The sequence below is a fragment of the Mustela lutreola genome, chromosome 1 (genome assembly GCF_030435805.1).
Source record: "Mustela lutreola isolate mMusLut2 chromosome 1, mMusLut2.pri, whole genome shotgun sequence".
NCBI classification, from domain to species: domain Eukaryota; kingdom Metazoa; phylum Chordata; class Mammalia; order Carnivora; family Mustelidae; genus Mustela; species Mustela lutreola.
This window is the reverse complement of record NC_081290.1, coordinates 90,329,815-90,392,880: the sequence shown is the minus strand read 5'-3', so window position 1 is coordinate 90,392,880 and position 63,066 is coordinate 90,329,815. Positions and strand designations below refer to the sequence as shown.

Sequence of the window (63,066 nt, the reverse complement as noted above, 5' to 3'; positions counted from 1 at the left end):
GTTGGTTTTGGCCATTTGGCAGGTGTGAGGTGATAGCTCACTGTGGTTTTCATTTGCATTTCCCAGATGATGAGTAATGTTGAACATTTTTTAGTGTGTCTGTTGACCATCTGTATGTCTTCTTTGGAGAAATGTCTGTTCATGTCTTCTGCCCATTTCTTTCTTTCTTTCTTTTTTTTTTTTTTTTTTTTAAGGGAGAAACGTTTTTTTAATAAAGTGAAGACTGGAGAGTCTGGGGAACTGAGCCAAAAACCAAACCAAATATGCAATAACCACAGTGACACATTAACCCTCAACAATAATCACCCTCCTACTACAGTTATTACTTGAAACATGATTCTTTTGGGAGAATGATTCAGAATATTTTACCGTATTTAAGTATAATGCAACCTGGTCACAAATACTAAAAGAAAAAAAGAAAGCCAAAGAGGAAAAAAATCAATGATAATGTTTCTAAGTTTCATATTTCCCTCTATTAGATTTAGTTTTGTTTTTATTCATTTAATAATTCTACACATGCTTATATCCAAATTTGTGTCTTCTTAGCCCTTCTTTTCCTATATAACTTGTTCCTTAACACTTCCTCAGGAGTCTCCTTTTCTAAGCTTTTAATTAACATTTCTACTTTCTTCTGATTTCTAATATTAATAGTCGTCCTCTAAAAATGTGGCCATCTTCTAGTAGAAAATAAATATCACCTAAGCGCTTTCAATGCAATTTATTTATTCTTTAGATTGGCTAATATGACTCACCGGTCTAGTGAGTGAATTTGCATGATAATAAGCCATCCATAAATGGCATAGCTCAGCTCAGCTATTCTTTTTTTTTTTTTAAATTTTTTATTTTTTATAAACATATATTTTTATCCCCAGGGGTACAGGTCTGTGAATCACCAGGTTTACACACTTCACAGCACTCACCAAAGCACATACCCTCCCCAATGTCCATAATCCCACCCCCTTCTCTCAAACCCCCTCCCCCCGGCAACCCTCAGTTTGTTTTGTGAGATTAAGAGTCACTTATGGTTTGTCTCCCTCCCAATCCCATCTTGTTTCATTTATTCTTCTTCTACCCACTTAAGCCTCCATGTTGCATCACCACTTCCTCATATCAGGGAGATCATATGATAGTTGTCTTTCTCTGCTTGACTTATTTCGCTAAGCATGATACGCTCTAGTTCCATCCATGTTGTTGCAAATGGCAAGATTTCATTTCTTTTGATGGCTGCATAGTATTCCATTGTGTATATATACCACATCTTCTTGATCCATTCATCTGTTGATGGACATCTAGGTTCTTTCCATAGTTTGGCTATTGTGGACATTGCTGCTATAAACATTCAGGTGCATGTGCCCCTTTGGATCACTACATTTGTATCTTTAGGGTAAATACCCAATAGTGCAATTGCTGGGTCATAGGGCAGTTCTATTTTCAACATTTTGAGGAACCTCCATGCTGTTTTCCAGAGTGGCTGCACCAGCTTGCATTCCCACCAACAGTGTAGGAGGGTTCCCCTTTCTCCGCATCCTCGCCAGCATCTGTCATTTCCTGACTTGTTGATTTTAGCCATTCTGACTGGTGTGAGGTGATATCTCATTGTGGTTTTGATTTGTATTTCCCTGATGCCGAGTGATATGGAGCACTTTTTCATGTGTCTGTTCGCCATCTGGATGTCTTCTTTGCAGAAATGTCTGTTCATGTCCTCTGCCCATTTCTTGATTGGATTATTTGTTCTTTGGGTGTTGAGTTTGCTAAGTTCTTTATAGATTCTGGACACTAGTCCTTTATCTGATATGTCGTTTGCAAATATCTTCTCCCATTCTGTCAGTTGTCTTTTGATTTTGTGAACTGTTTCCTTTGCTGTGCAAAAGCTTTTGATCTTGATGAAATCCCAGTAGTTCATTTTTTCCTCTTCTGCCCATTTTTAAAATTGTTTTATTTGTGGGTTTTGGTGCTGAGTTGTATAACTTCTTTATATTTTGGATACTAGCCTTTTATGTCACTTGCAAACATCTTCTCCCATTCAATAAGTTGTCAACTAGTTTTGTTGGTGGTTCTCTTTGCTGTGCAGAAGATTTTTATTCTGATGTAGTCCCAATAATTTATTTTTGCTCTTGTTTCCCTTGCCTCAGGGGACATATCTAGAAAGATATTGTTACAGTCAGTGTCAGAGAAATTATTGCCTGTGCTTTCTTCTAGGACTTTTTTGATTCAGTTCTCATATTTAGGTCTTTAATCCATTCTGAATTTTATTTTTGTGTATAGTTTAAGAAAAGGGTCCAGTTTCATTCTTTTGGATGTAGCTGTCCAGTTTTCCCAACAGCAGTTTTTAAAGAGATTATCTTTTTTGCATTGTATATTCTTGCCTCCCTTGTTGTACATTAACTGACCATAAAATTGTGGGTTTATTTCTGTATTCTCTATTCTGTTCCACCCATCTATTGCCTACTCTTCTGTCAATACCATACTATTTTGTTTTATTACAGCTTTGTGATATATCTTGAAATCTGGGATTGTGATACCTCCAATTTTGTTCTTTTTCAAGATCGTTTTAGCTATTTGGGGCCTTTTGTGGTACCATGAATATTTTAAAATTATTAACTCTAGTTCTGTGAAAAATGCTATTCATATTTTGATATAGATTGCATTGAGTTTGCAGATTGCTGGTGTATGAGGCATTTTAAAGTATTTGTTCTTCCATCAATAAGCATGGGATATTTTTCCATTCATGTTGTCTTCAATTTTTTCATCAGTGTTTTAAAGTGTTCAGAGAGAGTATAGGTCTTTCACTTCCTTTTTCAAATTTATTCCTAGGTATTTTACTATTTTTCATGTAATTGTGAATGGGACTGTTTCTTAATTTTTCTTTCTGTTCCTTTATTATTCGTGTACAGAAATGCAGTGGATTTCTGTATATTGATTTTGTATTCTGTGACTTTCCTGAACTCATTTATCAGTTTTAGTTTATTTTTGGTGGAGTCTTGAGGGTTTTCTATATATAGTATCATGTCACCTGCAAATAATGAAAGTTTTACTTCTTCCTTACCCATTTGGATTTTGCTTATCTCTTCTTCTTTTCTGATTGCTGGGACTAGGACTTCCAGTACTATGCTGAATAAAAGAAGTGAGAGTGGACATCCTTGTCTTGTTCCCGATCTTGGGGAAAAGCTCTTAGTATCTTACCATTGAGTATATTTGTCATAGGTTTTTATATGATCTTTATTATGTTGAGTTATGTTCCTTCTAAAACTACTTTGTTAGCATTTTTATCATGAATGGATGTTGTACTTTGTCAAATGCTTTTATGCATTTATTAAAATGATCATGTGTTTTTCTTTTGTTGATGTGATGTATGATGTTAATTGATTTGTGAAAATGAATCATGTTTGCATCCTAGGAATAAATGCCACTTGGTCATGGTGAATGATTTTTTAATGTATTGTTGGATTTGGTTGGCTAATATTTTGTTGAGGATTTTTGCATCTATGTTCATCAGAGATACTGGCCTGTAGTTCTTTCTCTCTCTCTCTCTCTCTTTTTTTTTTTTTTTTTTGTAATGTTTCTATCTGGTTTTGGTATCAGGGTAATGGTGGCCTCATAGGATGAATTTGGAAGCTTTTCTTCTTCTGTTTTTTGAATTGGTTTGAGAATAGGCATTAACTCTTCTTTAATGCTTGCTAAAATTCACCTGTGAAGCCATCTGGTCCTGGCCTTCTGTTTGTTGGGAGTGTTTTGATTATTGATTTAATTTCATTGCTGGTAATAGGTCTGTTCAAGTTTTCTATTTCTTCCTGATTCAGTTCTGGGAGGTTATATGTTTCTAGGAATTTATCTATTTCTTCTACTTGTCCAATTTGTTTGCATACAATTTTTCATAATACTCTTACAATCCTTCATATTTCTGTGGTTTTGGTTGTCATTTCTCCTTTTCACTTCTGATCTCTTTTATTTGAGTCCCCCCACCCCCAACGCTCCCATCATGCTCTCTCTCTTTCTCTAATGAGTCTGGCTAAAGTTTCATCAATATGGTTGATATTTTTTAAAAAACCAGCTCCTGGTTTCATTGATGTGCTTTATTTTCCCCCTAAGTTTCTATTTCATTTATTTCTTCTCTAATCTTTATTATTTTTCTTCTGCTGGTTTTGGGTTTTGTTTGTCATTTTTTTTTTTTTTTTTAGCTTCTGTAGATGTGAGTTTAGGTTGTTTATTTGATATATTTCTTGCTTCCTGAGGTAGGCCTGGATTGCTATAAACTTCCCTTGTAGAACAGCTTTTGCTGGATTCCAAAGTCTTTTGCTGGATTCCAAAGTTTTGGGACTGTTGTGTTTTCATTTTCATTTGTCTCCATGTATTTTTTAATTTCTTCTTTGATTTCTTCCCTTAAAATGTTAAATCTTTGATTAAGTGTGCATACTGGAAAACATTCTTTAGTGTCAGGAGCATGAGCTCTAGAATCCAATTACCTAGTTGTAATCCTTGCTCATGATTTATTATCTACATGTCACTGGGTAAACCAGTTACACTTCTAAAGCCTGGATGTGCTCATCTATAAACTCAAGATGACAATGATAAAAGCACCTGGGTTTGTTATGCGAATTAAATGAGATTATACTGCAGAAATGTTAGAATGATACCACACAGAGTAATCCTTCAAATAATTTAGTTATGCTTATAGGAGACAATGAGACTTTTTATTCAAAAATAGCAACAATATCATGGGCATTTTCCCCAAGACCAAAGGCAGAGAAAGAGAACAGGTAGTAATGCCGATTGAGTAACAACAAATTGCCAAGTTCTTTGCCAGGCAGTTTATGGGTATCATCTCATTTCCTTGCAGCAGATTTGTGAGGTAAGGATCATTATTTCCATTTTATAGATGGAGAAACTGAAGCTTAGTAAAGTTAAGTAACTGAGAACAACATACCTGATATCTGTAGAGTCAAATATGTCAAATTTCAAAGTCATATAGTTTTTCCTCACCTAAACAATGTTTCCCTTCTGGGGAAGGAAAGAAAATATATTTTAAGCCACATCCCATTTAGGTCGGCTCCCATGTTATTTAATTGACAAATGTGAGTGTTTTTACCAACTGTCAGTGTTTGTATATGGTGCCCATATCCCACTCTGTCTCTCCTCCCTGAAATGGCTGGTTGTGGAATCCTAAGCTGCTGCTGGTTCCATGTCCTAACTCTCAGATAGGAAGTTTGCATCAGCTCCCAAAGTGGACAGGAGACTCCTGTTATTTTACGGATCCAGATCTTAGGCTTTAGATAGGCGGGAAGTAGGAGTCAGGACTGTGAATGTCTAATGATTCCTGTCCTGATGTCTAGTGGTTCACATCCCTATGATAGATACCAGGCTGTAAATTGTACTTCCTCAGCTTGATCCCCATCCTGGATCGGTATCCCTATGAGTAATTTCTCTCCTGAGTCTGACACTCTGGACTTTCTCCTACCATGAATTGATTTTTATCTCTTTAAAGAGAGGGAAAAATATATGCCCAGGCCTTGGCAGTGAGTGCTCACTCTACTACCCTTTGCTGCCCTCTACTGACCATACTGGAAATACATTTAACCTTTCAGGCCCTTGGCCCAAAGCAGACACTACCATGAGTGAAACCAGGCACAAAAAATTGGAGATGCACCAAAAAACTAAGTAAATAAGATATGATATTTTAATGTAATTTTTTAAAGATTTTATTTATTTGATATATAGAGAGAGATCACAAGTAGATAGAGAGGCAGGTAGAGAGAGAGGAGGAAGCAGGCTCCCTGCTGAGCAGAGAGCCCAATGCAGGGATAGATCCCAGGACCCTGAGATCATGACCTGAGCCGAAGGCAGAGGCTTAACCCACTGAGCCACCCAGGCGCCCCTAATGTAATATTTTTAAAAGTCAATTTTCAAAAAGTAAATGGTGAACAAAATACCTAAATGTACCCCAAAATAGTACTACTAGCTTATATGCACATAAACCCTGCCATCCATCTTTTCATTCAAGAAAGAGGTCTAATACCACAGTGGCAAATCTTACTACCAATACTGGTCAACCTTTCTCATCATTCATGTATATGGAGGGGGGCCTGTAAAATTAAGAGTAAGTGAAAAACAAAGATGAGAAGATCCAATTAGAACAGATATTATAACAGTTGAATCCTGAAAAAAAACAAGTAAGAGAACAGGAGAGAAAAAAAAACTGATTAAGAAAACAAAACCAACTAACATCTTCAGAGTCAAGAAGGCAAAGAACGGGTGGCTATGAAATAAGAATAAAGATAAAGAAAGATTTCTGAGAAATTAAAGGTAACATCGACCAAATTAAATTTAATAGAAAGTCTTGAAGATTGAATTTAAATAATCCCATTTGAACTTGACACTTGGAACATTCATCTTTCAGTTTTAATGACAAAAGATTACCCTTTCTTTCTCCATTAAGTTGAGCTATTTTGTCCTTCGGTAAGGAGTAATTTAATAATTGGAATAATGGAAATGCTATTTTAATCGGTAGAATCAACATATAAACAAAACTTGGAAGACAACAACTATAAAAGAGAATCTAATATTAACAGAATCAACATATAAACAAAACTTGGAAGACAATAACTATAAGAGAATCTAATATTAACATTAATAATATATAAAAAAAGGAAGTCTGAATATTAAGGCAGCAGAGAGATGTGAAAGATAATGTCACAGATTTTTTTCACCTATTTAGTTTTACAGCAAAAAATCAAAATATACTGTCCAAAATTGATGTTAAAAAATACAGACTTAAGCTACACTTTAAAATGATAATCATGAGAAAAAACAAAGCAATGTAACTGGAAAGTGTAGAAGTGGATGGATAAAAGAAATAAATTTCTCATCTTTCAGTAGATGCTATTTAAAACTGATAAAGCAAGAAATGGAAGTATTAACATAGGTTTCAGAGGTATTGTGATAACCACCAGCAAAACAGAAAATATTTAAAAATAGGGAGCTGGAAATGATAAGTCAGGGAACAAGTTCAGGCAGAGAATTTACTTTTCATTTGGTACCACTCTGTACTGCTTGATTTTTAAAAATGTGTGTATGTATTAATTTTACACCATAAAAGTTAAAAGAAAAAAAAAAAACTTTTTGCAGCTGCAGCTCTTGGCTTCACTTCCTATCCAGCTGCAGTCCCTCTCCTTACACGAGTCGTCAGATCCTACGGAGACAGGAAGGAGTGAAAGAACAGAAAATTTCTGCACTGAATTTAAGTTTGGAATCTTTTTTGTTTGTGCTTGTCTTCTATCTTTTCAATGGCGCAACTCTTTGGAATACTAACTTTTGACTACTTTAATCTGTGATCCCTAGAATCTTCTAAAAGTCTTGCTAAACTTTGTTAACCTTCTGTTACTTCTTGACAAAGAACAATCCTGACTCATTGGCTCTTACTGTGATCGTGGTATTTTATTTTCTTAGAAACTTGGTTCTGGACAACCACTTACGAGCCAGGTCCAACTCAACCTGCCCAGGTAGGAATGAAAAGTCTATGGAAGAGTGATGACAATTACTATTCTCAGAATAAATAAAATGTGGTATATGACGAAGTTAAACATTGTGCTAAGGGAGTAGGGTGACATTCATTACCCCATCCCTCATGCATTCACAGGGGAGAGTGTACTTTACTCCACTGTTCTGGAGAGAACACACTTGGAGGAGTTTGGGAGTAAATGCTTTCTCTAGACCACCATCTTGCACCCAAGTGCCAAAAGCATGAGACACGAGACACGAGACACGAGACACAAAAACATGAAGAAACCAGAATATCTAAATTTCGAAGAAGGCATTGATGTCTCAAGGGTCACTCTCTGAGAGAAAGTAGGCAATACATATGGGAGGGTCCCATACATGTCATCCAAACAAAACGGTAACAACAAAAACAAAGAAATACACACATGTATTAAAGATAGAAACCCAACTGTTGCTGGGCACCGTCTGTTCAGAGAATATGGACTTAGAGAAGCTGTGTACTCAACACTGGTGCCGCTGGCTGGCTTGTCATGGGATGAAACCCAACAGTTTCAGGTCCTCCGTTGTCTCCAACGTAGGGAGAGCTACGTTACCTGCCTTGCTCTTTGGCTGAGAACAGCAGTGTCAAATGACATTACCTATTCACTGAACTGGAGGACCAGTTTTGTTTGTGACAACTTCTATAGTGAAGATGCGGTTTCTTTTGTGACTGTTGACCCCTAGGAGACTAGAACTAATTAGAGTTGAACTAACTTTGAAGAGGCTGAAGAAGCTACACCCATTTCTGTGAAATCCCAGGACATGGCTGCAGCCTTAGGAACCCAGGCTCTGAGTAAAAGCCTCTGGCTGACACTGAACCAACTGTATACAACTGAGAATGAAGTCATTTGGACTTTCTATGGGTTTTTATTTGTGAAGGGATTTAGTCTGAGGGGAAGTTGAGTCATAAAAGAGTTTCATATTGTTCAAATTTGGGACATTTTAATGTGGATACAGTCTGTGTTCATTTCATAAAGTCTGGTGAGCCACTTTGGATAATGTGACTGGACATATTTTGTCCCAAGAAATAGAAGAGTGAACTTTCAGCTTAGGCTGCTGCATGGAGTTCTGTCTGACTCATAGTGCTTGACAGAGTCTTTTGTGGCAGAAAGCAAGATGCCCTCCAGCAGTTCCAGGACTCCATAGGGAGAAGCAGAGTTTAGAAGTGAGTGCAGCAGCACCGTGAGCATGCTCAGCTCCTTTGAGGGGGGCGGCTGCCCTGGTCCTGCCCCCCACCATGCTGGAACACGATGGGTTACAGCACTGTTCCGCAGCCTTCCATCATGTGTGCGCGGCCGTCACGCCTTGTCTACGTTTGCACCATCTATACAAACATTGAAATGTTTTTCTTTAAGTATTCAGTGTGGACTTCATAATCTTGTGCATGGTAATGTGTTAAAATGTGTTATACATTTTTCCAAATACAGATTAAAATACATGACTAAAATTATTAAAAAAAAAAAAAAATGCCTGTGAACATGCTACCTACAGCAACTCACGTGACACCAGTGGAACAAACAGTGTAATATACTAAAAAGTTCAAAAAGCTGGCAAATGTTGGGAGGGATGTACCTTATTCTCCAGGTTTCCTCTCTGATCCTGATGATAGAGGTGGTATTGGGAGAGATATTTTGGGCTCTCCCACCATCCCAAGCAACACAGAAAAGATCTTTCTAAGATTTACAGGAGCTTGGTAAAGTGCTTTCTTATTGTGTCGTTGGCATTCAGCACGCAGGGCGTCTTACTCCCATGTTGGAGTGGGCTTGAGTGAGGATGCCTATAGTTGCCTGGCCATTCCCCGGCTCATTTCCAGAGGTATAGTAGCAAACCCTGTTTCTGCTTGAGGCCTAAGCCTCACTCCACTCAGCTTGGCTAGGGAAATCCATGATTTGGATGAGAACATACATCTCAACTGCCTTCTGTCTCCTCTATTTCTCGAACTGGTTGAATTCCAACACAGCACATAGTTAGAAAAACAAGCAAAATACTGTGTATATAAACAATTAATGATCGCTTGTTATGGAAAAAGTATTTTTTAAAGGATTAACACAACTTGGTACTTAATATTGTTGAGTTCTCCTTCCCCAGCTTGGGGTTACAATCAAGGAGCAGTCCAGTCTTTTTGGCTGAGTCTGTGCACTGGAGCAGGGGCACCCTCCTTTGTTCCCTAATCTCTGAGAAGCGATGAGATATAATAGGAAGAATATTGGCCTTGTGGTCAGGCCTGGGGACAGATTCTGGATGTTTAAAGTTGGGCAAATTACCTAGCCTCCCTGAATCTCAGGTCTTACATGGGTAAAACTCTCATTTTAGGGTTGTTATGAGGATCAAAGAAAATGTGTGTCAGTAAGACTGCCATTCAGAAAGAAATTCAGATCCATGTCTAGGTATCCACTGGGCATGTCCATATCTAGATAGCTTTTAAGAGTTTGGGATCTTTCCCTTGCATGGAAGTGGAGCATGAGTGGTCATGCTTATATTCAGAAGCCTTTTTTAGCACAGATAAAATGCCAAAACAATAAAGATTTTGATCTGATGTGTTCCTTTGTGCAAACAAGCTGCATAGCAAAATGGTGCAGATAAATGCAGATGAAAATGGAATTTATACAAATAAATGAAATTATGTTTCTCTAGTATAAAAATAGATCAAATGGTAAGAGCACAAAAATAGGTGAAATGGTAACATAAACTGACTTGTGTAATCAGAGGGTCAACTCTTGACATTTTTCTCTCTAGGCCTTTTCTAATAGTTTTGTTGCTAAGACTACAGTGTTTTTGCCAGATTGGAACAGGACTGTCAACTCTAATGAAGATTAAGTAGCTTTCTCAACTAGATTTTTTTTTAATAAGCATCAGTTAATACTGCTGGCTTTCAAAGCCATGTTCATGAAGAATGGAAAGATCTTTAAAGATCTGTTCTTAGAAAATGTAGCTAATAAAATTTGAAATTTAGCAGCATTTCTATTCGACAGTTATTCCAATACAAATTTTTATCATGGTTACACTGAACAAAGTAACTTAAAATCTAATTTCATATATTTAATAAAAAAATAATTTATCTTAGCCAAAAATTAATTCCCTAAAGAGTGACTGAGGTTACTTAATGAACAATTCGTTTGACTGGTGGGAAAAGTGTTTCACAACTGCTCACAAATGCACTTTATTCTTTGAACAACACAGATAAGTTATAAGATTAAGTCCTGTCTTTTGATTCCTATCCTTCATTGGTGAAAGTCATCTGAGTGTTAAGTGTAAATACAAATGCACCCAAAGAAACATGGGAGTTTTGTAAAGCACGATAAATGAAAACCATTGGTTCTGGACACTCAATTGCTAAAAGGATGTAAAAGTAAGAGCCATTAAGAAACACGTGAAGAAACACTCATTTTGATGAGCCTGCTGAGAAGCCCGTGGATCTTCCTTGGTCATGGACAAGAGACCATCTAAACTCTAAAAACTGTGGTGCAATTTGCATGCCTGTTGATCCCGCAATTCTACTTGTGCACTAAACCATGAGCTTTAAATGAAATAATTCATGTTAAGTGCCTAGCCAATAGCAGAACCTGTTTTCCTCCTCTGATCTCTTTATATTTTTGTAGCCAGAAACCCCAATGTTAATTTCCAATAAGAAAAGCTGAATATTATCAACTCAAAAGTTCACCTTAATTTGAAAAATGCAGCATTAGTGACATCTGGTGGAAAATACGAGTTACAATGTAGCATTATTATAGCTATTCTGTTCCTTCCTTATAATATCATTTTCATCACATTTTCACATAATCTTCCTCCAAACTGTGGGAGGAGTACACTTCCCTTCCACACTGAAGTTTGGTTTAGCCACAAGACTTGCCCCCATCAGTGGAATGTGGGCAAAAATGTCAGTGTGAAAGTATGGAAGCTAAGTTTTAAGAGTCCTGGCTAGCCTTTTCCCCTACAATGGTAGAATGAGACATGTGACCTGCAGATTTGCTAAGGGTAAGACAAGAACCCCACATAACCCACACTTAACAGGAAAAAAAAAATGCTTATGGTTATTCTATGGTTGTTTCCTATGAAGCAAAACCCAACTAATACATGAGATCATTTATACCTCTGTGTAAAATTCCCATGAAGGCTTGACTTCTCTGTCCAATTGATGACACTGCAAGAAGAATCCTGAAGACCAAGTGTGGTTCAGTCCCTTCTATTTCTATTTCAGACCTTGACAGGCCCAATCGGAACATGTTTTCATTCCTCTACCTATGGTAAGCAAAACTGAGTCAGAGTCCAGGCCAGGCCTATCAGACGCTCTTGGAATCTTGGCTTCTCTGGTTTAACATGTTGTGGAAGTAAGTCATGCATGCTTTTTTTCCCTCCCAAATTTTTATTTAAATTCTAGTTAATTAACATATACTGTAATATTGGTGTCAGGAGAATTTAGTGATTCATCACTTACACATAACACCCAGTGCTCATCAGTCATTCACAATTCTTGAACCCGTTGGTTTAAATATCTCCCTAAGGTGAGCTTCAATGTATAGGAAAGAGGGTGAGACTAGTTGGAGCCATAGGCCAAAGCTTTTCCAACTGAGTTTTACCAATAAAGCTCATAGCTTGGCTCTTATTAAACTTCAATATATTTCCTGATTGATATAAAATGTATACAGGGGAAAAGTCAGTAGAAGTCAGTAATGTTAGAAATCACAAATTAAAAGTGATTAATATTAGAATCATTTAATTTGGTGAATAAAAACATAAATGACAGAAATTTGAGTATTATCAATGATATATTAAGAAAGTTTCTACCAAAAAAAAAAAAAAAAAGAAAAGAAAGTTTCTACCAGTATGCTTTTTGGGGGAAGAACCACGTTATTTCTGGTCATTTAGCAGAGGCAGTGTTTCCAAAAGCACCTTGGAATTTCTTTCTAAAAAGAATTTCAAACTTTTATCCTAAAAGTAGTTTCAGGATTTTCAACTCTCTTCATATTTTTACTAACTTTCTATTTCTGCTTTCCTTCTCAACCTAATGTTTCATGTTGAGAGGTTATGAAAAGCCCAGTATTCAGTATTAGTGTCCACTTTGTACTACATCTTATGCTGGAAAACCAGACTCTTGACTACCTAATTCAACATCACTTCCATTTCTGAGAAAGACTTGTGGGTGGACCTCAATTATAGCTTCAATTCTCAAGGAGCTTGAGACAACAACAACAGCATTCATTACACCTATCACCAAATACTGGTACCTACTTGTCTTGCACTGAGAGAAGAATTGCCCTTTATTCTTAACAAGCAGGCAACAGGATCAAAGAGATCAGATTATTCAGGTGAAATAACAAAGACAAATACATATGAGATAAACCTGTGCAGTTACTTTCTGGTAGCTTGCCATGTATTTTCCTCTCCTTCTTATCTCAAACTTCAGAAAAGCCCGGACTCTGTTTCGTTCATCCCATTACTTAGCACATTAACAGTTGCTCACTTTGCAATTCTTGATTGAATGGATACAGGCTAGTGTTTTTACTTGACAGTGAAGATTAATGAGTTAATACATATAAAGAGCTTAGTATAGTGTCTGATACTAAGCACATAATTATTTTAAAATGAGGTAAGATTTAGAACAGAGACTAGAAGAGTCTTTTTAGAAGTTTGCCTTCAACTGACCTTGGAAAAATAAGGAAAAGTAGGCTGGCAATGAGGCTAGGAGTATAGAAAAGTTCTACAGGCCAAGGTATGCTAAAACAAATTAATTCCAAATGACATGTATTATTTTATACAAAGAATGATGCTTATTTTAAGTCCACAGTTATAAGATTAAAGGGGTATAATCAAAGCTTGTTCAATAAATTGAAAGTACCTTCAGACTTTAGTAGGCCCTGGTAGGCCCAATATATTATTTGCTATACTGAATCCATCCTATTTAACTGTGATAATACTACACCAATAGAAAAATATGTTAAGACAAATTTAAAACATACATATTTTAACTTTATTACATCATTATTTAAAGCTTGATTTTGTAAAACATAAAAAAATTCTTAAGAGTTCTGTATCACAGGAATTTAAACAGTGGCAATATACACAGCTTTGTAGGTTCAAGTTATATAAATTAAAATCAAATAATTGGAAATGTTTTCAATATGGAAAATATACAAATGAAATAAATGGCAAAAGTATCCAATAGGAACAATATTTCATTACTTACAGATTATCATTAGATAATTTCAGGATCTAAATAAAGACTGTGAATATTGAGACTTATTTTGTTGTATTTTATATTGCAGTATCTCTGTAACCTATATTCTGAGTCAAAGTACTTGACCAAAGGCATTTAGCTTTATAGCAATAGTTTTCCATCTACAGTTACCATCTTCAAAGGAATTGACATAACAGTGCTGATGTAATCTGCAAGTTCCCTTTTGAACAATGTGCAATAATTTATGTCAACCCTGTATAAAGTCATACAGGTACCAAAAAATGGAACAATTATGCACAGTTCAATAGAAGTTTTCCCCACCTAAAAATTAACCAACGAAACAAAATGTATCAATTATAGTTGACTTGGTTTCAGGAAAACCACATCTGAGAATTACAAGTACCATCACTGTCCTTATCTCATCCTCAGTCATTGACAGGAATTTTGTAGGCCACCATACTATTTACTTTGTGGATTGTAGTAGTGAATGAACGAAGACGGACTTCCTCAGAATTGGTAATAAACTGTGGTCCCGACTCTTCCCATTTTTCAGGAACAACCAAATCTTTGTCTGTATAAATCAGTAGATCAAATGAACCTAAATTGGGGATAAGATCATTAAAGTACAATTATTTTTTCAAAACCACAACTGCCCTTCCTGTCTCTTTCACATTTGAACCACCTATAGTGTCAGAAAAGCTAGGTTAGTTCGATCTCTTTACCTAACTGCTTTTCCTCAGTGGAAATTTTAGTACAAAACATACTGTACTCCTTTTAGTTTATTTTATGAAAAACTCGATTTTCTTTTCTTTAAAGAGAAAAACCACTAAAAATATTTGCAGGAAGTGTATCATTAATCATGAGACAGCATGAATCTAAGCCACAGAAAAGATAACAACTTGGTACTGTGATTGCCATATCCCAGTACCCAGAATGGCATATGGCATATTGAAGGTATTCAGGATATATCTGATGAATGAAGGAGTAACTCAGAAAAGACACAATTACAGCTATAAGTCTTAATTATAAACACAGAAATATGTAGAAAATAAAAATAAAAGAAATTACATCAAAATATTCAAGAGTGACTACAGTAGAATACTTTCATTCCTTTCCTTTTTAGCACTTCTAAATAAAATGCAAATAGCATTACTTTAGCTTTACAACATTTTTCTAATTCATGTAACATGACATTGATAATTAAGAAAAAATTTAATAAAAGCGTTAATTCTTAAAGTAGTAGCTTAGTCTTTTCCACAACAAATTTAAGCCAATGTGAAGTTGTAGAATACTTACAAGAAACTTCCAGCAGTGGCAGAAATGTCACCGTAGCTGTGATCTGTCTGATCACTGAACGGATTTCATCTTGTATAGCTTTCTGAGACTTTTCTCTGGGTGCACTATCAAAGAAATCAAATTAATTAATTCATTTTAACTTTTAATAAGTAATTTAAAACACTGGTAAAATTATTTATCTGATTAAGTGCTTTCAAAATCAAATAAGTAATGCATTCAAATGAGTGTTTTAACATGAATATAAATATATGTCCTTAAGAAACATAGTAGGCACAATATGTATCTCTATTGTTTCATTTACCCTTCCAATGATTTTTTAGGGTTGATCTTAGTATCAGGTCATTAAATAACAGAGGACTAGAAAAGCTGCCAAGTGCTTCAAGTCAAGCAAACTTCAGCATGTCTTAAAGATAACAAGTAGTATTTAAAATACTTAATCAGTATAATCATTTGGCATTTTTAGTAATGCCTAAATGTCTAATATCCTATTGCCTCAAATATGTTAATTATGTATGGAGTTATTTTTATAATTAAACATTTTCTAAAATAGACTAAAGATGACTTCAGGAGCAAAATTCATTACATTATGAGAGACAGTTTACAGGTAAGCATGCCTAGGACAAGGCTAGAAATTAGCATATAATGATGGGCATGTCCCATCCAGAGGATCTAAAAATTTCAGTTTAAGAAATGTCTAAGGAAGTTTGTAGCATTAAATGAAATACAGTAAGCTGGGGAAAAGTTTAGGATAATAATTCATGGTTAAAAGTACCTTTCAAAATTCATGAAGTGGCCCACCTATGATAGATACCATGTGTAGCTGTATGTATAGCACCATAAATAACTGAAGTTTGAAATTTATGGATTTAGCCTATGGGCAATTATGTTAAAACTCCATGATAGCCATAATTCTTTTGTGAGCTCAATCCTTCTCCACAGGAGATTAAAGATCAAATCTAATATACTTAGAAACAAACGACCTTACATGAAACTAGTTCAATATAATTAGAACTCATTTATAAAAGAAAACAGTTTTGGAAAGAATCTATTAAAGTGGAAGCAATTTACTTCATACTTACCTGTCATCTTTCGCAGTCTTGTCACACTCAATATCAAATTGCCACCTTTCAAGGACCTCACCACTTTCAATATTTGAGATGACTACCACCAGTTTCTGAACTGAACACTTGTATAACCAATCTGCAATACATAACAAGGCATCTTTTTTGGTTCACTGCATTACAAAACAACTCTCTTCCCAGGTCTCACTTTCTATCCTCAGCAAATTCCTACCACTAGGTATTTTGGAACTCTGCCAACCTGTACCGAAAACCTGTCCCACAATAACCTAGCTCTGGTTTTCGAATTCTCAATACTTATACCAGATGTATAGTACTGAGTGCTGAAGACAGAGTAGTGAACATGCAGTACACCCTAATCCAAGGGAAGATGCAGGATACGGCTATTAATCTAACCATTGCACTAATAAATGTAAAAATTATTAATTGTGATAAATGTTATAAAGTACAGTATGTGATGCAATGAGAGAATACAGGAAAATCTGACTCAGAGTTTTCACTTGACTTCAGCTCTACAAATAAATACCATTAAAATATGCACAAGGATACAGAAAAGGGCACAGGTCTTAAATACTGAAAAGGGAAGAGCATCTGCCCCGATGATTGAAAGAACGGTAATCCAACTACAGGAAAGAAAGGGGAGAATGAACAAGTTCAGTTTGTGCAGGATACATATGGGTCAGGCCATGTAAGCCCATGTGGGCGAAATTAAAGAAGTAATACTTGAACCAGGGAAGTCATTACTGTATTTGAAGTATGCTGTGATGAAATTAAACTTGTATTTCAGAACTATCCTTCTTGCTGTGATGTGGAAAGTAGAGTGGAGGTAAAGAGAGGATCCTTATTAATTAGCAATTCAAGCAAGAGGAAACAAGGCTTACAGGATAAACTAGTAGAGATGGATCAGTAGATAGATTCAAGAGATTTCATGGTTAAAACTGTTAAGATTTACTGATTACTTATGAGAAAGGAAGGGGAAAGACTCAGGGATAGCTCCCAGCTTTCTGGTTTATAACATTAGTTGGATGGTTGATCCATTCACTGAGAAATAGACTGCAAACTGGAGAGGATGCTTAAGTTTTTAAGATTTTAAGATTTTAAGTAATCTCCACACCCGACATGGGTCTGGAACTTATAACCCCGATATCAAGAGTTGCATGCTCCACTGACTGAGCCAGCCAGAAGCCCCTTAAGGTTAGTTTTCAAGTATCACTGGGATAGCCACGTGAAGCTATCAAGGGAGCCACTAAATCTATGAGCACAATAGAACTGGGCTGGATGTATGCTTGTGAGTCAACTACACAAAGGCTGTTACTGAAGCTATATACATGACATAGATCATCTAGAGAGAGATTATAGTAAGAAAAGGGCCTCAGGACGAGGCCTGAATTAATCTTGGAAATTGGGATAGTATGCTCAGGAGTCTGCAGGTTTTTTTTTTTTAAGACATAAAAACAATTTTATAATATTTAGGGCTTGTGGGCCACCTAGGTCTCTGTTGCAGAGTCTTAAGAAAAAAAGAGCCCTTTAATAATCTGAGAACATTTTTAGTTTGCAGGCAGTACAAAAATAGGCCACTTGCTGGATATGGGCTGTCAGCTTTGCTTACCCTTTGACATATCAACTTTTTCTCAATTTAGCTCTGAAAAGGAGATTGGGTAGCAACTTAAGGATTGGGATGCGTGGACATTTTTTTCTTTTAAAACTGAAGACAGGGGCGCCTGGGTGGCTCAGTGGGTTAGGCCGCTGCCTTCGGCTCAGGTCATGATCTCAGGGTCCTGGGATCGAGTCCCGCATCAGGCTCTCTGCTCAGCGGGGAGCCTGCTTCCTTCTCTCTCTCTCTGCCTGCCTCTCTGCCTACTTGTGATCTCTGTCTGTCAAATAAATAAATAAAATCTTTAAAAAAAAAAAAAAACAAAAACAAAAACTGAAGACAGATGAAACCAATGAAAATAACTCAAAACAAAGAAGTCAAAAATACCAGAGAACTGAAGTCCTTAAAAAGGCAAGAGGGATGGAGATTCAAATATACTGAACAATTTGCCTAAGAAGAGTAATTCCTTCATTTTAACTAAAATAAAAGGGCGAAATTGTAAAGGAAGGTCTGCATACACCTGAGGTGAAATATCCTCAGTGCAGTCTTTTTTTTTTTTTTTAAAGATTTTATTTATTTGACACAGAGAGAGAGAGATAGAGAGAGAGAAATATCAAAAGTAGGCAGAGAGGCAGGCAGAGAGAGAGGAGGAAGCAGACTCCCTGCTCAATCCCAGGACCCTGAGATCATGACTTGAGCCAAAGGCTTAACCCACTGAGCCACCCAGGTGCCCCTCAGTGCAGTCTTAAAGGAGACAACCCAAAAACCAGTAGCTTAGGTGGGGCTTGCCTCTCCATTAAATTACGATGACATAAGATTCTTAGTTGCTTACAGGTTTCAGGCTAAATAATCTGAGTACAGCCCTATGAATGAGTATGGGTGATTTAGCCCTGAAAATAATAAAAATACAATTAATCTAATTTTAAAAATAAAGTTCTTGATAACAGAACTGTATGATTCACAAATTTAAAAAAAAAGAGAGATGACTACTCTAAGTGTTTTTTAGAACTAGTTTTGGAAGAGCAAAAGGGGACCTAGAGAGAAATATTGTACAACACAGAAAAATTATAAGTGAGAATACTAAGTAGAGAAAAATATTGGGGGGGGGTAGGAATAGATCGAGAACAAGTACTGATTCAATTCAGTAACTTCTTGAGCTAAGAAAAACAATGAGTGTTCACATAGAAAAGGCTGACTGACTTCTAGGAAGGATTTTAAAAAAGACAAATGGAAATATGCAAAAAATAAGAAAACTCTATTAGGTGCTCTATTACTTAGTAGTTCTTTTTTTTTTTTAAGTTTGGCTCCTAGGTTGGATCTACTTTTATTTTTCTTTATCTTAAAGTAACGATGGCTTTAAACTCTAGGCAGCTACAGAAAATATATCATGTTAAAAATATATGGTGGATTTTTCTCCAATAATGACCACCACCATAGTACGTAAAATTCGAACTTGGTTCTATCTGGCTACATGAACTGCAAAAATCATTTCTAAGGGAGTGGATGGAGACAGTTCTGTGAAGCCATATCAGATTCCTAACATCAAAATATTCAACCCACTCACAATGCAGTATGGGAAGGGTGGACTTTCTTTCAATTTATGTATTATCTGTTTCCTTCCCATTAAGAATCACTATATTTGGGATTGTAGCGTTTTACACCTTTGTACAGAGCTGAAAAATGACCACCAAGATGCTAGAAAAAACACAGTCCTAAAAGGCCTGCAAAACTCAAAATGGTTTTCAACAATTAAATACCTTTCAGTTGTTCCACCACATTATTTAGGTATTTTATGAGCTCAGGATCAGTTGTTACAAGCAAGGTGAGTCCATATTTCTGCACTCTAGTAAAGGTTTCAGATGGATATATGCCACGCTGATACAAAATGCTGTTGATGCCAAATGCTGAAAACAACAGGAATGTTAAAGAAAAGTCATTATCACATTTTAACTCTGGAAAATAAAATACTTTCAGATGTGGCTGCCGTTTCATTAATGGTATAAAACTGTAAATGCCTAAACATGTATTTGGGGGCATCTTGTTGAAAGCACAGTAGGTAAAAGGTGGCATTAAACATCCTTAAAATCTTGCTTCTAAGTAAGAGAATATGATACCTACATTTCTGTGGCAATAAAAGAAAGTAACCTCAAAATGCATTTATCTACTGTCGAAGTAGTACTACAGCTCACTCTAATCCAAGTCCCAATTCAGATTATGGGATTCGAGGGGGTCACAATAGGCTTCTGCATCTGAGTTAGCAACTAATTAACTGCTCCCTCCAATGCTCTCAGCAAGCTTTCCACTTTATCCCGCCTTTCTCCTCACAAGTCCTGCCAGAGTCTATCTGAAGGTACAAGTGGCCTAGTCCAAAACAGCGTTTCCTAAATCTAATCCATCACCTCCAATACCGGAATCAAAACGCGGCTGAGGGGTTGTCAAAAATATAAATGGGCCCCACCCGGCTGTACTCCGCCTTAAGTCGCGGAGGCCGGGGTTGGGGGCTGTGGTGGGAAGTGCGGGGGCTCTGCAGTTTAAAGCAACGCTGCAGGTGGAGGGGCTATGCCGCGAGGCAGGCCTCAGCAGCACCTAGGCCTCCTGCTCCACCATTAGCAACGCGTCCGGGGGCGGCGCCAGCATTGGCTTCTTCCTAGATTCTCCCGCCAGGCAGGAGGCGGAGGCCGACAGAGCTTAACGGGAGGCATCTCGGTGGCCCCCCACCACCTCCCCCCCTCCGTGGCTGAGCCACGGGCCTACCCGGCGGCCTGGTCTCAGTTCTCCCCGCCCTCCGGCCTGCGCGAGGAGAACTTACAGAAGAACTCAGCTACGATTTCGGCGCTCCCGCGCAGGGTGATGCCTTGCTCCCGGGAAAGCTGCAGCGCCATGGCCGGTCCTACAGGCGAAGGAGTGAGCTTCCACCCGTCAGAGAGCGGCAGCAGAGATGTACACACCAATTCCCCGCCACTCGTTTCAAAAGTAACGACGCAGCGCGCCGTCGGGCCCTCCGCGCAGGCGCGACGAGCCTCTAGGCACCGCCCCACGCGGCGGGTCATGCAGGTCCTCTGTGCGCCTGACAGAGCAGGCCTCTCACGCAGGCGCAGTGGGTGGGCGTGTTCACGGCGTTCCTGGTCGTCCCGCTCCGGAGAGTCCTGCTTGAGCACTTAAGAGTTGTGGTCTGGTAGACGACGCTGTGGGAAGGAGACGCGGAAACCTGACTTTAGTGGCCGCTCCGTAAGCGTGCGGAGTGAGCGACCAGGGAGCCCGATTTGTTTGTTTCAAAGCTGTTTTCAAAGTGATACGAACTGTCCGTCAGCTGCATCTTAAGTGGCCTCAGTGATCCCTAGCCGGCGATTGAAACTTGCTAGATGCTTTGGGAGTCAGTCAAGAAGCCGCGTGCGCGGTAGCCAAGCCACCGCTTTAGAGGGCCTGATTACTGTATGGGAGCGCGGCTTTTCTTGAGAAATTGAGTTATGCTTAAAGGGACGAGCCGCGGCGCTTTTTTGTCCTGTGTCGGTCCTGGTCTCAGCCTTTCCCCCCTCAGTCCCGCAGTGAGGCAGTCTGGAGCGGCAGGGGACTGCAAAGGGCAGTCAGACTTGTGCGGGGTGTACCCCGCGCACGCTGCACCCACAGAGGCCGATCGGGAATAAGTTCACCTCATACAAAAGACCCACGTATACTGAAGGGCTTTTCAGGGAATTTTGACTCTCAAACTCAATGACTTCATGTTAGGATGGGAAGTACTAAAGCGCACCATTAATGTTCACGTCAGTTGAGAAACAATTTTATTCTTAAAGCAGTTAGAAAAATTATTTGTAAAATGACGTCTCAAACACTGTGTACCACACACATTTAGTTATATGAGAAACGCCTTCGTGTCTTATTTTTCTATTACTGCATAACATTCCCACAAATTAATGGTTCAGCACCCTTTTATTATCTCAGCCGTGTAGATCAGGAGCTGTTATGATCCCGCTGAGTGCTCTGCGTTGAGTCTCACAAGGGTGAAGTAAAGGTGTCTGCAAGTGCAATCTCATCTAAAATCTGGGGTTGTGTTCCAAGCCCGTTGGTTGCTGGCAGGATTAATGTCCTTGTTTCTTGGACTGAGGTTCTCAGTTTGCTAGTTGTTGGCCGGAAGCAAATCTTGTGCCTTTGCCAGGTAGTTCTTCCACAGGCCTTCTCATACTTCCGGTCCCACGATTCCGTGGAGATCCCTTTTAAGGCTTCGTCTAATTAGGTTAGACCTTGTCAGAGAATTTCCCCTGTGATGAATTTAATCTGGGAAGTGATACCGCATCATATTCACAGGTTCTGACCACACTCAAGCAGAGGAGATTGTATAAAATGTGCTCCTTAGAGGCCATGGATTTTGTGGCCATCTTAGAATGCTGGTTATGACAGCATATGTATCCGACTTTGATCAGTTTGAAGAGTAAACCATAGGTAATAGGCCAAGTAACCCTAAAATATTCTCCTTACCTCCTTTAGTCTCTTGTACCTGTGTGTATGTGTGTTTGAATCACCATCTTTTCACTCCTTCGACCAGGAACTTAAAGCCAGACTTCTGGCATCACACTGTTAGAGCATGATGCCCACCTTACTACAGATAAAAATTGTTCTCTTTCTGAGAATCTTTATAATACTCAGCACTTCAGTAAAGACTTCCTTCAGTTTCATGGTAATATAGTTTTTAAATTACCTGAAGATACAAATAGTTATTAGTATAATTTTGGAGATTCTAGAGCTTAAAAGGCTTGCAGAATATATGTTTTCCATGTATAGAAGAAGTATTTATTACTTTTTTTGTGCTTTGTGAGGAAAAGTAAGAAACAATTAAGTTTAGAAGACCAGGTCTGTACTTTTTGAGTTTTGTTTACTAGTTTTGTTTTAATATGTATACTGGAAAAAAAAAAAGAAAGAAAAATTAAAGTCTGCCTAACTCTTCAGCCCCCTCTCAGGTTACTTTCCTAATCTATCAATTCCTTTAGTCACTTTTCCACCTCAGGGCTTTTCATAATGTGCTTTTTAATGCCTAGAAATTTCTATTTCTATGTTCAAATTTCTAATTATGTTTATACTTTTTTTTCAATGTAACTGTATTGACCTCTTACACTATAAAATCCTGCCCTTATGTATTCTCATAGCATCTCAGAGCACTATTTCAGAGCATTGTTTTCATTCTTATAATGAAAACAATGACATTATAGTAATTATGCAATGATTTGTGTTATAGCATTCCTGTTACTGTAGAGGATCCATGATGACAGTGGCTAGTCCAACAATATTTGTTGAATAAATGATCATTTGAATATTTGCCTGGGAAAATTTCATGGAAGAACCCAAGACATTTTTAAATTGGAGAGCAGGTTGGATGGATGGGTGAGGTCACATTTTGGAAGCTTTGATTATCCATCGGAATTAGGTTGGACATTCCAGGGATTTCTAGACTCTTAGAATTAATATAATTAAAGGGGTATTTTTTTCAAGTATAAATTCAGTAGTGGTTGTAGAATGGATTGTGTATAGGTCAGTGGAGAGTGGTGGTCCTCAAACTTGAGAATGTGAAAGAATCACTTGGGTGTTTTGCTAAATGTAGATTCCTGACTTTTATTCTCCCTTCTCCAAATCTAATTCAGTCTAGTACCATAGCTGCTAGCCACAGGTGACTCTTAGGCACTTGAAATGTACTTGTCTGAATTGAGTTATGCTACAAGTATAAAAATACCAGATTTCGGGGCACCTGGGTGGCTCAGTGAGTTAAAGCCTCTGCCTTCGGCTCAGGTCATGATCCCAGGGTCCTGGGATCGAGCCCCGCATCGGGCTTTTTGCTCAGCGGGAGCCTGCTTCTCCCTCTCTCTCTGCCTGCCTCTCTGCCTCCTTGTGATCTCTGTCTGTCAAATAAATAAATAAAATCTTTAAAAACAAACAAACAAAAAAATACCAGATTTCAAAAACTTAGTATAAAAAAAATGTAAAGTATCACAATGATATGTTTTTCAATTGATTACATATTGAAATATTTTCACATGTATTAGATTAATTTCACTTGTTTTGTTTTAGTTTTTTTTAATCTGACTACAAGAACACTAAAATTACATGTGTGACTTGTGTGAGATTTCTGTTGGAAAGTGATGCTCTACTTAATGGGGTCTAAGAGATTACATATTTTAACCAGCATCCCAAATGATCCTTACACTACTTTTAGAAAAGCATTAGACCATAATGGATATTTTAGTAATGCTGGCCTAGGAGGTTGAGAGCCTGGACTAGATGGATGCCAAAGAGTTTGAATAAGAAGGGGTATATATTTATATATATATATATTATTTTGAGGCAAGAATTGAGTTGATGACTTGAGGGAGAAGAATGTACTGGTAGTACAGATAAATCCAAGGTGGCAAGCTTGCAATACAGGCTAGTGTTGGTAAAATCTGTGGGGATGTTAGGAAGAACTGCCCAAACTCTGAGCCTATTTTATTTCTTATTTAGCACTTTAACACTTAAGATTCCAGAAGCTTTGGAGAGATGTCTATCCTATTAATTTTAATTCCTTGGTTTGACATTGACTTATCTAAATCATCTTATCTTTACAGAATTTTTTTTTTAAAAAACTTGTTTTCAGCTACTTGAGTTTAGTTTTATTTATAATTCAATGAAGTCTTTCTAAGTTTGGGGAGGAAGGAGGAATATTTGGATAGTGAGAAGTATCAATATAAATTAAGACTTATTTCTGAAGAAAATTCAAGCAGAGAGCATAACCAAACAAACTCATATCAATAAAAGAGATAACTATGAAAAAGTGTATCATGAGCAGGCCTATATTCAGTATTAGGATGCTAAAACCAGAAATGAAATTGCTGAAGCTAGAATCAAATAGAATTTTAGACTGAAAGTAACTTAATTAATGACTTAGTAGAATAATCTTATAACTGAGGAAATTGAGATCCTGAGTGATACATGGTTAGTCTAAGATTCAATATCTAGTTAGAAGATTCAGTAGTAGAATCTAGAGTTCCTGACTTAGACTCTTGTTAAATTTTATCAATTTGAGGACATGCTAATTAATGCTCTTGTTTTTAAAGGCTATTTTTAAAAAATAAGCTGATTTTAAATTAAAATTTTTAAATATTTATTTATTTCTTTTAGAGAGCGAGCATGAGTGGGAAAGGCAGAGAGAGAGGGAGAGAGAATCTCAAGCAGATTGCCCTGAGCAAGGAGCACCCCATGGGGATCGATCCCAGGATCCTGAGATCATGATCTGAGCCAAAACCAAGTGCTGGGGGCGCCTGGGTGGCTCAGTGGGTTAAGCCTCTGCCTTTGGCTCAGGTCATGATCCCAGGGTCCTGGGATCGAGCCCTACATCGGGCTCTCTGCTCAGTGGGGAGACTACTTCCCCCTTCTCTCTGCCTGCCTCTCTGCCTACTTGTGATTTCTGTCTCTTTGTTCAATAAATAAATAAATAAAATCTTTAAAAAAAAAAAACAACACACCAACTGCTGGACCCTTAACTGACTAACCTACCTGGGTGCCCCGAGATTAAGGATTTTTATTCAATAACCTGTACACATAACTTATCAAGAAAACAACAGTTACAATCCATAATGCATTTTATGTTATTACACAAACTGTTTCAACTGCCAGAAGATGGCACTATTTACATGTAAAATAATACCTTTTAAAACTTAAATGTGTATCTGTTTCAATTTGTGCTTCAGTTCAAAGTAAAATTAAAGAAAAATGTATTTAGTGGCTTCTAAGTTGTCTGTATATGTGAAATACATCAGAATGAAATATTAATCATAATATAGAATTCATATCCTTCTTGTAAACACTTAGTATATGGATGCTCAGCATTTATATTTACACTTAATTTGCATATTAAGTTTTTTTACATGGAAAAAGGAATCATTTTAGTTAATGGAATCATTATTCTTACAGACTGATGAACGTTTTCCTTCAAATCACTAGGTATTACTTTATTTCTGAGGTCAACATCTTGACATAAAGCAGTGTTCGCTCTGAATCTGATAAAACAGAGGGATACTTTATGATATCGTCAATAAGAAATGCATTTACTAAATTTTGAAAAAAATTACTGTGCACATAGGTAATAAATAAATTAATTATTAATTATGTCAGTTTGGGGAATTTGCTTTTTTCTTTTTAAAAAAAGATGTTGTCATAAAGACCTATTTTCCTCACATACTTCCCAGCTAAGGAGTTTCTTTGATTGTTGGCCCACATATTCAATAAGATAGCACGACAAATTTGAATCATGACCTTTTATTAATAAGCAATGGCTTAGTAAAGTGAACAAATATAACCCCATACTGGTATAATTTATAATGTTTAATTATCCAGTTGCATATTTAGGATGTTATAATCTTATCTTTAGTAAAAATTAAGAACCAAATATTGAAAACATATGAACATATTAATAAATCCATAAGTTCTTATAATGAAAAATATGGGCTATTTCCTATCAGAAAGTATTACTGTGTTTTGTTATGATTTTGTTTTTATATTATAATTCTCTTATATAATGGCATATAATCACTTAGAGGTCTATTCATGGCTCAACCATGATTAGGTATCAAAGGTATAACTTGAAAGGTAGATGATAATATTATTTATATTTAATCCCTAGAGACTGATGGAACGTGTGTGTGTGTGTGTGTGTGTCTGTGATATATATATATATGAAGACTGGGTTCTGCAATCAGTTGGATTTGACAGCACAGTGTATTTTAAAATGTAATTGAACTTCAAAACAACTTAGAACATTTTCATGTATAGAAACTATCAACACAAAGCCTCTATGAAGAATTAAAAAGCCATGGTTGCTATTAAATTAATAAAAATAGATTTAATTTCTTAAATGATTTAATAATTATGTATTAAATTTGATCAAACATTTTATGCCTATCATATTTATAGTTTGTCGTTACTTTCTGTATGTAGGATTATTTTTATTATTGCCCATATGTAAGTAATGATGGATTAGTTCTGCTAAATCTGTCAACTACTAATTAGACTAAAATGTTATCTGAGTAAATAAGGTATTTTTTGAGGAGTTTTACAGACGTAATAAAATAAATAAACCTTAAATTTGGTCTTTATAAAATTTTGTGAATACCAATTTATAAAACTCTTATGAGAAGAAAAGGCTTTGTGAGAACATGGAAAATCACTTTACTTTAAATTTATATTTTTCTGTTTACATAAACTTGGTTTTGTCAACTGGAACAATTTCTCTTATAAGCGTCCTTGTCTTTGTAGTTCATTTGAACAATACAGTAGTCAAGCCATATTTATCAGGTTACAGATCAGTCATGCACATTAATTCTATTATTTCTGCTGGGATTTCCCACTTAAAAATAGAATATGGCAGTATTTTTTATTCTTAAGTAATGTACATAGTCTGTTTAATATCAACTGACAACAAAACGGCCTACTGAACCCCAGAGTTTTTGGTTTGGTGTTGGAGATTAAGTGGATTAAAAAAAATGGTATCTTTTAATTTTTGTTTAGTCTCAGTATAGTTGTAAATAAAGATGCTAACTTTTCACACCAAAATAGATGGCAATTATCTGTTGTAAGGTAGTCTTTTGGATAAACCAGAATATACCTTTTTAAGGCTGTGTTATATTCATATCAAAAGGAAATTTGAAACTTCATTAATTTGTGTATCTCTAAGAACATTCTTGCAAACTCTTATCTGAGAAACAAGAGGCTGGAACATTTAGATATTCAAAATATATTCACAGAATTTTGATATTCTTAAAATTGAGGTGTGGTTATGAGTTTGTATAACTGAGAGTTATTAATGAGATAGGTTCCATTTTGGTTTTGGAATTTTACATTAAGATTCTTATTAAATTTGAGTTATCTTTAATTTCTATTGACTTAATAAGAAATTATAATGTTTAACTCCTAAAGGCAGCCAAATATACTATTGCAACATGGTTTAGACATCTTAGGGACTTATGTGCTGTTATCCCTTGGATAGCTGCCTGCCTTATGAAAAAGGTCAGGAGTGTGGAAAGGGCAGGCCATTACTTAACGCTCCAGTTATGCCTGAAACTTGAAGGAGGGTTATTTGAAGGACTCTGGAAATGTGTATATACCTTCCTCTTTTCTTTCTCAAACATCTTGTTTAAAATAGTGTATCCCATTAGTAACAGAAAAAAATGATGAATATACACCAATGTAGGTTTATTTATCTCTAAATTATAAACATTTCCAGACTATTAGGTACATGTAGTATATACTGTACTTTATATTTATACATATTTAAAATATATATTTATGTATGCCAAATGTTATATTTTATATATGTTATATTTAAACATAATAAATATATATATATTTAAACATACACAAGTTAGAAATTAAAGAACGATGAGATAAATGTTTCTTTTAAAAATGATTCTTGTTGGAGCTCCTGGGTGGCCCAATCTGTTAAGCATCCAACTCTTGGTTTCAGCTCAGGTCATGATCTCAGGGTTGTGAGATCGAGTTTGTACCTCTGGTTCTGAGCTCGGCATGGAGTCTACTCCAGATTCTCTCTCCCCCTCTCTCCTACTCTTTTCCTCTCCCCACTCAGGCTCTCTCTCTTTCCCTATAAAATAAATAAATAAAATCTTTAAAAATGATTCTTGTTATATCACTAGAAAATAATTTATTTTTATGTTCACTAAAGGTATTAATAACTGCATTAAAATTTATGCCATTATATGCCTCATTTTTAAAAAAAGGCTTAATTATTTGTAAAGAATGATTTAAAAGTCTGATACTAAGTTCAGTTTATTTTGATACTTGTTAGATTTTTGGTTTGTTTTTGTATTTTTTTGTTTTTGTCCTTTTAACCATCAAAGCTAAAAAAGATACATCACAAAGATATGAAGGTACAAATGGAAGATGTTCATTATTGACTTATTTTTTATTTTTGTTTGTATTTTTACAATTTTAACAAATGGATCTAAAAACAAAGATTTAAGCAGTTTTGACCCATTTATTAAAGATATGAAAACACATCTTTCTATTAATTTGAAACTAATTGCTTCCACCTTTAATTGCCTTTGGAACTAATTTGTAATTTAGAAAAATTATAAATGGACTAGAAAAATCTGTTTCCAAGTTTTTCGATTGTACAGAGGAAGTTTTTTTTTTTTTTTTACTAATTGATACAAACATGCTCTCTCAGCAGCATGGCTGACTTTTGAAAACCATTTGCTCATTCATTTAAAAAAGTACCTTTTCCTTTGAAAGAACATACTGAGTGTTAATTTTTCTGAAATTCTTGTTAGATAGCATAGTACTGAGTGTTACCTACGTGAAGAAAAGGTGAGTAAATTTGAAACAGTTGACCTTTATTTCCTCAAGTTACCAACAGTGACCTGTGACTTTCTGATATGTAGACTGTGTGAGGGTGCAGGTGTCAATGCATTTGTTACATTTTAGTACAGTATATTTTCTTAGATTAAAAAATAACAAGAGTAGATATTCTAGCAGGTCTTCTTATACCCCCAAGGGACTGTTTTGTGAATATATTCCACATTGGAAATCATTAGTTAAAAGTATGTTTACAGAAGCCCTATTGACTGAAGGATAAGGCACCCTGAGCTGGGGATAGTATGGTTCCCTGCTTGCCCCCTCTCTCAGGTAGACATGGAATAGACAGATGTAACTTGGATGACTATCTTGCCTGTGTGGAAATGTCATTCTCAATGCCAGCTTCTGCCAGACCAATCCTGTGAGGAAAATACATTACTGTTATTGGGAAAGGGTGCCCGAGACTTTTGAACACCATTCATTTTTCACTTAAATCTACCAAAGGCAAAGGCGGTTTAAGAATAAAAACCCTCTTAGGAGTTTCAACAAATTCTTATGTGGTAAAATTCCACTTGGATCACATGAATAACCTTACTACTGGCAGCATAGAGGTGGAAGGTCATGGCCCTGTCTAGCAAGCAGCAGTCTCCAGCCCATCTACCAGAAGCTGCATTCATAGGCACACGTGTAAGAAAAGGGTGTCATCCTCGCATGTTCTAGAGAAACGTTTTAGAGGTGAGATATCCAGACAATGTAAAAAGAACTCAAAAGGGACTTTTCCTCCCTCATCTGTAAAATGGAGGCAACGATAGTACTTGTCACATCAAATTTTTGTGAGGATTACAGGAGATAAGACAACTGAAACTTTGGTTTATTGTTAATATATTATTCTTGTTATTGTTATATTCTTGTTATTATTAATTATTGTTATTATTAATTAGATAGCTTTTCTCCCACTTTCCCAAGCACCTTTCCTGAGTCTAATACATGTGTAGTCAAGGATAACTAGAGGAGTCCTCAGGTAACACAACTTAAGGAAAGAGGTGAGAACAGACCCTCTCTTACCACTACAGCCAACAAGATACAATTTTAATAGCTAACATTTATTGAGCACTTCTTTCCTGCCAGACACTCTTCCAAGTACTTTACGGGAATCTACTTATTTAATCCTTTCACAAGCACACAAGTTAGGTACTTTTATTACCTGTAGTTAGAAAACTAACTTATAGAGCAGGGTGGGTGGAGGGGGGCAGACAAAATTAACTTATAGAAGGAAGTTGAATAATTTATCCAAGATCACCCAACTCTGAGAACTGAAGTCAACTCTAAGCAATCCAGATGGTAGCAGGATGTGAATCCCGAGAATGTGGAAGGTTTGGCTATATTGTAGATAATCTATCATGAGATGATGCATAGTGGGTCCTTCTGTCCTGTCCCTCCCTCCATTCTTGATGTGAAATATTAAGTGAAGGGAGGAACAATCTTCCATTTCTCAATGGAGGAGGAGGCAAGTTAGGGAAGAGGGGAGGAAAAAGATAGGTAGACAAGAAAAAAGGGTTGGAGAGATTCTGGGGGCAGCCACTGTCGGGAACGGGAAGAGAATTCAACCAAGGAGAAATAATAGCACAGAGCATTGTTCCCCAATAGATGTTTACTGAGTAATATTTATCTCATGATGTGGAGCTGAATGGATGCAAGAGGGGGGAAAACCCAGCCTTTCTTTTCCAGGCGGATCTAGCTGGGGAGCGAATACACCAAAATACATAAAAAGAAGGCATAGGATAACAACCAAGTGAATATACGCAATAAATGCAAAATGAATTCAAAGAATTCATTTGGGAATGTGTCATGAAGGACATAATAGTACTTGAAGGGTGTTCAGAACTTCAGCAGACAAAGATGGGTGGCTGTTAGGGAAGGTTAAATTGACCCACACCATTAAGTCTGGTGTGGGTCATAAAGAAAAAGTAGGACAATAACCTTTTTGGATGTAGACATATAGGAAGGATATTATAGGTACAGAACTTAACATCAACAGAACAAAAGTATGAAAGCACCAAACCAGCTCACTTTTACCCAGGACATAGTCTTCATGTAATAAAATCACATCTGTGTCCTTTTTCTAAAGAGCCTTGTGTGGCAGGCTGAAAAGTTGGGACTTTTCCCAGGAGACATGAGAAAGCCATTGGAAGTTTTGGAACTTGGGAAGAATATAATTATAGCGATGTTTTAGTAACATAATGGTAGCTGATGTGAAATACAGACTGGAAAGCTATGTAACAGTCCAGGCAAGAAGCACTTAAGGCTGTTCTTTCACTGTTTAAAGTGCAGCGCGTGCTATAATCATCAGCAGAATCCTTCCTTTTGCTTCATTCTCATAGATTCATCAGTTTCCCCACTTTTCTCCTTATCTTTGGTGTCTTTGATTTCTGGGTCTTTATTTCCTCCAAAATTTCACTCTTCTTCTTAGTTCCTACGCTTTCCTCTTGGCCTTGTTTAGTTTGTCTTCCCCTGTTCTATGTGTGTCAGCTGTTCTGCTCTGATCTGACATGATGCAGAGAGTAGGCCTGCACATTTCAGCCTCACCACAGAAGACTCCAATCAACCGAGGGCCAGACTCACTCCGTTCCTCACGTCACTGCCATATCCCACAATATTTGCTTAGCTGTAATGATTCCTAATGTTTGATGTCATTTTATTATTTAAATTCAGTAAAGTATTTCTGCCTTTTTCCCCCGTGAGATTATGACTAACAGAGGACCATGTTAAACTTAGTGTGGTTGTATTTGTGAGGAGAAGATAAGGATAGTAGTTCTAGTAGCCCTATACGTTTCTTATTGTTTTATTAGGTTTTCATGTAATTTTATCCAAATTTGAAAGTCTTTAAAACTAAAGTCAGAAAGTCATGTACATTAACTTGATCTTGATACTCTCCTTAAAATGCTAAAATATTGCCACTGGTTTCTATCTGGATACATCGTTTTTCTATTTAATAAGCTACCAGTTTCTACTTTCTCTTACAGTGACTTAGTATTCAAAACATAATGAACATTTAAGTATAGAGGTGAAAATAAATAGAAAAATGAATGAAAATGAATAGAAAAGTCTTGAATCTGAAATATGGATATATCTACATACATACACAATATGTTCCTAAGCCATTTGAATCCCTAATAACCTTCCTTTAAAAGCATCATTACAGTGGTTTCTAAGTATCTCAAAATTATTTTTAAGTTAAAGCTTTAGGAAAGTAGAAATTCTGAGTAATTAATGCTTAGTGAAAATTTACCAAAGGCAATAAGAAAGCATCAAGTACATAAGAGCGACTTTTTAATTATGAGATATTTTATGAATGATTCAGTCCTACACTTCTTGCAGACTTCCACATGAAACCTTTTCTCTTCCTTTTTTCTTCAGTGAAAGAGGACAATCAAACTTGGTTTTCTCTTGAAAGCCAAGAAAGAGCTCAAGAAAGGGTAAAAAATGGATAGCAAGAAGTTCTTTATTGTGGAAAATTAATCCATTTTGAAGTTCAATGGGAATAGGCGATGTTTGAATTTTGTATAGAAAATTTATCTAACTTCATAATTAACTTGATTATTGGATTTACTATGTAAACAAAGTATAATGTTCCTTAAAGCCTATAAATAACTACTTTTTCTAACCATAAAAGATTAAGTGAAAACAAAGGGAGTGAACAAAAATGGGAGGGGGTCACAGATCTGTATCTACATGGAGGAAGAGGGCAGTACTTTTGGGGGAGTGCAATTTACATGAGCATCTGGGTCTTTTGTCATGTTTTGGATGGATGACCTGAGTCTGATATATTGGTGAATAGCATTAACAAAGGTCTGGTTGTCAAAGGCTAGAAAGAAAAATGCAATTAGCCACAGCAATGAGGTGATGTCTGTGTTTGGGGGAAAAAACCGACACCTAACTGGCAATAGAAAACACTGAAATGATAACATCAGTAAAAGGCCAGATTTTGTGTGTGGGGTGTGTGTGTGTGTGTGTGTGTGTGTGTGTGTGTTATCTATTATATACTGATCTTACTCAGTAGGATATGACAAAAATGTCATTTTTTGGTACTGTTTGGTTTATGTGATGAAAGGGAATGTGTACCTGTTATCAAAGAAGTGACATGAACTCAATGCATTTTTAACTCATAAACACTAATTTCACCCACCTGACATTCTCAATACTGTTTGTTTCTATTGAAGAAAATTAGAAATAAATAAAAGTGCAAAAGAAGTTTGCTCTTTTATGGTCTTTTTTTTTTTTTTTTTCTTTATAAACCTTGCCATCCATAGTAGAGAAGCATATCTAATCTCCCAATTAGGTCAGGCCCCAGGATAATCAATCTCTTTAACAGCAGATGCCTTGTTTTAGCAAATGAATGCTTGGTTTCAAAAGCAGTTTTGTGTTGAGAGAGGAGTGCAGTTGGCATGGGTGATTAGAACTCTTTTAAACCCTATAAAAAGCTTCTGTAGATTGTTTTATGCCCACACTTTGTGAATTGAAGTAAATGCTGTATATCTCCATCTTAAAATGAACATGGTGGGGACTTTATACAGCCTGTGAGAACATCTACATGCATATAAATGGAATTATTTGAAGTCCAACAATTTTATGGCCATTTGAATTAAACTGTGATTTTGACAACATCTAAAACTAGTGAATATGCTTTTAGTAAATGTTCTTTGTATAATTTAAATATGCTCCTTAACGAGCATAACTTTATTAGGTTAACAGTTTTTAAACTGAAAATACAATGTCAAATTAACATGATTCTTATATTGTTTAGCCTATATTTACATTAGCCTATAAATACCTTTCTTCATGTCTGATGCCTTTTCAGTTCATAGTCACAACATGTGTAAATGAGCGGTGTGCAAGCCAACTTTGAAATCAAGAAAAAAATCATTTAACATTAAAGTTTATAAACTGTGTATTAAGTCAAAACTATAGTTTGACTGTATTTTGCTCAAAAAGCTCATTTAATCTAAGACTGAAATAGTGTGACATATTTTTCTTTGTGGTCTAACAAAAAAAAAATCTCTAGGACTTCAGTAAATTATTTTAGATAATATTGTCCAAAATCTGATGGCTGGAACTCATCAGTAATGCCTGAATGTGCCACACAAAATAATTCAGAAAGCTGCAGGAGTATTTATTTCCTTTATTAGGAGAGCAGTCACATAATTAGAAGCATTAAGTTGAAACTTTTGTAAGATAGTTAAGAAAAAAAAAGCATTCACTTGAATATTTAGAATGTTCTCATTTCAACTTTATTGTATAATAGTCAGTTCTACCAATTTTTCTCCCCTCTTAAAAATTGTTTCAATCATGCCTAATCTGTAGAAAGCTAATATTTTCCATAGTGAAGGTGGATAAGACATCTGAGGAAAAATTAAAAGCAGATGGTCTTCAATTTAAGAAACATTTGATACTAATTACTTCTTACCTTTCATTTGACTTAAATGTCGGTGAGTGTATAGGGTTACATTACTTTTTAAAGTAAGTTTTAAGGCTACATTTGGTAGATAAGGTAGAGATCCAGTGAGATGAGATTTTAAAAATGCAGGCATTCTTAATAATACCAAATATAGAAATAGAACTGTGACAATTCACTTGTGCTCATTCTAACTTATAATAGCATTTTAATATGATTAGTGAAATGGTTTCTGTGCATTAAGATCCCTAAGGTTTTTAACTGGAAAACAGTTTAATGTCCAATGTGTTATTCAGCTATATTAAAAAAAATTTTTTTTTAAAGATTTTATTTACTTATTTTCAGAGAAAGGGAGAGAGAGGAGAGAGAGAGAAAAGAAGTTTTCAGGGGGAGAGGGAGAAACAGGCTCCCCGCTGAGCCAGAAGCCCGATGTGGGGGTAAATCACAGGATCCTGGGATCATGACCTGAGCTGAGAGCAGACACCTCATTGGCTGAGCCACCCGGCATCTGAGCTCAGCTATATTTTAGATTTAGAACTTTATTTTATTGCTGTAACATGTAAGGCAGTTTACATTTGATTTAGTGGAATTAACACTTAGCTTTACATGATAGATTTCATACTCAGATCCCAGTGATTTTCAGAATCCAGAGATTTCCAGACTAAAAATTTTCTTTCTTTCTTTCTTTTTTTTTTTAAGATTTTATTTATTTATTTGACAGACAGAGATCACAAGTAGGCAGAGAGGCAGGCAGGGGTGGGGGGCAGGCTCCCTGCTGAGCAGAGAGCCCGATGTGGGGCTCGATCCCAGAACCCTGGGATCATGACCCCAGCCGAAGGCAAAGGCTTTAACCCACTGAGCCACCCAGGCACGCCCAGACTAAAAATTTTCTGATCACAGAGCTCTTGTACCTAATTGTATACATGGATTATTTCTCCTTAGACACGCACACATATTCACATGCATACACAAACACTATAATATGAAAAAAAAAGTCTGAAAGAAAACATTCCAAAATATTAACACTATCTTTGGGTGACAGATAAATTTGGGGGTGTTTATAGAATTGGCTTACATTTTTAATGTTTTTTTAATAATTAGGAAGAATTATAGCTATTTTCAGTTTCAAATAACAGACACATTATAATCCCAGCATAGGTAGTGTGTAGTTTGACAAGAGTTTTCTCCTGTTCTGTGAAATCTCTGTAAGGGCAAATACCTGTTCCTGTCTTAGCACTCTCACTTTGGCCCTAGTGTTGAAGTAAACCACTCCATGAAAGTTATAGTTTAATCCTACATTGGAAGAAGTATGTTGTATTTAAAGCATCCCAGGAATGGGGGCGCCTGGGTGGCTTAGTCGGTTCAGTGGGTTAAGCTTCTGCCTTCGGCTCAAGTCATGGCCTCAGGGTTCTAGGATCGAGCCTTGGATGGGTGCCTACTTGTGATCTCTGTCAAATAAAAAACAAAACAAGCAAACAAAATAAACAAACCTTTAAAGCATCCGAGGAATGATCTCAAATAACGAAGAGTAACCATGGTAAATAGAAACTGTACCTATTCAGGATCTCAGGAGCACTTTGCAGTTTTAAAAATTATTGAAGCCCCCAAAGACCTTTTGTTTATATTATATCTATGGGCATTTATCACATTAGATGTTAAATCTGAGCTATTTTTTAAATAAGTATTAATACATTTAAAAATAACAGCGAATACCTGTTATTTGTTGACACACATAATATAGTTTTTTGAAAACAAAATAAATTATGTTGAGAAGAATGACACTATTTTCCTATTTTTGTAAATGTCTTTGAGGTATGGCTTAGCAGAAGACCGTTGGCTTCTCTGATCTGCTTTTGCATTCAATTTCTTACAGTGTGGTATTTTGGTTGAAGTATATGAAGAAAATTCAGCTTTATACAAATGTATTGGAAAAGGAGGGACATTTTAATAACTTTTTCAAGTAACTGTAGATATTCTTTTTTAATATTACACCAAAGCTCAGGAAGTACTAGTTTGTTTAAGATTACAGGTTATATGAAATTTAAAACTATATCAACGAACTTTTAATGCCTTTGAAACTAGCCCATTTCTCAAGAAGATTTCTAATAGGAGTCTAACTTATGCTTAAAAAAAATAAATTATAATATTGCAACAATAATAACACAACCCCAAGGTTAGGAGGGTAATGTTTTAATATGCGTCAAAGTTGTTTCCTAAGAAACATTGCTCACACTTCTGAACCTGATTTCTTTCTCTCTTTCTTTTCGTATTTTTTAAAGATTTTATTTATTTGTCAGAGAGAGAGAGAGAGAGAGAGCAAGCACAAGCAGGGCAGCAGCAGTCAGAGGGAGAAGTAGGCTCCCTGCTGAGCAAGGAGCCATGAGCGACTAGATCCCAGGAACTTGGGATCATGACCTGAGCCAAAGGCAGATGCTTAACCAGTAGTTTAGCATAGGCATTTTAAATTGAACTCTTTGCCTCTGGATTCCATGTGTTCATTGAGTAGTATTTCTGCATTTCTTAACCCCAAAATTCAGTTGATTCTTCTTCTAATATAAGCCTTCAATAGTTGTTACTTATTATTAATAAATTGTTATTTATTCATTAATCTCCTACTTTTACCTGGATAAAATAACAATTTGGACTTTTAAGATCCATGGCCAACTAGGTACATGCACCTCCAATGTAGACAGGGTTACCGCTTTGCCACTAGCACAAGCCTCCGTCTCAGGGCAGATCCCTCTTTCCATCACAGAGAGCTGTCCCCAAGGCATACTTCCCAAGGTCAGGCTGCCACTGAGAGAGGAATGCCCCATATTGAACTACCCAGTTTGTTCTTCTAATATTTCCAATCCGATAAGTCACTCCTTATCGGGTTGAAGCAGAAGTCAGAAAGGTTACTGCAGTGGATGAATTTTCACATGGAACCTGAAACCAGCGAAGTGGAACTCCCCTCCCAGTAGATAAGTTCTCTATCAATATGTGAGAGGTAATTTCAGCACCCATCAGGCATTCTTAACTCTGGGTAATTAGCATAAAAGCAGCGAATTCAGTAGATTAAGCTATCCGCAGAGGAGAGTACCAGGAATACATCTAGTCTCGTCCCTGCACAGAAATGATAAGAGATGCTGTAGATAACCTACTAGTCAGTGAAAATGTTCAAGTTTAGATAACAGATAACAGAAGGTTTATTTAGAAAGGACAAACTAAATTTCCTGCTGTTTGACTTTCATTTTGTTTTCTCCATTTTGAATTACCGAAAAAGAAATGGGAATGACCAGTCAGCCTTCCTCATGCCACTAAGGAAGCTTCCTGTCAAATTCTGTGAAAACTTAGGGTATAACTTGGGGAAAATGCACTAATTCTATTTTATGAGACATTGGCATATCTCTCTTCTATTATTTTTATTTTCTGTAGAGATAATTTGAGAATTGTTTAAGAATGTTTGAGAATCATGACAAAAAGAAGAATCATTGATTATACTTGGAAACAAATGCTACAATTTATAATGTGGTCCATGATAAAATGTATTGACTTATATTTTTAAATAACTGACTCTGGGACTTGAAATGATTGTAATATAGGAGGCAGAGAAAATTGTATTTTTGTGAATATAATTTGGTACATTAAGAGCAAGAAATATCATAAAATTCAAAAATTAATTGCCATAAAGGATATATACAATATTGCCTCCCCACCTTTTATATTTGTTAATAGATTGTTAATCTGATAGTTTAACCTATTGGGATTCTATTTTACTTCCTTTGTGAGTTTATTGGTTATAACTCTCTGCTGTATTAGTTTAGTGATTATCTTTAACTTCTCACAGTCAACCTCTAAGTGATATTTAATACTTTACATATAGAATAGGAACTTTAAATATAATGTTCTTCCATTACTTCTTTGTGTTATTGCTGTATGCGTTTTACTTACACACTTTTTTTACTTCTACATGTTATTAAGTCCCTAGTATGCTCTTATCATTTTTACTTTCAATAGGTTTCTTATATATTTCTTAAAATATTTAAGTAATAATTTTAAACACCTAGGATGAGAGTGACGTTATTCAGTGTAAAGGCTTGATATTATTCAATGTAAAGTGTGATTAATACAATGATGGCAGAGTGTGTCGCAGAATGAGATCTCAGATACAGGAAGGGCTAAATTATTATGGGCCTGTGGACTTGGGTTACAAAATTTACATTTTATTCTATTTTTAATGTTAAAGAGAGGATTTCTGGTTTTAAAAGATCATTTGGGGGTGCTTGGCTGGCTCAGTCAGTAAAACATGCGACTCTTGACCTCAGGGTTATAAGTTTGAGGCCCCCATTGGGTGTAGAGATTACTTAAAAATGGTTTTAAAAAATATTTTAAAAAATATAATTTGGGCTGCTGCATAAGAGAGATTATAGTAAGCAAAAATCGAAGTTCATAGCACACTATAGAGCTAGTTCCCAAGATGGTGGTGATGCAATGAGGTAGATGAACTCTTTTGGAGGTAGAACTCAAATTTTGAAATTAAACGGGTAAGAATTCTTCTGCAACTTACTTGTCACGTGACTTTGGGCAATTTAAAGAAAACCTTTTTATATTGATTCTCATCTGCAGAATGGAGATTATGGGAAGATTAGCACAGCACATATAAAATATTAGGTTTATACCATGATGTCTGGCATGTAGTGGGCACTCAATAAATAGGAGTTATCATTCTTACCATGTTATCGTAGTCTGTAACTGATCTTCCCATGTCCTGTGCTCTCTTCACAAACATGTATCTCCACATGGCCACTAGAATTACCGTTATAAGTCACATATCATACCAGTCCTTTAAGAAACACCTCCAGTCCATCTGATCAGTATAAACTCCATGGCACATATCAAGGACATGATTTGTCTCTGTATCGTCATTTCTCACATCATTCTTCTCCCAGTTACTCCTGGCTCTAGAGGAGTGCTTCTCAAATTTTCATGTGCTTACAGCTTTCCAGGGGATCTTGTTAAAATGCAAACCCTGATTCTAGAGATCTGGGTGAGGCCTGAGGTTTGGCATTTCTAATAAGCTCCCAGGGATCCTTTTCTGCTCGTCTGTGGATTGTACTTTGGGAATCATAGCACTAGAATACATAAAGTTCCCGCAAGGTTATTTTGGGTCTCTGTGATTTTGGCTTTTCTCATCGGTCTGATCTCACAGTCTCCAGAGTGACCTTTCCTTATTTCTTAGCTTCATGAAATCATTCTAGTCTTTCAAGGACTATGCTGCTCAAAGGTCACTTCCTCTGTGAAATTTTCTTCAAACACTCATTTCATTCTTCACCACAACTTCCCAAATGTTTGTTTTCTCCTTTCTCCATAATATTTCATAAATAGCTTTTATTAGAACAGGTATCATTTTGCACTGCAGCTGATGTTCGATTGTCTTCCTTGTTGGACAGGTCTCCTTGAGGTCAAACGCTGTGGCTCTGTTTCTTCCTAAGTTGCATAGTTCTTTACATAAGGGCCACCTGGCCAGTGCTCACTAAATATTTCTGAAAATAAATTAAACTGTGATGTGCACTGCTGAAAAGTAGTGAATCACTCTGTACAGCAAACATGATTCCAAGTAAGTAGACACGTTGTGGGGTTTTTTGGCTTAAACTATTGATCTTGCATTTCTTTATGTAAAATAATCCCACCCTTCTTAAATTTTCATCAATGTTGTAGCTGGTCACCCACAGCAATTATATATCCATAATCTATATCTATTAATTTTTAACAGAGCAATATGTCTTTGCCAGGTTGGAAAGCCTCAGGCTTTCTCTTAACTAATGCCATGCTAAAAACGTGTAAATATTATAAGTACTGTGACTTAATAATTTCATGATTTCTTTTAACTGTGCTACCAGAGGATAACATGGTTAAAAATTTTTTTGCTTGAAGCTGGTAAGGAATGAGAAAAAGAATAGGAATATAACTGCCTTTTTAACGTTTAAACAAAATAAAGAAAAGGAATGCTACTTAGTTTATATTTTAATATCTATAGCCAAATCCCCACAAAAAGTTCATTCCAAGCTTTCAAAAAAAATCCTATTTGTCTGATGGGAAAATTTAGGAATCATACTGGATGAAAAGTATCTTTAGGGCATACATGTGTAATTATTTCCATTTCTCAAGAATTCTTTAGCCTTTATCAATTTTTCTCAAAGAGAGAAATCAGGTTTGTCTTCTGCTCCTGGATGGACACACCCTCACCCCACCAGTTACCAACCAGGGAAAATCTCTTTGAAGTCAATTAGAACTCCTCACTTACACTATAACATAGAATGAGAGCAGTTCCTAAAATGGCCAAGCTGGAGATAATGTAGAGCTCTCAGCAGATCGGACAGCTCTGTTCTCAGGACTGAGGAATTGTGTTTTCCATATGCACAACTCTTGGTGTTACTGATTTCAGTTAAGTAGGCTTTCAGATTTTAATTTACATAACATTAACACGTTTCCCTGAGAATCGACAGTTTTATGGAGACATTTCCTTGTCTGTTCTCATGAAATTAAAAAAAAAAAAAAATCCACAGGGCATTCATTAACACTTCTAAAAGTGACAGGCTGTGTCTTTATGCCATTTTCATTTGCGCTGCTTCTGATCTTGCCATCACTAATTAAAAAGGGAATTTAGGGTACTATAAACAATGCTTTTTGGCCATACTAGAAGCTATTTCTCATCTGATAAAGGAGAAAAGTCCCCAAGGCCTCTTGGGCAAAGAATAAGGATATACTCTTTATGGCTTTGCTCTCAAAAGGCCTTATAGTCTATGATGTTTGAGGTCCTTTCCTTGGGAAATTTTCTTCTAGTATAGTTTCTACTACCTGTCATTCTGTTCTTCTACCTCAGCGCAGAAGGATACCCTTTCTTTAATCAAAATTACTTGGTAGGAAGGTAGGATTGAAGTTGGGTCTCGAAATAGGAATATAATTTTAATATAAGGAGGGGAGGTAGTTGGTTTGACCTCCTCAAGGAAGACTTGTCAGCTGAAGCCCCAAAGGTGGGAAGAAGTCAATAATATTTAAGGGATAGTTCAATGACCAGCTTTGCTGGAGAGTAATAAATTGAAAAAGGAAACTTGAGACTAGATTGTTAAGAAATTCAATTTGGTGGGGCACCTGGGTGGCTCAGTGGGTTAAAACCTCAGCCTTCGGCTCAGGTCATGATCTCAGGGTCCTGGGATCGAGCCCCACATTGGGCTCTCTGCTCAGCGGGGAGCCTGCTTCTCCCTCTCCCTCTCCCTGCCTCTCTGCCTACTTGGGATCTCTGTCTGTCAAATAAATAAATAAAATCTTAAAAAAAAAAAAAGAAACTTCAATTTGGAGCAAGTTGTTTGGACTTTATTCAGTATGTATTGATGTTAATAAAGAGGTTTTTTTTGTTTTTTTGTTTTTTTTAAAAGGCAGATGATAGCCATATTAAACTTGGATGGGCATAAGTATGAGATATTTTGGGATGAGAGTGATGTTCCATCAGAAATGAAAGGGAGAAAATGCAGTAGGCTTGGCAAGCTGACTCCCATGTATACAGTCTGGTACATCGAAAGGCACAAGCCCATAGTAACAGGAATCATTCTTTCTGCTGGAGAAGAGCAATAGGAATATTAAATAGCAATTTTGGAAGTCAGGAAAACCAGGGTGCATGTCTCCACATCTTCCCCCTCTGCCAGTGGTGAACAAGTTCAGAGTACACTAATCAGGTAAAGAAAAGGGCTTATCGCAATTGAGGCAAAGGATTGTTATTTGTTGAGGTTCAAGGCAGGATCCCAATGCTATAGTTTGTGTGTAGAATTGTATGAAATAGGGTAAACATGTGGGCTGGAATTCTAGGCCAGTTATTTTCCAGAACATAGAGAGGGAGATAAAGCCAGACGCTCAGTCTAATGGATTAGATTAACAGGATCTGGCTATATGATCACCTCAGACTTATTCCTTACTCACTGGACCCTGGATTTGGTTGGTGATGAAGGAGGCTCTAGGTTGGGGAAATCCAGCTGTCAGTGATAGATCATTAGATCTGGAGAGGCCAATCTGATAGTGATATTGAGGTTTCAAACTACTATGGGGCAGTCTAGTCAGACTAGTCAGGTAAAGAAAGAAAGGAGAAACATATTGCAAGTGTCAAGAATAAAAGAGGTGACATCACCACAGATTATACAGCTATTTTTTTAAAAATTAGGGAAGAAGACATATAAATGGCCTACAGATAAATCTAAAGGTGTTCAACATCATTAATAATGAGGGAAATGTGGGGTGCCTGGGTGGCTCAGTGGGTTAAGCCTCTGCCTTTGGCTCAGGTTATGATCTCAGAGTCCTGGGATCAAGCCCTGCATTGGGCTTTCTGCTCAGTGGGGAGCCTTCCCCCCCGCCCCGCCTGCCTCTGCCTACTTGTGATCTGTCTCTCTGTCAATTAATAAATAAAATCTTAAAAAAAAAAATGAGGGATATGTGAACCAAAACCACAATGACCTCACACTTATTAGAATGTCTGTTATCAGAAAGACAGGAAATAGCAAGTGCTAGCTTGGATGTGGAGAAAGGGATCCCTCATGCACTCTTGGTGGGAATGTAAATGGTTGCATCCATTTTGGAAAATAGTGAGGAGGTTCTTCAAAATATTGAAAATAGAACTACTATATGATCCTGCAATTCTACTTCTGGGTATGTATCTAATGGAGATGAAACACTAACTTGAAAAGATCTGCACACCCCCATATTCGTTGCAGCATTATTTATAATAGCTAAGATATGGAAACTTCCCAAGTGTCTATCAATGGGTGAATAAAGAAGATGTGGTACCTATATTTGTACTTAACATTATGTTATACATCATACACACACACACACACACACACTATTTATAGTGTGTGTGTGTGCATATATATATATATATATATATATATATATATATATGGAATATTAAAGAACTATAAAAAAGAATGAAATTTTATAATTTGCAACAAGATAGATGACAATGAGGGCGTTATGGTTAAGTGAAGTAAGTCCAACAGAGGAAGACATATACTGTGTGATTTAACTTATATGGGGAATTAAAAAATAAAAAAGTTAAATCCACAAATACATAGAGCAGATTGCTTGTTGTCAGATGTTGGGAGTGCAGGTGGGGTATAGGAAAAATGGTTGAAAGTGGTCCAAAGGTATAAACTTCCAGTTATAAGATAAATTAGCCCTGGGGATAGAATGTGTAACATGGTAATTATAGCTAACAATATTGTATTGTATATTTTAAAGTTGCTAAGAGAGTAAATCTTAAAAATTTTCATCACAAGAGAAAAATTGTACCTAGGTGTGGTGAAGAATGTTAATTTAACTTATTGCGGTGATCAGTTCACAATATATACATATAGCAAATCATCATGTTGTATACATAGAACTGATACAATGTTATATGTCACTTTGATCTCAAAAAAGAAAGATAATAGGGGAATATTATGTACAATTTCATGTTAATCATTAAGATAACTTAATTGGTGTAGGCAAATTTCTTGGAAGACAAGAAAATTTTTAAAAATCAATTACAATAGTATATAGAAATGATAATATGTCATGACCAAGATAAACCCAGGAATGCAAGGTTAGTTTAACATTTGAAAATCTATTAATTTAATACCCAATGATAAGCTCAATATATGCAGAAAAAGCATTTGACAAAATCCAGCATCTATTGCTAGTTAAAATCTTTCAGAAATAGGGTAAACATGTGGGCTGGAATTCTAGGCCTGCTCAGAATTATGAAGAACCTTAATTAAAATTGTACTCCATGATGAAAGACTCATATTTTCCTCTCTACCAGAAACAAGTGAAGGTTGTCTGCTTTCCCCATTTATTCAATATTGTACCCCCTCAAAATCCAAAGGCCTATAGATTATAAAGGAAGAAGTAAAACTGTCTTTATCGATAGATGGCAAGATTGTCTCTGTAGAAAATCCAATTAAATCTACAAAAACTTATTCAAACTAGTAAGTGAATTTTGCAAGTTTTTAAGACAAAATCAACACACACACACACACATACACACACATTGTAAAATGTCCTGGACCTGTACAGTTTTGTTAAATTGAATTGTTTTAAGATTAGTTGAAGGTCAAGTGCCTCCCTATGAGTATATATCACTTTTTCATGGATACCAAGTTGTTAATACCCACATAGAAACCCAAATACACTGTTTTCTGTCTTGAGAAGTTTACTGGTCATCCTCTGAAACAGTAATGATTGGAGTTATACTTAGGACTCTTCAACTCTTCAACTTTTTTCCATTTATTTGTTCTGTTCTTTATTTGTTCTACCTAATTCTTGCATTCCAGGCTGTTTTATTGGCAAGGATATTACCACACAAAAATCAAGGATGTTATCTGATGTGGAGATTCATAATGTTCTTCAATCTTTTGTTTTGTCTAACTTGCTTACTTCACTCAAATATTCTAAATTGCAATATTCTAGGATTTTTTATGTCAGATATTTAGACGTAGAATAGAATTCCAAGAAGTAAATAAAAGTTTTATCTACATCACATGATCCTTACCTCTAGACCGATTCCCAGGGTTTGATTTGACACAGGTGGGCCTTAAAAAGTTGGTCCATTTCCAAGCCATCTCCTACACAAACATTAACGAAGAAACTGGTTTCAGTGTCAGTTATGGTCTACACGAGTGATTATGTTTAACTGACATTAAGAATGTACTTCTTCTGTATTTCCATCCAAATGGTCCATAAATATGTGATAGCCTATCCATGCATTTGAGTAAGAACAACACTGATTGATTTGGGTGTATTTTTAGGATGAGAGAGGAAGATTTGTTTTTTGGGGGGAGCGGGGAAAGATTTCATATTGTAAAATGATGAACTATAGTAGAAAACATAAAAAAATATTTAATACCAAATATATAAGATATAAATACCAAAGATATAAATACCCAATAAGCCATAAATCCACTTATTCTAAAATAGCTTTTCAGCTTCTTTGACACATGGGAAGTAAGAAACTAATGACACCCATTATTATACAGTAAAGTATTATATAGTGAAGAAAAGATGTCCCAAGTACTCCAGCTTTTTAATATTACCTGCATTTTTTTTTTTCTATATCCAAATGCAATAGCTGAACTCCCATTTTAGGTATTGTGAGAGACATTTTGCCTTGCTCAGTATTTCTGTTGATTATTGGTTTGAATGGGATGATTTCCAGCCTGCTCTAAATTACTGCTTTTATATATTTCTCAATTCTTATTTGTCATTTTCTGTAGGTTCTGTCCTTTTCCTGCTTGCCTTTTCTTCCTTCCTTCCTTCCTTCCTCCTGCTCGCTCTTTCCCTCTTTCTTTCTCCTCTGCTTCTTTCTTTCTTTCTTTCTTCTTCTTCTTTTTTTTTTTTTTTTAAAGATTTTATTTATTTATTTGACAGACAGAGATCACAAGTAAGCAGAGAGGCAGGCAGAGAGAGAGAGAGAGGAAAGCAGGTTCTCTGCTGAGCAGAGAGCCCGATATGGGGCTCAATCCCAGGACCCTGAGATCATGACCTGAGCCGAAGGCAGAGGCTTTAACCCACTGAGACACCCAGGCACCCCCCCTTCTCTGCTTCTTTCTTAATTATAGGACTCAGCCTTGGGTTTTTAGTGTCCCTAAGCTACACTACAACAAGGGTATATCTATGTAAGTGGCTTAGGTTTCATGGTTAATATAGGAGGATTAAACACAAAAAGAATTTAAAAAGCAAATTAAATCAGGATACTAGTTCCTAAAAGTTCTCTTATTACATTGGTTACTAGAAATTTCTCATTAGTCATCTTTCTTCTTTGTCGTCATTTTTCTGAATTCTTTTTTTCTTCCTCTGTCAGATGCTCCTGTCATCTCTAATGATTCAGATAACTGGCCACCATATCTCTATCATCTCTTGCCTATCAATGGAAAATGTGCACATTTTTTTTCTTAAAAAAAAAAAAACGCAATCAAGACTTTTTCCCCACATTAACTGATTAATCCAAGAAAATACAAAACAAATAATAAATAGTAGACATTTTTCATTTGTTTATCCCACATATTGGGATGTTGAGCAATTGGTGGAGCACCTCACAGGCTGACTTGTTAGCTTGGTATCCAGTTGATAACACGTAGAGTAGTTCTGGTCTTTGAGAGCAGTGCCATTGTCATTGATTGGTGTCTGTGCCCAGCACTTATAGGTTTTGAATATCATATCAGGATAGTTCCACTTTCCTGTTTGAAATAAAGGTACACGTCAATGTAATGCTATTTTTAGTGTTTCATGATTATTATATATATTTTTTCAGTTGAACCATTTTAGACTGCTTTTCTTTCACACTTTTAATGAAAGAGTTGATTGAACTTATGTTTCTTAAAGAAGTAATAAACATATGCATGAAGAAAAATATCTAGTAAAGCATATTGTTTGCTCTTTTAACTTATTTCCTAATCCTCCTTTCTCAAAATCTAGTTGTAAATTATGTGACTTTCCCAGTGGCAAATTGATCAAAATTTAGCATTTACAAATATTTTACATTTAGGGGTGCCTGGGTGGCTCAGTCGGTTAAGCCTCTGCCTTCGGCTCAGGTCATGATCTCAGGGTCCTGGGATTGAGCCCCATATTGGGCTCTCTGCTCAGCAGGGAGCCTGCTTCCACACACACACACCCTCCACGCCTGCTTCTCTGCCTACTTGTGATCTCTCTCTCTATCAAATAAATAAATAAAATCTAAAAAAAAAAAAAGAATTGTTTCTATTTAAAAATTTACATTTAAATTCTAAAAAATATTTTGCTATTTTTGTGTCTTCTACTTTATAGGATATTTAGTAAGTTTGAAAACAAATCTCAAAGCTGATCTGAGCCATTACTGCTATGAAAGCTGAAAAGCTAAAATTTCAGTGTACATAATATATTCTGGCATACTATTTGTTGAGATTCATCTTGTAGCTGATTTTCTCTGGTTTAAGTATAAACTTGCAAAAGTGAGCACAGCAATGCCTTAATCATATGTATCATACTAGTCTGACTGCTAGGATGTTTACTTCAAGAGTATTGCTTGGCTCAGTGTTTATAGCCTCCAAAAATTTGAATCTAATTTCTAGAAATCAGTCTATAACTGGAAATAAGAAGACGATATTTTCTCAAAACAAACAACCCCAACAGAAAAAAAAAAACCCACCATCTCCCTTAGATTTACTTATAACCTCTGAGAAGCAAGGACTTTGTTTGTTTGCTTGTTTTTAAAATTTTGGGAATTGGAAGAGTTCAGTTCTACATAAATTTAACAGATCCTAAGATATAAGTATAAATAGATGGTTTTGCCCCAGCTGGTAAAGTTGTCAGTGCTGCTTCCATTGTTGGCTCTGACATCATTGAAGCAGTAGAAAGGCCACTATTTTCCTTTTTATTTTATTTTTTTCTTATTTTTAATTTTTTTAATTAACATATAAGGTATTATTTGTTTCACAGGTATGGGTCTGTGAATCATCAGTCTTATATAATTCACAGCAAAAGTTCCAAATTCACCCTTTAGAAGAGTTAACTCTTTTCAAATGTCACATTTATAATTTCCAATGAACAGTGAAGAAATTCCAAGAGCCTATAAGAAATGAGAGCTGAATGGTGAGTACAGCAGAAGGTGAAAAGTCACTGAATCACTGCATTGTACACCTGAAACTAATATAATATTGTGTGTCAACTCTACTTCCATGGGGGGGGGCAGGAAGAAATTAGAGCTATAAACCGAATTTCTTTACTATATCTTAGCTCTTAAAATACATCATATTTCAAGGATTCTAATATTTATGTTTCTTTTTACATTTTAACATTTCTGGAAACAGGTTGTGTCTTGTGGTTCTGATGTCCTTGTCATTGCTTGTCCATGTGCATAAAAACTTACAGAATGAATGTCAGCAACTTGGAATAAAATTGCAGAGATGATACTGTATCACCAGTGCTCTTGATGGCATAGATGATAGATAGTATCGTGTGAGAAACATGGTCATCCAGGACTCTTGAGTTGAAAATGTTTAGAAATATTTATCTTGGGATGTGAGTAGGCTTTAGGAATACCCTAACTGATTTGTTTTGCTTATATTTTATTATTTTTCTAAGATTTTATTTATTTATTTGAGAAAGAGAGAGAGAGCTCACACGCACATGCACATGAGCACAGGGGCAGAGGGTAGGGAGAGGGACAAGCAGACATCTGCTTGAGTGTGGAGCCTGATCTGGGGCTGGATCCCATGACCCCCAGACCATGACCTGAGCCCAAACCAAGCGTCCCCTGGTGATTAACTGATTAAGCCTCCCGGGCACCCCTCTTATATTCTCATTTTTTATAGATTCAAGAAGGACATAAGATAAAAACCTGTACCTCAGTAGGTATTATAAAACTCTTTCGATAAGTATGTAGTGTAAATTCTGTTATAGAAAACATGTGTTATAACTTGTGTAGCTATGTTTTTTTTCCCTTCTCTGTGGTACATACAATAAGGACATCCTTACAATCATTATGGTATTATGATTCTGAGGTGAACATAGATTATGAGATTTTAGAATTTTTGAGTTACTAATTTTAAAGAAGTTTTTATTGTTGCTATGTCTTTTAAAGTGGTGATATGAGTCATATCATATCAAAGGAGGCATTGAAGCATTTCTTAAATTGAAAAATAAAATTTTACAGGACTTAATATTTCCTTTCATTCTCATAATTAACATTCTTTTGGAGAACTACTAACAAATACGTTCTTTAAAAGTGAACTTCAAAGTCTAACTTTGGGCCATAAGTAAACTACTCTGTCTTGTTTATTATAGACAATCATGGTTGAAGGTTTTGAAGTTTAGTTTGGAAGAGGATTTAGCACTCTGCAAGTTTATATTTAAAATTGCAATATTGACTGATTATCTTTCTTAAAATGTAATATACATAATAAATTGCTTGTAACACTCAATATTTTCAGAATGTTTGCCATTACTGTACTTGATGATTATCATTAAAAAAAAAAAAAAACTCTCTGATCCCCCTTTCTGAAAAGGAAACCAAAATTACTTCTCAATCCCTTCATTGTCTACATATAATCTCTGATTTAATATTGCTAACCCAATACAGCAACACCTCATTTTCTCAGCATTGCCCAAGAAAACTTTGTTCCATGCCAGTAAATTTCCCAGATAACCGAAGAATATACATTTAAATGAGAAGCTCAGCTTTTAGGCGGTTTTGTTTCGTGTTTTACTGTTTCTGATAGAAATATTTCTACAGTAAACCTTTCTGTTATTCTTATGTAAATAAAACTGAAAAAAGTCTACGGCCATACCACCCTGAACGCGCCCGATCTAGTCTGATCTCGGAAGCTAAGCAGGGTCGGGCCTGGTTAGTACTTGGATGGGAGAAAACTGAAAAAAAATCTCTAAAATTTTGTGCTTTGTGGCAATCTCAAGAGGGAGACTGCTTTATTCGTTGATGGGTCTTCAGCACACCATAAAGAATGGAATAAAAGGAAACAGTTAGTGGACTTGGACTACATTCCAAAATCAATGAACTTCCACTTTTCCTAGAAAACAGGGACTCAACTATTGCGACTATCAGTTACAGCGGATGGCATGCTCTGCCTGTGTGCACAACCTTCAAGTCCTGCTCCGCCCCCAACTTCTGCGTTCTGTCACCCCGCCGGCTCAGGACTGCATCCATGTGTCTCCATAGGGCCAGGTGCATAATCTCAACTCCGCTATTTGAGAGTTACAACGTATAATGATCAATAATTGAATTAAGCATCACCCCACTCTACTTTAAGGATATACAACTTTCTACTTTCTAGTCATGGCACAACTATTCACTTAGCCATCCAATTTTGAAATCTTGGCATAGCCTGTGATTTTCTCCATTTCCATCTTCTAGATAGGTCAGTTGTATAGCTATTTTTCTCTTTACGTCCCCACTATTAACACCCTCTTTTTACCCTAAATTTGAATTTCTTATTCTGTTACTGCTTTTATCTGGAATGTTCCAGATTGTCATATTCTTGATCTTTAGGCCTCCAGTCTCTCAAATTTCCAGTGTATTAAGTACAAAATGACTAATCTTATCAAAGAGAGGTCTTTTCCTGTTCAAAAATCTCCAGTGGTTCCCTATTTTTGTTTAAAATTTTTTTTAACCTAAAAAGGAAAAACAATTACCAGCAGAGGCTGAGTTCTGTTGGTCACATAAAGATAAAAGGATATATAATTATTTTGACATTAAGCATGACAATCCTTTCTGGCCAATCCTCTGTATCGCAATCTGTTGTAAAATCTCCTTAGTCAGTAGGACTGAATGCATTGAACACATCAATTTTCATTTCCAGGATAAATTATTGGAAAATCTCTATACACTCTTCTGAAACAACTGAAGAGATTCATTGACCTTTTTTGAAATTTGTCTACAAATACTGAGGACATTCCTGTACATTTTTTGAGCAACTTGAGATATCACTGAAAATTTTTTTTAAAAGATTTTATTATTCATTTGACAGACAGAGATCACAAGTAGGCAGAGAGGCAGGAAGAGAGAGAGGAGGAAGCAGGCTCCCTGCTGAGCAGAGAGCCCAATGTGGGACTCGATCCCAGGACCCTGGGATCATGACCTGAGCCGAAAGGCAGAGGCTTTAACCCACTGACCGACCCAGGCGCCCTCACTGAAATTTTTTTGAAGTCCTTGATACTTTAAAAAATAGATATTTAAAAAATTTTACCCACTTTATTGAGATATACTTGACATATAGCATTGTGTAAATGTAAGGTAAACAGGGTGTTGATTTAGCATACTTGTATATTGCAAAATGATTATGACCATAGTCTTGGCTAAGACCTCTGTCTTGTCTCATAATTGCCATTTCTTTTTTGTAGCAAGAACATTTAAGAGTTACTCTTTTACCAACTTTAAAGTATATTATTAGCGATAATAATATAAATATAAATACATATATATAAATTAAATAACATATTATTAGCTATAATCACCATGCTATACATTAGAGACCAGATCTTGTTAATCTTATTTTTTTTTAAGATTTGATTTATTTGAGAGAGACAGAGAGAGTGAGAGAGAACCAGAGCAAGAAGAGAGAAAGAAGCAGGCTCCCTGTACAGGCTCCCCACTGAACAGGGAGCCCAATGCAGGGCTTGATCGTGGGACCCTGTGTTCATGACCTGAGGCAAAGGCAAATGCTCAACCCGCTGAGCCACTCAGGTGCTACTGAACTTGCTAATCCTGTAAGTAGAAGTTCATACCTTTTAATCAATATCTTTGCATATCTCCCACCTTTAAGCTACTGTTAACTACCATCTTGGATATTTCTTAATGTGTATTCATTCCTATATTTAGTTGTTTGCCACAGTTTTAACTGAGATGGTATTATGTATCCAGTGCCATATGTGATAGTATGTGCCACATGTGATAGTACACAAACACAAGATTTTACCCTTAACTAACCTATAGACTAGCTTACTTCACCACTTGGTGTGGAAACTTATATATATATATATATATATATATATATATATATATATATATTTGTATGTTCTATATTTAGAACATGAAGATCATTTTTCTGTCAGGAGAAAAAGAAATTCTGAAGTCTTTTAGCAAATTGCTCTCTTCTCCAAGCAGTAGGGATCTTCTTTTCCTCCCTTTTCTTATTGCCTAAAATATGATGGAAGAGTACTTTATATTGTCCTAAGTATTTTTCACAAGTCTCAGTTCATTTTGAATGTAGCACTTTTGACAATGATTTAAAACATACTATATATATGGCTGTGCATGTTTTTTAACTTTACGGTATATCATATATATTTTTCCATTTAATTAAATATATTTTGAAAGCATTATATTTAATATCTGTTTAATAGGCCATCTTATTTAACCATCCCCTAATTTGTGCTTATTTGGTTTTGGTTTGAGTCCAGAATATCTTTTTTTTTTTTTTTTTTGGTTGTTCTGCAATTTTAAATAATACTTCTATGAACATCCTGGTACATAATTCTTCGCCTGTGCTTTTGATGATTTCCTTATGTTGTACTCTTGCCTCCAAATATTGTCCATGTCTTGTGCCCAGGGACTAAGTAGACTGGCTGTTTTTCCAATCTATGTCCAGTGAATGTATTTTTCACTCAATGATCTTTAGAACTTTTTTGATGACTGACCAGATGGAGTGTTGCCCAGTGTGCCTCAAGATCTTGCATAAACCCCTTTAACTTATCCCCTTGCAGCAGGCTAGGACTCCTGTAAGGACGAGAGAAGGAAGACAGGGGCCTAGACACCTTGCTGGGTGGTGATGATAAGACAAATAAACTCTAGTCCCCTTTCCTGGAGCTGTGCCTTTGTGCGTGAGTGCATGAGTGTGTGTGTGCGTGCGTGGATGCTGTGGTTGGAGAGAGATGAGGTACTGCTGCTTGCTGTAGACTGAATCATGTCTCCCTCTCACACCAGTTCATATGTTGAAGTCATAACCCCTGATGGGATGGTATTTGAAGATAGGGCACATGGAGAGTAATTAAGTTTATATGAAGTCATGAGGGTGAGGCCCTCATGATGGAATTGATACCCACATAGGGAAGAGCCACCAGCTACCTTGTTTTCCCCTCTCTCTCTGCCACATGAGGACAGAAAGAAGGCAGCATCTGCAAGCCAGGGAGATCTCTCACCAGGACCCTAATCAGCCCACACCTTGATTTTGGGGTTCCCAGCCTTCAAAACTATGAGAAAATAAGTTTCTGTTGTTTAAGTCACCCAGTCTATGGAATTTATGATGGTGGTCCTCCCTAACATGCCGTTGGAGCCAATTTGTTTATGATTCCCCATGAGTTAGGAAAATGGTGATACACAGATGTTTTAAACTGCTACTGAAGATTAGCATTAAAAAGGCTGAAACTTCAAACCCAAAAGCTTAGTCAACTAGGGTAAAATATTTTGACTCATTTTTATTAGCTTTTTTTTTTTAGTTTTTTTTATTAGCTTTGTTTCTTCCTCATTTTCTTTATGTAGTATCTTACAGATATATATATATTTTTAAAGATTTTATTTATTCATCAGAGAGAGAGAGGGAGAGAGAGTGAGCACAGGCAGACAGAATGGCAGGCAGAGGCAGAGGGAGAAGCAGGCTCCCTGCTGAGCAAGGAGCCCGATGTGGGACTCGATCCCAGGACGCTGGGATCATGACGTGAGCCGAAGGCAGCTGCTTAACCAACTGAGCCACCCAGGCATCCCTCTTACAGATATTTAAACTGTGTAAACTATACACGCTATTTCAGCCTCAATCTCTCTCTGTAGTTTTTATCCTATAGTTTAAACCAGGAAAAAAAATAGACTGATAATCATTGCAAAGAGGGCCTTTTTAAAAGGCACACACGCAATCATTATACAGACTATTTTCAATTCTTGCTAACAGGGAAAAAAAAAAAAAAAAAAAAACAGCGAATACCAACGTTCTTCTTAGCTCCTCTTTCTGGTTGACACTTCCTGTTAAATTATAATATTATAATTTTTCATTCTTGTGAATTTTCTAGAATTTGATGTTTCAGTTTTGTGTGCTTTGTGATTGAGAAGGAAGTCACTTATATACTCTCAGTGGACTGTATAGAGGAATCACTTACATAAAGCCATGTTTCTGGCACCTCGTGGCATGGGGTTTTCTTCTCCATGTTGACCGTTTTGCCTCATTAGGCATGCTGTTGTAAATGAATTGTTGGACATAATTCATACCAGGAAATAGTTCTCTTATGTGGCCACTGTGGGTTGTGGGGACGTGGGAGTGGAAAGATCTGCCTGGCTATAAGTTTTCCTTTAGAACATTTGAAGAGCCCTCAGGTGCTATTGAAAGTGAAGGATAGGACTATTCTCAGAAAAACAAAGGTTTTATTACATTTTCTCATGTAATGAGGATATCCAGAGACAATACAAAAAACAAAGCAGTAAAAGTCACACATGTAGTGCCATGTGCCAGCAGGAGAAATGACTGATTAAACAGAAAAAAGTCCCCAGTGGGTCTCTGCTAGCCTATGTTTATTTCCTGATGCAGCTTGTGGATATTTCAGAGAGGAAATCAAACACCCTGACTCACACCAAACAAGTAAATAATCCTGGAGTTTGTGTGTGTCCTCCCCTGTGAATCCAGACTATTTTCAAATAAACAGAGTAGGCTGTAATGGTAGGAAATTAAACCTGGACTGGCCAAATATCACTGGAGATTATGACAATTTTATGAGTTCAATCTGTATGTGTATTTGGTGTGATTCAGTAAAGATCTAAGAGTTGATACCAAAGCAGATGCTCCTAAATTCTTGGGCATTTTTATTATGTGAAAATAGACTTAAGATAAACTATCATGCTAGTAGGACAGTCAGCAGCGTTGGTGTTCCTCTGGCATGGCAAATTAATGGAATTGCTGGATGGAGGTGAAGAAAAGTCTTGGCTCCTATATTTTCCAGAATGGGGAAGCAGTAGGATTTCTTAAGATGCCAGGTTAAACATTTTGGGTATACCGTAAGTGTCTGAAAAAATAAGAAGCACATTCAGGATTCCGCTGGATGGGTTCTATGAACTAAGCTCTGTAAAAATCTTTCATTTTATTAGTCTCCCTTCACTCCTACACTGGGATGAAGATGACTTTTCTTTTTCAGTTTTTCCGTCTACTAGAGAAACAAGATAATTTGGGCCCTCAACGAGAAGTCTGATGGGTGGCGTGCATACCACCCATAGTATTTGTACTAACTGGCTTCAGTAGCAATTATGTTGAAATAAGTGTGGATGAGATGGCAATTCGAATCTAATTCAATTGGACACTCACCAAATCCAACTTCTCAGTTCTCAGTATAAAAAAAGCAACTTGTGACTGCTATGACAAAATGCAGCTTGGTCTCCTGACCACTTGATTGTTTTCTCTAAAAGAATATTCATTCATGGGATGCCTGAGTAGCTCAGTTAGTTAAGCGTCTGCTTTTGGCTCAGGTCATGATCCCAGGGTCCTGGGATGGAGTCCTGCATTGGGCTCCCTGTTCAGCGGGTATCTGCTTCTCCTCTGCCTGTCACTCTCCTTGTTCATGCTCTTTCTTTCTCTTTCTCTGACAAATAAATAAATAAAATATTTTTTAAAAAAGAATATTAATTCCCAATGAAATGTAATAGGAAGTGGGCTCTTTCTAGTCCCCCACACTTTGGCTGAGACAGCAGAGTTGGTTTAGACACTTACATAATTAACTAAGGGCAGTTTTCAGATTAGAACATGGATGCATTCTCAATCAAATCCCAAGTGAGGGAACACCGTTGGCTGCTTTTTTGTATACACTTGTCCTGTTTTGCTTAAGAAAGCATATCCTTTAAGTTCTGAATCTCAACTCTTTCTAGAAAAGTGCTGTTTTATTCTAATATCCCTTGTAAATCTGGATGTTCTTTTTATGTGTAATTCTGGAATACTTTAGGTAGGAGAGCCCTTCGTCTTTCACTTGAGTGCTATGGCTTATTGTCTTTGAAGGTTGTGGGTCTCTATGGGGATAAACAGGCGTTTGAAGCATGGTGGCAGGAGGAATATTTAAAATCCCTTTCAGTGGGAGTCACTTCGTAATTGAAGTCTATCCTGAAATGTCTTCACTGGTGCCCAGCACTGTGACAGTTTCTCTGTAACAGCAGTAAACCCGCAGGAGACAGCAATGATGGGTAATATCATTTTGAAGCTTGGCGACCACATCATTCACTATCTCTAGTAGCATTATGAAGAAGACATTGGAAGATGGACAGCATCTGGGTGCTCTTCCTTAGGGAAAAAAACTGAGAAAATGGCTGATAGAACAATTTTAGAACTAGAGCCTGGGGCCATTGTCTGGACAGGAAAAGAGCTAAGGTAAGAATGTTTACATTTCAAGATTCGGGAGACAGTTTGGAACTATCAGCAGGAGCAGCAAGAGGCACTTACATCTAGGAGCAACATTCTAGAAATTTTGTTCTAGGGTCAAGCTCAATTTGTTATCAGATAGAATAGCTAGGTATCACACAAGAACAAATCCTGGGGGCCGGGGATGGTCAGTGAAATCTGTATCAGGGAGCTGAGTGGGCATCCACGTGTATTAAGAGAAATGGGCTAAAAGTAAGCAAGGATGGCTCTGAGAAACTTGTCAGAGGGTGAGCTGCTTTGCCGATGACTTTTTTTGATGGGAGATGCTTCCCTGGGTGGGGCGTGGTCAAGAAACCACTCTGAAGTAACCACTTTTTGGATTCATTTTGATACAGTTATTTTGCCTGAAAAAAAAATTTAGTAACATAGCTTTGGTGAAGCCACATCAAAATGACTGAAAATACGTATATTCCAGCTTTTTATTAGCAAAAGTTTCTCCTTCTATTTGTTCTATCCCTATTCCATTCTTTACTTACAAGACAATTTTTACTTTCTCCTTTCCTAATTGTTTCATATTTAAGCTTTTTATAGCCATGTTTTACCTGCCTTTTAAATCTCCAACATGTTTTATGTTATAGAAGTAAGATGTGCTTCTGGAGGCAAATGAAAAGATACAAATATATACATTGTATATATCAAATATATATATGAATATGTATATATAATATATAATATATATACAAATACAATATGTATACATGTATATATATTACTTTATAGTAAAGAAGTGAAAATTCTCTGATCCTCTCCATTCCCGCTTCCTAGAGTCAACCACCTTTAATAATTTACTACAAACATCCCAAGGATTGTCAGAAAATATTTCTTGTACAGCAGTGACAAAAAAGTGTTCTTTAAGTCCTCAGGAGATAACCCACTAGCCTAGTCTTTAGTAAGAGGCTCTGCTGCACCAGTATGCACAAATAATTAAAATTCGATTGAAATTTTGGCTGAGGCACTGAGATAAAGAGTTTATGAGAATTAAAGATTAAAAGGAAGATTTTGAGGGGGTATTTGAGTGATGTAACTCTCCTAAACCACAGTGGGCAGGATGGAGATGTTAGCCCCTTCATACTCAGTGGAGAAGGGCTTTGAAAAAATCATTTGAGTTCTCAGTGATCTGCTGGTGGTGGCAGACCAGGCAGGGTCTGACCTGTGCTTGAGCAAGCCAGTGGGTAAGGGATCAAGTTTGATAAATCTGATGAAGTTGTCCTAGATGACTTGGGATTAGAATATACAATTGTTTTTCAAAATGATATGAAAAGTAATGATTTCATAATGAATAATGAATAATATCACATTCATTATTTAGAAATTAAATACAGAAGCTACATTTTATTTACTTTCCAATTTAGTATTATTATTTTTTGCCTTTCTACTTCCATGTATCTTATCTTTGACTATTTCAATAAGGTAACAGTGAAAACTCTTTTTTTTTAAGATTTTATTTATTTATTTATTTGTCAGAGAGAGAGAGCGAGCAAACGAGCGCAAGAGAGCACGCACAACCAGGCAGAGTGGTAGGCAGAGGTGGAGAGAGAAGCAGGCTCCCCACTGAACAGGGAGCACAATGTGGGACTTGATCCCAGGACCCTGAGATCATGACTTGAGCTGACGGCAGTGGCTTAACCGACTGATGTTAGGGAAAACTCTTAATAAGGGAAAAACCTATGTGGTTTTGTAATTCACTTTCAAAAGGAATTTTCGATATGTGAAGCGTAACACTGTTTTGTTTGAAAATGTAATATTTATGTTCCCAAGTAAGGGGAAATAAAAATGTATGTATACACCAGTATGCTTTTAAATAATTTTAAATAGAATGCCATTTTGTATCATATACGTTTTCTTTTCCAAAAAATTTACAAATTTAGTTTGAAGAAAAAATGTCAAGACTACATTATAAGTCATTGAACTGGACATTTAAAGTTGGCAAATTTTACCGTATATAATTTATATACATATATATTTGTTTATTTAATTTAATTTAATTTAATTTTTTCAGTGTTCCAAGATTCATTGTTTATGCACCTCACCCAGTGCTCCATGCAATACATGCCCTCCATAATACCCAACACCGGGCTCACCCATCTCCCCACCCCTCTTCCTTCCAAAACCCTCAGTTTGTTTTTCAGAGTCCACAGTATCTCATGCTCCATCTCCCCCTCCAATTTCCCCCAATTTACTACTCTTCTTCTGCTAATGTCCTCCATGTTATTCCTATGTTCCACAAGTAAGTGAAACCGTATGATAATTGACTTTCATAATTTATATTTTAATAAAGCTGTTTTAAAAATGCATTCCCTGGAAAAAAAATCTGCTAAAAGTTATTAGACTGAGTAGAATAATGTGAGTTCCTGAAGCATAATTCAGAAGTGCCATGTAAATGTCTGTTCATGATATTCATATACGAAAATCTTGATAACCAAGTTACAAAATATAAAATTTTCTCTTGCTTTGGGTCTACCCTGATCATTTATTTTTGCTGTCTTTTATGTTTACTTTCTGACTGATTTGACATCAAATCCTAGTACATTACATTTAGAAACTAAGCAATCGTTTTTAAAAATATATGTTCTGTGCTTGCCAGATGGATTTGGAAACTCTCCCAGTAATGCTTTCATTGTCATAACCCACTTCACAATTCCATCATGAATGAGGTCATTAGGGAATGACATCATTTTCAATACCTCCCAGATCGCAAAACTTAAAAAAAAAAAAAATACAATAACCCTTGTATTTATTTGTTTTTCTTAGAATTATCATATCCTAAGTTAAGCAAGACATAATTCCTAAATCACACACAAATACATGTGTGTGTGCACACTCAGGCACATGCATAAATGCACAATGTAACTTAAAATGTAACTGGAGAAATTTCTGAGGACATATTGGGTCGTGGGTGGTCATGAAGTGCTAGAGGTTCAGAAAGTAAGAAAGGATATTTAAAGGTAAACCAACAAGAAGAGGCCACCAAGATTGGATGGATCCATTCAGAGGGGAAGTGAGAAAGCACTTAGGAGATTTTTTGCCTTTTTTCCTCCATCAGGAGACTATGTGGGAAGTTGCTGCTCTCTTTAGAAAGAGGAATCATGTAACAAGAGTCTCAAATCCCCACTTATTTATGCACTCACATAGCCATATAGTCACCAAATATTTGTGATATATATGATATGTAGTGCATAGAAGAACCACTGGGTATACAGTTGTGAAGAAGTGAGGTATGGACTCTGCTCTCATGGAGCTAAAATTCTGCTTGGAGAGACAATCAATCATTACCAATTACAGAGAGAATGTAAAATTTTCAAGTATGGTCAGGGTTATGAAAAAGAAGTACATGTTTCTATCAAAGCTTACATCCAAAGGTCATAAACTGACCCAGGAGTCATGACAATCTTCCCTTCATTTAGCTTTCTAAGATAATTGGGAATTAATTACATGAGGAAGTGTGGCGTGTGGAGGAGAATGCTCTAGAAAGAAGAACCTCATGTCCATTGTTCTTGTCCCATGTTGATGGGACAAGCTCTGAAGTTAGGAAGGGAAACACAGTTCTCTCTCTCCACAATATTTCCTTTACCGGAAAAACAGATTTGGATAAAAAGATTTTTTCCTGTAAAATCAAACATATTTTAAAAGGGTGAAATCAATTACATATTAAAGTGAATTATTTCTGAAAGAAAATAACATCAGTATAATTAGATCCTTAGACCATGGCTCGGGAGTGAAGGCCGTGATGGAACTATGTTGCTTATCTACTCAGAATCAGCAGGTTGACACGGTGGTGGGGACCACTTACAGATTTGAGCCCGTACTTTGGTAACGTTAGATGATTTAATAGCGTTCAGTAAATAGCCACAGAATGTCTGTTATATCCCAGTCACTGGCTGGCCTCAGAAGCATTGGTATGTCTTAGGTTAGTGTCCATATCCCTGGAATGATGGTGATGGCCGTAGGACATGAATGAACATCAATGACAAGATCTGACCTCTGAACTTCTATTTTCTGCTGGGTGGCCCTCTTCTTCCAGATGTATGCCAGAGATCATTGCAAATAAGAGTGTTGCAAATAAGCTATGCTGAGCTGCTCTGATGGAGATAGGAGGAAGGGAGGTTTTCTGATGCAAAAAAAGAACATAAACAGGACCTAGGGATGATAGGAATTTAAAACAAGACTCAATAGCATTTTTAAAACTGTGGGCTATTTCTGAAGCTCTATAGATGATTTGCTTTTCTGGGAAAGTGGCATGAGTGTAGGGTCTTATTTTTACTATTTTAATTGCGGATGTCTACATCATAGAAAAAAAATCATTTGAATCATTAGAAGAAATTGCTAACCTATACGTAGAGCAGATTGTATCACTGCTCATAATTACACATGGTACCCACTCCTCATAAGCAGCTTATGCCTCCCAGCCTGTGACCTTGGGACTTGCCTGCTTCCTGTTGTGGGGAGTATATATGCTCCCTCCTTTGCCATTGATTTTGGATTTAACCATGTCATTTTTCCCTCGCCACAAGGATATGAACAGATAGGACTATGCTACATCTAGTTAGAAGCTTTAAAGGAAGTTCTAAGAATTGGCTCAGCCTCTGGCTTTTCTTTTTAGCCTCTGAAATGTCACGCGGCACCACACACCGCTAGCTTTCAACCTCAGAGTGGATCTTCAAGTAAGATCAATGGCGCTGAGCCAAGCCGAGCCAGTGTCACTGCATCTGTCCAATAGCTGCCTCTATGAAACAGCAACAAGACCGAAAAGGTTATTTTTGAAGGCCCATGAGATTTTTACAGCTGTTAGTCACCAAAGTTGAAAAGTACAGAATTTAATACTCAGAAGTGGAGTGTTACTGTAATACAAACTTAAAAAATATGTAGCCTTGATTTTAGGGGCCCAGACAGCTAGCAGTCAGCAAACTTACGGAGGCTGGCATATTGGTAGCAGATTTGAAGCAAACATTTGGTAAAGCTGTCACCTGTGATAACTTGGAAGGCAAACACTTACGTAGTGATGTACCTAGAACTCTCTGCAAAGAGGATTCGAAATGTTACTAATGTGAATTGGTTGTTCAGAGCTGCATTTGGTAAGGTCACACGAGAAAGAGAATGAGCTCCAATGTAGGAGACTTCGACCTAAAGGATGACAAGGAGATGAAATTGCTGAGCAAGTCCAGAACTTGTGGTTAGAAATCCATACTTTTCCTCATCTTTAACCGGTTGAAAGGTAAGTACAGTGAGCCGCCAAGGCTAATTAACAGGCGGAGTAAGACTCACTTTAGGGACAAAGACCAAATTACTGGCTTGTGGGCAAAACCTGATTGGATTAAGGTGCTTGTGAGTAAATCCTTTCAGTTGGACAAAATGGCTCAGCAAGGAGAAAACAAAGAGAGTGATCTCATGAAGCCTGATAAGTTTAAATACCTGCCCTTAAGTTTAGAGAGAAAACAGATTTGTTAAAAAAAAAAAAAAAAAAAATGGTGGGTGTGTCTATTAATACTCAGAGCAGAAGAGATCAAACACATGGATATATATAAAGATAAAATGTTGAGAGAGTTTTAATGCCAAGAGTACTGCCAGCCTGAAATAGCAGATGTGTGGGTTTTTTTTTTTTTTTTTTTTTAATAGCTTAAAATGACATGTGGACTCCCAGCTTTCTCTGGGCAGGAAGTAGGCCAGAAGAGCTGCTCAGCTCTAAGGAGGGCACATTTTTATTCACAGGTGGTCAGGAGGGTAAAGGAAAAAGAAGGAAGAGGTTGGAATCAGTTGGCCTGGAGGAACTTCTCTGAGGAGCTGATTTGTGGTTATAGACTCCTAAAGACTGACCTAAAGTAGCTTCCCTTTCTCCAATGCTCTTGTATTTGCCCGGTGGGCTTTCAGAGCGGCTATGAGCCAGTTTATGCGGTGTGTTCTGTACTTTGTCCTCCTTCAAATGGGAATGCTTGTGTGTTTATCTTGTCTCTCTTCCACCACTGTATGTTGAGTGCATGTGGAGAAGATAGTTTGTCTATTTAGTTCACATACGTTCAAATCAAGCAGAGTTATTTCAGTTTCGTGTAGATAGAATCATGAACTTCAGGGCTGATGTTTCCATTGGCTGAAGCTCTTAGGATGTCTTCCTTATAGGTGTGAATGAATTTTGTGTGTGGAAGTGTGGGAAAGTGAGCATCTGTGACCAAGAAGGTAAACTGAGATAGATTAGATTCACAATTTCTCATTTCTTCCTTCCAGGCAAGAGGATTATATATCATTGTCATTACTGTGTGACCAGCTTGCTCCTGAGTATAAATCCTACCCCCATGTTCTTTGGTCTTGGTCATGTGGCTTATTTTGTCCAATGGAATATGATGTTTTCCACATGGAAATCAAAGCTTTCAATGCACTTGTGTTGGTTAAGCTAGCTAGCCTCCCCTTGCTTTTCTCTTCTGCAAGTATTTATGAGCTTGTCTCATGAAGTGCTGATTCTTTAGCTTGGCTGCAGGCATAAGGAGACATATGGAGCAGAGACCATCAGAACCAAGCAGTTAACCCTCAGTCACCGACATGTAATAGGAGCAAGAAATGAATGTTTATTTAGGAAGCCACTGAACTTTTGGAGTATTTCTTATGCAGCAAAACTGGCTAGGCTAATGCAGCCTTTAAAAATGAAGGGATTTTTCACTATTAACTTGATTTTGATTTAGAAATCT

The 63,066-nt window shown here is 36.5% G+C and overlaps 1 protein-coding gene across 1 annotated transcript; it reads right to left on the bottom strand.

Moving 5' to 3' along the window:
* Positions 1–13,478: 13,478 nt before the first annotated feature.
* Positions 13,479–20,711, bottom strand: MAD2L1 (mitotic arrest deficient 2 like 1). Its single transcript, XM_059169403.1, has 5 exons — positions 20,487–20,711; positions 19,435–19,581; positions 16,084–16,204; positions 15,005–15,108; positions 13,479–14,306 (listed from the first exon to the last, which is right to left on the bottom strand). The coding sequence occupies exons 1-5, from the start codon at positions 20,557–20,559 to the stop codon at positions 14,134–14,136; spliced, it is 618 nt and encodes a 205-aa protein (XP_059025386.1). The 5' UTR covers positions 20,560–20,711; the 3' UTR covers positions 13,479–14,133.
* Positions 20,712–63,066: the final 42,355 nt, after the last annotated feature.

Bases quoted from the DNA above. Each gene is read 5' to 3' on its own strand.
- MAD2L1 (XM_059169403.1), bottom strand. From the start codon at position 20,559: ATGGCGCTGCAGCTTTCCCGGGAGCAAGGCATCACCCTGCGCGGGAGC. The intron at 16,205-19,434 runs GTATTTAATTGT...TATGTATTGCAG, and splicing joins TGTGGTGGAACAACTGAAAG to ATTGGTTATACAAGTGTTCA. The intron at 15,109-16,083 runs GTAAGTATGAAG...TTTCTTTGATAG, and splicing joins AAGACTGCGAAAGATGACAG to TGCACCCAGAGAAAAGTCTC.